The following is a 67837-nucleotide window of genomic DNA, read 5'->3' as shown; positions in this document are numbered from 1 at the left end:
CGGTGCGGGCCCACAGCCCCGACGCCTGGATTCGGTAGTGGACGCGGCCGTCCCGGTCGTCGTAGACATTGATCTGGTTCCCCCCAGCTCCCGCGGAGAAGCTCAGCGCCCGCCCAGCGCAGTCCACCACCATCCTGGCATTGTCCTGGACGCAGAGTGGCTCCTCGGTGAATTTCTGCACGGCGAAGTCCAGGCAGCCTCTGAGCTCCTCGGTCAGCACCCCCCAGGCCTGGAGCCGGCGCCGCACCCTCAGCAGCGCGTCCACGCTCAGCGGCTCCGGGTGCATGGCCAGCCTGGCCAGGTACAGCTCGGCCGTCCGCACCTCCACGCTGTACCGGACACGGTGGTGGAGGAGATAGACCGAGATCTTGCAGTCCCCCTGGCCGGAGAGGAACTCCAGCACCCGCCCCGCACACTGGACACTCAGCCAGGCGTTGGCCTGGACCGCCGGCGGCTCCTTGCTGAACTCCTCAACGGCCCGCTCGAGACACTCCCGGAGCTCGTAGCTCGCCTCGTCCAGGCCCTGCAGCCGGTCCCGGTGCCTCAGGAGGTTGGCGATGGTTAGAGGCTCCTGGAAGGACAGCAGGGCGGCAACGTGGAACAAGGCGTCCCGGAGGAGGCTGAGGACACCCTGGGGGAGGCTCGGCGGACGGACCATCAGAGCCGTGGGGTCCCCGGCACTCAGGGGGGAAAGGCCCAGCATCTCCTGTCGCAGCCCACGAGCGAGGATGCAGAGGATGATGAAGACCAGCATCACGGCCAAGGCCACCCCGAGACACATTCGCAACAGGTGGCCCAGCTGCCTCCTGGCCCAGTCCAGGAGCAACCAGTGGAGCCAGTTAGTGGCCCAGCGGTGGCTGATGGTCCTCCAGTGAGCCATGGACCTCCAGTGCCCGAGCACGGCCGGCTGCGGGAGGGATCAGCGCAACTCAGTGCCTGGGTGACCAGCTCAGTGCGGCCCGGCTGCGGCCTGGTCCCTAAGGAACGGGAAGGAGACTGAATCAGTTTGGGTGCCCCTCACTCCCGACCCACAGCCCCCTGCCAGCCCAGCCCTGGGCTCCCCATAGCCCTACCGGTGCCCCTCACTCCCGACCCACAGCCCCCTACCAGCCCAGCCCTGGGCTCCCCATAGCCCTACCGGTGCCCCTCACTCCCGACCCACAGCCCTCTGCCAGCCCAGCCCTGGGACCCCCCCCAGCCCTGCCGGTGCCCCTCACTCCCGACCCACAGCCCCCTGCCAGCCCAGCCCTGGGCCCTCCCAGCTCTGCCGGTGCCCCTCACTCCCGACCCGCAGCCCCCTGCCAGCCCAGCCCTGGGCTCCCCATAGCCCTACCGGTGCCCCTCACTCCCGACCCACAGCCCCCTGCCAGCCCAGCCCTGGGCTCCCCATAGCCCTACCGGTGCCCCTCACTCCCGACCCACAGCCCCCTGCCAGCCCAGCCCTGGGCTCCCCATAGCCCTACCGGTGCCCCTCACTCCCGACCCACAGCCCCCTACCAGCCCAGCCCTGGGACCCCCCCCCAGCTCTGCCGGTGCCCCTCACTCCTGACCCGCAGCCCCCTACCAGCCCAGCCCTGGGACCCCCCCCAGCTCTGCCGGTGCCCCTCACTCCCGACCCACAGCCCCCTGCCAGCCCAGCCCTGGGACCCCCCCCAGCTCTGCCGGTGCCCCTCACTCCCGACCCACAGCCCCCTGCCAGCCCAGCCCTGGGACCCCCCCAGCTCTGCCAGTGCCCCTCACTCCCGACCCACAGCCCCCTGCCAGCCCAGCCCTGGGCTCCCCATAGCCCTACCGGTGCCCCTCACTCCCGACCCACAGCCCTCTGCCAGCCCAGCCCTGGGCTCCCCATAGCCCTACCGGTGCCCCTCACTCCCGACCCACAGCCCCCTGCCAGCCCGGCCCTGGGACCCCCCCCAGCTCTGCCAGTGCCCCTCACTCCCGACCCACAGCCCCCTGCCAGCCCAGCCCTGGGCTCCCCATAGCCCTACCGGTGCCCCTCACTCCCGACCCACAGCCCTCTGCCAGCCCAGCCCTGGGCTCCCCATAGCCCTACCGGTGCCCCTCACTTCCGACCCACAGCCCCCTGCCAGCCCAGCCCTGGGACCCCCCCCAGCCCTGCCGGTGCCCCTCACTCCCGACCCACAGCCCCCTGCCAGCCCAGCCCTGGGCTCCCCATAGCCCTACCGGTGCCCCTCACTCCCGACCCACAGCCCCCTGCCAGCCCAGCCCTGGGACCCCCCCCCAGCTCTGCCGGTGCCCCTCACTCCCGACCCACAGCCCTCTGCCAGCCCAGCCCTGGGACCCCCCCAGCTCTGCCAGTGCCCCTCACTCCCGACCCACAGCCCCCTGCCAGCCCGGCCCTGGGCCCTCCCAGCTCTGCCGGTGCCCCTCACTCCCGACCCACAGCCCCCTGCCAGCCCAGCCCTGGGCCCTCCCAGCTCTGCCGGTGCCCCTCACTCCCGACCTGCAGCCCCCTGCCAGCCCAGCCCTGGGCTCCCCATAGCCCTGCGTGGGCTGCAGCTCGGGAGTGAGGGGCACCAGCAGATGTGGGTGGGGGGCTGTCAGGGATATTCGTACCCCAGCACTTCCCGTCTCTCCTGTTCTCTCAGCACAGCGTGGTTCTCTGGCTCTGGCTCTGCCACAGAATGAATAAAAATCCCCCCCCCCCGCTCCCGCCCGCCACTTCTCCTCTGAGTTTCGGTTTCCTTTCTTCCCCTGGAGCTGAGGCCGGGGCTGGCAGGAGACAGCTGGTTCCCTGGTCTGTCCATCCTCTCCCCCTCATGATCTGTGTCTCCCCCTCATCGTCCCCTGCCCAGGCCCTGCCCCCCCCATTGTTCCCCAGCGGGGGTGGGGGGCGTGTCCCAGACTCCCAGCTCCATCTGGCTCCCCTGGGATTTGCCGTTCACAGGAGATTTGGCTTTTCTCCTAATCCGGTTTTGCTCTGATCTGGAAAATTCCCCCCGTTGGCTTTCAGATTCCCCACAAACCGCAGCCCCCCAAAAGTTTGAGAGCCACAGGCCCTGAAATGCAAGGATCAGCGCCCGGCTGATGGGGGTGAAAGCAGGGTCTGCATGAGCTCTCCCCAGGCAGGGAGCTGGGGCGGGGGGAAAGCGTCAGGCCCAGGCGGTGTTTCCTGTAGCTGAACACACCTTCTGTGCCCAGGTATCCAGCAAACGGAGCTGATCCACTTCGGTTGCTGTTGGCTTACAAGCGACACTCACGACTACCGTGGCTCTCCACAAACCGCTCTCAATATAACTTGGGATAGGTGATGTGCCAAAATATTTGCATGCTAATCTCTTGACTGTACCGTTCAATGTATTAACCTTACTTTGGGATACTGCAGATTATACAGACCACGCGTTTGACGGCTTTTATACCAAAATTTTGGATCATTGTAAGCATTATGCCCCAGATGTATAAAGACTCTTTCCTTGCCCTGTGTATTAGATCATTTTAATAGTAGCTTACATTGAAAATGTACATTTGAATGCCGGGGCAGGGAAATGATATTGTCCTTTCTGTACGAGTGTCGGGGAGAAGAGCTGTTCTTGGCCTGAAGGCCTCACCCTAGACTGGCCTGGACTTGCTGGGTGCCAGACACCCCTGGAGCGGAAGAAGGGGTGGGGGCAGGTGTCCCTGCTGGGAGGTGCGGACACGGCCTAAGAGCCCCCGACGTGGTTTAACCTGCCCCCTCCCCACGGGTCAGAGGCCAAGCTCAGGAAGGCTCCATTGGGAGTCTTTTGTTAAGTGCTCCCGGGAGCTGAAATCAAGGGCGGCGGGACGGCGTTTGTGCCCAGCCTTCTTCAGCAGCGAGGTTCCCCCACTAACAGCTGAAAGTAACTGAAAGTCGGGTGGACCCTTAAGAGATCGACCTGCAGGGTAACAGTAGAGAAGCAGGCGGCGAGCGGCTGGCAGGATGGACAGTGGGGCGGCGAGGGCCTGGCGGGATGGACGGTGGGGCGGCGAGGGGCTGGCGGGATGGACAGTGGGGCGGCGAGGGCCTGGCGGGATGGACGGTGGGGCGGTGAGCGGCTGGCAGGATGGACAGTGGGGCGGCGAGGGCCTGGCGGGATGGACGGTGGGGCGGCGAGGGGCTGGCGGGATGGACAGTGGGGCGGCGAGCGGCTGGCGGGATGGCCAGTGGGGCGGCGAGGGGCTGGCGGGATGGACGGTGGGGCGGCGAGGGCCTGGCGGGATGGACAGTGGGGCGGCGAGGGCCTGGCGGGATGGACGGTGGGGCGGCGAGGGGATGGCGGGATGGACGGTGGGGCGGTGAGCGGCTGGCGGGATGAACAGTGGGGCGGCTGTTAGGATATAGATATTCAGGCCTGTCTGTAAAGGCCTATACTCTAAGAATTTAGGTGTATTCTTATCACTTGGCTAGTGATAGAGGTATAAAAGAAAGAATCAAAACCACTGTCTGCTGGTGTAAGGGCCTTCTCTTACTGTGACAGTCTGAGGCCCTGTTCTTAGGCTCAGGCCTTTGGCTAAGCAGCAGAGGCAGCCATAAGCTGGGAAGCGACCAGTCACCTCCTCACATTCCAAACTAGTCACATTGAAATAAGGTGCTATTGGGCTGTCAGGCACTATCAGGACAGGATTGTATTCCTATCACCTCCAGAGAAAGGGAAGTGCCTAGAAAATGTAAAAGGAAACTTAGTTTGATAGCATCCTGTCTGGCAAGAACTCACTTATCAATAGCTGGGATGTGAAATCCTCACTTCTGTATTGTTTTGTCATTATAGTTCCCACTTTGCTGTTGTTTGTCTGTATAATCTCTGTCTGGTTCTGTGATTGTTCCTGTCTGCTGTATAATTAATTTTGCTGGGTGTAAACTAATTAAGGTGGTGGGATATAATTGGTTACATAATCATATTACAATATGTTAGGATTGGTTAGTTAAATTTTAGGAAAATGATTGGTTAAGGTATAGCTAAGCAGAACTCAAGTTTTACTATATAATCTGTAGTCAATGAGGAAGTGACTGGGTGTGGGTGGGGGTGGGCATGTGGGTGTGTGAGATGGGAACAGGGAATGGGGGTAAGAAAATTGGAATCATGTTTTGCTAAAGGGGGAAATGGGAACAGGGAATGGGAGTAAGGAAGTTGGAATCATGTTTGGCTAAGGGTAGGAATGGGAACAGGGACACAGGTGTAAGGCTCTGTGGTGTCAGAGCTGGGAAGGAGGATACTAAGGAAGGAAACTGGAATCATGCTTGCTGGAAGTTCACCCCAATAAACATCGAATTGTTTGCACCTTTGGACTTCGGGTATTGTTGCTCTCTGTTCATGCAAGAAGGACCAGGGAAGTAAGTGGGTGAAGGAATAAGCCCCCTAACAGCGGCGAGGGGCTGGCGGGGTGGCCAGTGGGGTGAGGGCCTGGCGGGATGGACAGTGGGGCGGCGAGGGCCTGGCGGGATGAACAGTGGGGCGGCAAGGGGCTGGCGGGGTGGCCAGTGGGGCGGTGAGCAGCTGGCGGTATGGACAGTGGGGCGGCGAGGGCCTGGCGGGATGGACAGTGGGGCGGTGAGGGGCTGGCGGGATGGACAGTGGGGCGGCGAGGGGCTGGCGGGATGGACGGTGGGGCGGCGAGGGCCTGGAGGGATGAACAGTGGGGCGGCGAGGGGCTGGCGGGGTGGCCAGTGGGGCGGCGAGCAGCTGGCGGGATGGACAGTGGGGCGGCAAGGGCCTGGCGGGATGGACAGTGGGGCGGTGAGGGGCTGGCGGGATGGACAGTGGGGCGGCGAGCGGCTGGCTGGATGGACGGTGGGGCGGCGAGGGGCTGGCGGGATGGACAGTGGGATGAGCAAGGTGCCGTCTCTCCCCGCCCCAGCCTCGTGGGAGGGGAACGCGCCCCGACGCCCCCCTGGACTTCGGGGCCTCGCTGGCTGTGTGTGGGGTGCGGCGGAGGGAGGAGAGCGGGACGCGGGAAAGGAGCTTTGGGCTGAGCTTGAGGCGAAGATGCTGCCCCACACACGCTGCGGTGGGGTTTGGAGCGACCCAAGGGGGGGCCGGGCGACTTCTCTGCTTTCCCTCAAAGTTTCTTTCCTCCTTTCCCAAGCTCCTGCGCTCGGGCTCTGAGAGAGGAAGAGGGGAAGCGGCTGGCAGAGCGGGCGACCCCGCACGGACCCCCGCACATATCCCGCCCGCAGGGAAGGAGCTCGCTCTTTCTGAACCTCTGAGGGCAGAGCCGGGACCTCACCCAGGCCCCTCCCGGAGGCCCCAAAGTCATCGAGACTCCCTGGTTTCTGTCGCCCGCCCGGGGCAGGGGAGGAGAAAAGGGCTTGAAGACCCCTGGAGCGATTCTGGGGTGAGAGCGGCCAGGACGGAGCCTGGAAGAGCAACTGCGCTTCACATTGGTACCTGGCCTCAATCCAGATTAGGTGTCAGGTGTAGCCAAGTGCTAATACAATCCAGGAGTCCTGGCTCCCGGCCCCCTACCCCCCCTGCTCTAACCCACCGGACCTCACTCCCCTTCCAGAGCCAGAATAGAACCCAGGAGTCCTGGCTCCCGGCCCCCTACCCCCCCTGCTCTCTAACCCACCAGACCCCACTCCCCTTCCAGAGCCAGAATAGAACCCAGGAGTCCTGGCTCCCGGCCCCCTACCCCCCCTGCTCTAACCCACCAGACCCCACTCCCCTTCCAGAGCCAGAATAGAACCCAGGAGTCCTGGCTCCCGGTCCTCTACCCCCCCTGCTCTAACCCACCAGACCCCACTCCCCTTCCAAAGCTGGGTTAGAATTTAGGCCTCCTAGGGATGGAGATCGGGACCATATTCGGATCTCAGTGACTCTGGTGTAAATCCAGAAGCCGGTGGAATTGCTCCAGTGTAACTCCGGGAGAAATCAGGCCCAGCGTTTCATTTTCCCACCGGCTCCATCCCCCCAGCGAGGCGGAGTCCAGCCCACACTCATCTCCCCTGTGCCTCAAAGGGAGATCTCAGAGCCCCTGACCGGTTTCCGCTCCCCCTTTCAGAGCCAGTGAGTTTGTCACCGTGTCTCCATCCAGCCCCGGCCCCCCTCGGCACCTGGGATCAGCCCGAGGGACCGACGACGGATTCCCGGGCCTTGATTTCCACCCGCCCGGAGGTGCCGAGCAGGGAGAACGTCGCCAAGGGACGGGAGCGGGTGGCGGCCCTGGGTGGCCTTTCTCGCCCCGTGGAGGAGGGCCTGGACCCCGCGCTGCTGGCGTTCAGGCGGGAGGCCGGCTGCCTGCGGGAGAACGCCCGGCTGGCGATCCGCGGCGAGGGGCAGCAGCTGACGTTCCTCTCGGGCCAGGGTGGGAGCACCCTCCAGGTCCCCTATGTCCGGGGGGCGCCCTGCTATTGAGCGCGGCTTCCCCTGCAGAGGGGCCGCTCAGCAGGATGTTGGCGCTGAGCCTGGCGAACCTGGACAAAGTGATGGCTTCGGGCCCTGGCCGCAGGACTTCGGGCTCTGGTCCTGGGTCCCGTCTCTTGGCCGCGGGGCTTCGGGCTCCAGCTCCCTGCTGCCTCTCCCGACTCCCCCACCCCATCACCCCTGGCCCCAGCTGCCTCCCGCAGACCTCCATCCACCCCCCTGTCGCCCCAACTCCGCTGCCTCCCCGCCCACCTCCCCATCCAGGGTTTAATTTGTCCCCGGGACTTGCTGGGGCTGAACTGTGAGAAGTGATCTTTGTATGTTTGTTAATGTCACTTTTCACAGCAGGGGACTAACTAGCTGGCAATAAATAAATGACAATGATTTGGCCGTGCGTAGGGACACATTTCTTTCTTTGCCCTAAAGCTAATTAAGTATTTTAGGATAAATTGTCCTACTGGCCACCAGCCAGAGTTGGTGGCCGCACTCGGAGGACACCAAAAAATGTGTCGTGAGAAGCCCTGCTCTGGAGTTACAGCAAGATCACAGAGAGCAGAGTTCATCCCTGACCCCAGGGGCATTTCAGGAACTGGCTTTTCTTCTCCTCTCTCCTCTCAGTAAAACCTCAAGATAGAAAATCGCATTTTGTAAGCTGTTTACAAATGTCTGCATCGTTCGGAAACTAAAAGGGCATGTCGTGTGTTTTGGGTGCAGCTAAATCTTTTCCGCCGTCTGTGTGTGCCGAGAAGAGGGGGAAAGCACAGAGCGTGTCTCATCTCTTCGGATCCTCCCCGGCTGGGTGAGTAGGCGAGTTTTCTTGCTTTCTCGGTCTTCCTCTTTCCTTCTCGATTCTGCTTCCAACTGACAGGAAGTGCATTTCCCGGTGGAAGAGGCATATACATCTTGCAAAAATTAGGGTCATTGATGATTCCCTCCTTAAAATGTCAGTGGAATAAGGCTCAAATCAAAGAGCCAAATCCTCAGAGATACCAACTGCTGTCTTGGTCGATGTCAGGGATCCAATCGGTAACCCCCAGAGTGAGGCGGGTGTACCCCGAGAGCTTGAAGGACAGAACCATCTTCTACAGCAGGGAGCTGAAGTTAACTCGTGTTCTCTTGAAAGAGACAAGGTAGGTAAGAGAATATCTTTTATTGGACCCACTGCTGTGTGGGAGAGAGACGAGCACTTTCGAGCCACACAGAGCTCTTCTCCGGGTCTGGAGACGGTAACCAGAGCGTCTGGACTTATTACAAAGCTGGTTAAGCTCCCCTGTTGTTGCCTTTGATCATGGGCGGTGGGTATCACAGGCCAGGGCAGGCATAAGCCTCCCCTAACCCAGGCCGTCGCCCCACCCACACTCCCCATCTCCCTCGAAGCCTGCGGGGGCTCAGCTTGGGCCAGCAGCCTAGAGCTTGGGGCTCAGATGGTCGGCGGCTTAGGCTGGCCAGTGGCCCAGGGTGGCCCCAGGGTCGGGCTGGTGCTTGAGGCCATCCAGTGGCCCCAGGGGTCGGGGCGGTTTGTCCAGGGCTCCTCCGGCCATGAGGGTGGGGCCTTCGGGCTCTGGCAGGTAAGAGGTGGCGGGGGGGGTGGGGGGTGTTACACAGAGATGGATGCCCTTGTACCCGGAGAGCGGATGGGGCGTGAGCCGATTTTCCACACGTAGTTGGCATGCGTGTGACTCTCCTGACCGCCACGAATTCTGTTTTCCCCACCGGTCTCTTTGTCCTGAAATAAATGTGCGTTGCACTCCAGCGCTTGCGAAAGACCCAGCACCCAACGGCCTCGCTGCTGGGTTCACATCCCCTTCCCTCGGTTGCTGAAGAAGCAAAGAGCACGTCCACACTGAGCTGGTGTGACGAAGTGGGAATGTTCTTAATGGTTTCTCTGAATGCTGTGTGGGTGCCTCAGTTTCCCCTAGGCATTTCTTAAGCATCTAGGTGCGGGGATCAGGAGGTGTGATTGTGCAGAGCCTTAAAGAGGGCCAGTCGATGCTGTCGCTCAGAGACTCGCCTACGCCCTGTCTCCTACCAACTGATGGCCTGGGCCCTTTCCCTGCAAAGATGCCAGCTGAAGGGGTTGGAGAACAAAGAGATCAGGTGGCCTCCTGGCCCGGGAAAGAGACAAAGGCCAGAGGAGGAACCTGGAGAGTCAGTTTGGAGCTGGCTGGGGACGTGGGGGGAGGCGCAGATATAGTCTGGCCTCCCTGCCCCCCGTTTGGAGCTGGTTGGGGACGTGGGGCGGGGGGCCACAGACATAGTCTGGCCTCCCTGCCCCCTGTTTGGAGCTGGCTGGGGATATGGAGGGAGGCCTAGGCCCAGGTGGGGTGCTGGGCTCCCTGCCCCCCAAGTTCGACCTGACTGAGGGGTCCTGTTTCCTGTACCTACAAGCTCGGTTTTCGACCATGTTCCTGTCGTCTAATAAACCTTCTGTTTTACTGGCTGGCTGAGAGTCACGGTGAATCGCAGGACGTGGGGGTGCCGGACTCCGTGACAGCTTGCAATCCCCGAACAACCCCCGCTCAGCTCAACTGGTGGGTTCTTGTGTCATGTAAGCGGCCATGGGATACGCGGGAAGGTCCTCTCCTGGGTCAGTGACTGGTTCAAAGACAAGAATCAAAGGATAGGAATGAATGGTCAGTTCTCAGGATGGAGAGAGATAGACCATATATTCCCGCAGGGCATTCGTAATGATCGTGCTTTACTTGCCCCAGCTGGTGTCCCCCAATTTTGGGTACTTTGTTTCCTACCGCCTTGTGTTCGTGACACTCGCACAAAGCCTGTGCAAATTAGGTATCAGCTCTCAGGAGCAGGTGGAGGATCCTGATCTGGTGAGAACTCATATTTACCCCTGAATAACGATGATGTAAGATGTGAGGCAAGGGGAGACTCAGCCTCCTTAAGGACAAGAGAAATATCATTTCTATTCTTTTTAGTTAAGCTGCAATTACGTATGGTTAAAGATCTTGGTCTGTATCCCCCCTGCGCTATTTGAATCCTCGACTTCCACCCCATATCGCTGCTGGGGCCCCTCAATCCTGAACTGCAGCCCTCCTGCTATTCCAGCTCTGGGCTCCCCTCCCAGTTCTGCCAGGGCCAACTCCGTTCTTATTAACACCCTCACCCTCTGGCTGCATTTCTGAGCTGTCGTGAGCAGAGGCAATTTACCCACCCCCAGAGCATATAATCTAAGTCTGTCTCCTGCAACGCTGGGTTCTTCAGTAAACTCTGAAGCGGCAGGAGTTCAAATTCAACCCGTTCTCTTAGAAGTCGCTTTGCAAGTCCTGCAACGTCGCTCGGCTCTAATTAAATTGTTCCATGACGGGTTGATTTTGTTTTTGTTTCCAGGCCCAGCTGCAGCAAGGCGGGATCCCCTCGTTTAGCTAGCCGGAGTCTGAGTCAATTAAGACGGGGCCAACATGGGTTCTCAGTTGGGCAAGACCCATCAGCTGAGCGCTGGTAGCCTGCGAGAGGCGAAAAGGGAAATGGAGTCCAGCGGCATGATGAACGAATCGCTGAACGAGATCTTCCAGTGCGCGGAGGAGCATTTCGCCAAGGAGCCCGATTGCGTGAAGAACAACGCCAAGATGACGCTCCACTGGAACGGGAAATCGCTGGTGTTCGTGTCCGGCGGAGGGGGTCTGCGAAATTAACGTCTCGTATAAACAGGGCTCTGGGAAACCCAGCTATAGTGTCAGCTCGCATAGCTTGAATATCTTTCTAGGGAGGATATCAGCTGGCCTGAGGCTCCTGAGCCTCGCAAACCTGGAAGGAGCCCGGAGGAGCCTGGACTCCTGGGAGGAGACACCCAAGAGCCTGAAAACCTGCTTTGACTGCACCATCCAGGGCTTCCAGAAGGAGCCCACGTGCGTGCAGGAGAATGCGAAGCTGGTGATCCGGACCAACAGGAGAAATCTGCCGTTCGTCTCCGGGAAGGGCGAATGTGAGATCAACATCTCCTACAGCGATGGGAAACCGGTCTACACCGTCAACGAGCCCACAGGGGAGGTTTATTTGGCACGGCTCGGCACCCGCCCTGCACCTCTGAGCGTACCCAGCGTAGTGAGGGCTCGGAATAAGTTGGAGTCCTTTGGGGTGATGACGCAGGAGCTGAGGGGCTGCTTTCAATATGCTCTGGAAGTGTTGGAGTAGACACCTAAGCGTGTTCAGGAGAATGCGCTGATGTTGCTCGACACCACCGGAGGCAGGCTGAAGTTCAAGTCTGGGAAAGGGGAGATTACAATCACCGTCTTCTCCATGGACGGGGAATTCACGCATGACGTCAAAATGCCCAAAACCAACCGCCCGCCAAGAAAGTGAGGAAGAAAAGAAAACAAAATCGGAACTTGCCAAGAGGCTTCGACCTTCAGAATGAGATTCAACTTGAGAGCATCTTAGCTGGATCCCAGTGTCACCAACTTTCTCCATTGCATCGCCATATTTAATGTTATGCTCAAAGCCCCCAGCTCCCGGAGTCAAGTGATTTCCTGAGAATCTCAGCTTTCATTTTTTTTAAAAACAGGGGTTGTGTGGAAAAGCCAGAAAAGTGACACCTAACATTGCAAAACCAGGGCAGTAAGTGAACAGGATGAAACATGTGTTATTGTTGTTTAAAATCTCACCATTTTTAAGCCAATCTCATGCTTTTGGGGTCCTCATTCATGATTTTTGATCACTTGGGCTTGGCAAGACTGGGACTAAAGGAGAAATCCACACTTTTCCAAGGATTTCTTCACATCCTCCAACTCCATGTGTAGAGATGGTTGAAATTTTTTAAAGAGAAACTCTTTTTTTTGACAAAAAATAGCCTATTTCTGCCCTCCAAAAAATATTTTTTTCACAGACTCCAAAAGATTTTTTCCCAAACTTTTAATTTTTTCAGAAATTTTCAAGAAATTAATTGTACATTAATTTAAACACACACACACACACACTCTTTCAGTTTTCATTTTCCATTTGTTTTTGGTCACCAGAGTGTGGTGCAGTGCAGAACGAAAGTATGATCTCTACATCTAAAATAGGACAGGTCTCAAATTAGATCCATTATTCGGGTTGGGCTAAAATTTTCATTGAAACCTTTTCCCCATAGGAAATTGGATTTTTGTCAAAAAGAAAATTTTGAAAAACATCCACTTTGCTCGAACATTTTCGATTTTTTTCGGAAAACTGAAAGTTTGTGTCGTTTCGGATCACACATTTTTGGCACTTTTTGGCTGGACGTTTTTGGCCATTTTCAGTTCAAAAATTTTCAACTGTTTTAAGCAAAATAAACCCCAAACAACCCTCCTCTTCCCCCGCCCCGCCGCCTTCCAAATAATAAAGAACCCAGCTCAGCTAGTAAAGAAGCTTTACGTGGTCTAACCACTAGGGGAGGACAGAGAGCCACACTCGAAATGTGCGCTAAAACCGTCTCCTTTTTTGTGTTCAATCCTCTTTGTTTTCAGTTGTCAAACTGAGGTGGGGGGAGCGAGGCAGGAGGTTTGGTTTTGTTTTTTGATCACCTCTGTCTGAAAACCAAAAATGAATTTTGAGACTGACACATTTTCAGTTGTGATCGTGAGCTAAACATTTTTCAGCTAGGAAAGAGAGGCGCGTTATTCACATATGTCAAACTAACCCAAGTTAATTAACCCATGTTACGAGCCTTCACTATGGAGAAGGGTGTTTTTACACCCGGGTAGCAATCTCGATGTAAAATCCTAGCGAAGTCGAAGGACGATAGCTTTTACCTCGCTGTAACGAGTTTGGGTCAACCAAACCTCCCCACCTCGTGGATGGAGTTAGTGATGCATAGAAGGGTGGAGCTGGTTGGACAGACGGACAGCGCTGTGGCTGGATGTTTTACTAATTGATTACTGAGCATATTCTTCAAGAGCTGCGTTAAGATTATTTTAACATCCCACATTAATTAGTCAAAGACAGCTTTTAGGGTGCTTATTAATGACTCATGCTAAGAAAACACAATTAAGCCATGATAAAATCTTAGAGATAATTGCTTGCAACAAATGGCACGATTACGTCTATTTACACCGATTGAGCTTTGAAATGGATTATCTGCTGACTAGCGTAAAGCCGTGCTTGGTGTTCGCAGAGGGCTGAGAGAAAATGAAAAATATGTGGTTGATTTTGAAAACATGATCTTATCTAGGTGCCTATGCAACCTCACCACTGTTTATCTGGCTTTGAAACAGTAACTGATGGTGGCAGAATTTTCACAATGAAGGTGTCCTACAAATACGATACCGACCTTTTTTCCCATCAGATTGTTACTTTTAAAATTATTCTGCACTTATAACAACTTACTTAATAAAAACGGCTATAATTCTCTACAGATCAGAGCTTTCATGACTTTCACTTCTTAAGCGCGTGGGTAGGGAGTGGGTTGCCCTCCTGGTATCCCAGATTTTGAAGATTCATGGTTAAAATTTGGCAATCAAAGAAAGAAAATAAATCAGGGGCAAGCCCTTTCTTGCTTTTTGTTAATGGCAAAAAAATGCAAGGGCTTTGTGACGAGGTGTATTAGGCTCGGAGGTCCTACCGCACCCCATGCCAGGAAAAGAGCAGGAGAATTGAGTCCTCCAGGCCGCCTAGAGCGGCTGCCGGGAAGCAGCCAATCAGAGAGAGGCTGCAGGGAGCAGCCAATCAGAATCCAGCAGGCTTACATAAAAGGAGCTGCTGACGAGGGCAGTTTCAGTTGCTGGCCGGAGCCAGAGGAGCAAGGAGGGTGCCCCTGGCTGGCTGCAGGACTTCAGCCCCGAGCTAAGGGTGAAGGTGCTGGGGCCACGGGGAAGTGGCCCAGGAAACAGGAGCAGCATCAGCAAGAGTTAAAAGGGACCCAGCGGGTGGTGGCGGTTTGTAGGGTCCCAAAGTTGGGACCTGGGTCACCCCCGTACCAGCCGCTGGATGAGAAGAGGAGTTTAAATGAGCCCGGAGAGGGAGCTGAAGACCCGGAAGAGGATCAGCTTAGGTTGGACATGGGCACCCCAAAATAGGGCCGAACTGAAGCAGTGGCTCGGTGGGAGAGCTGGGGTCAGCCGAGGTTTGCCAGGGAGGAAGCCCCGGGGGGGCGCTGATCCACCCCAGAGCAGGGATCCTTCAGGAGCCAGCCCCGCCGGGGGCTGAGGACAAAGCTCAGAGGCCGGGCTAGAGATGCTGATGGAGGTTACGGTGGTAGGAGGCGCTCACAAGAAGCGAGTGGCTCCCACCACGGGCTTCCTGTCTCCTTCCTCTGCTCCGCTCCCTTTTTAATGGGTCCCTGCCCAGGGTCCCCTCAGCTTCTGAGAGGGGATGTGCACGGGCAGGTGTGTGCGTGTGTGTGTGTTAAACACCCCAGTTATCAACTGATCACGGCGCCACGGCGACCGGGCCTCTGAGCGACCCGGCGCCACGGCGACCGGGCCTCTGAGCGACCCGGCGCCACGGCGACCGGGCCTCTGAGCGACCCGGCACCACGGCGACCTGGCCAAGGAGGAACCGGGTCTGCGAGACCCTAGGGAAGCGAGGGGCAGGGCCGAGCAGCTCGTTATCGTTATTGTTTTACAGAAAACGAGGAGCTGAAAATTCTCACCCGGGCCCAGATGGAGACAGCACAAGTCTCTCCTATTTGGGGCCTTATTCGGGTCTGGCTGGAAGCTTGGCCAACGTGGGGGGCAGAGGAGCCTGGCTGGGGTGGGGAGAGAAGTTTGGCTGGAGTGGGGGTGGGGTAAGGGGTCTGGCTGGGTGGGGGGGCATTGGCCAGAATTGGGGGGAGGGTCTGGGCTGGGGAGGGGGGCGGCTGGAGTGGGGGGATGGGGGCTTGTCAGCAGTGGGGGGGGCAAGGGACCCGGATTGTGGGGGGTTTGCCCAGAGTGGGAAAGACCAGGTGACCAGCTTGGGGGAGCTTGGCTGGAGGTGGGTACCTAAGAGGGCGAGATCTATGGGGCGGGGAGTGGGGGAAGTTATGTCGGGGTCACTGTTGCAAGGCAGATTCACAATTAGCCCCTCCACACCCAGACGTGGCTGGAATCGGGGGCGGTCATTTGGGGTCCTTGTAGCCAGAGTCAGAGTCCACTGAGGGCGAGTCGTCAGGGCGGCTGCTTTGCAAAAGGCCACGTGCCCTGGGCTGGGTCAGGAGAAACCGAGTCACGGGAGCAGAAAGCAGGCAGGGTTTCCCCCAGGCTCTGTAGCATTTTTGCAGCAGGTTAGTCCAAGCGTTAGCCCTCTGCCAAGAAATCCCTGGCGGTGTTCGTTACAGAAGGGAGAAATTGGGAGGGAAAATTCATTTCTCTTATTTTCATTTTATGCTTTGAATGTTGTGCGATAGCAAACTGTGTTAGTGAAATCGTCTGAACTGGTTTGAGCCACCAACTCGTCCCTTTGTTCGGTGCGATGATGGGGAAAGAGTCGTCGAGGTTTCGCTGGTCTCCGGTTTGTAGTTTTCTCGAAACAAGGCCTTCTGAATCTATCTACTTAAACTGCGCCATGGGTTAATTAATTGGCTGACCAGCGAACTGATTTCAGCAGAGGGTGCGGAAGTATCTGTCTGGATTCCAGGTGGAAATTTCTACAAGCAAGAGGAGGGAAGATCTTGTTTCCTTGCTTTGGACGCAGCCGAGTGTATAGAGTGTAGAGATTCAGGTAAACTCCACCGAAGATTCTGGGAACTCTGAGTTTCTTCTCGCTGTGTTTCTGTGGGGACTGACCTGTCTAGATTCAATTTGTTTTCTTTATTTATGTTCCTGTCGGACGGTGAAGATAATGTAGATGGCTTATACAGTGTCCACGTTATGTTGTGGAAATGAAGTTATTATGATGTTTCTTCATCATTACGAGACTTTATAAAGTGGGTACTTAAGAGTAAAAGGTTTGATTCCTTCCTTTCTTTCTTTGTCTGGATTTGTGCGATCCTTGCTGAAAACCCTCAGTGACTGAATTCTGGGTTTCCACAGGGGTCTGCACTTCCATTTGGAATTTTTTAGGGGTCTACAAATGAAAAAAAGCTTGAAACCCCACCGATCTAGCCCACCCAAAGGTCACAAAATCTAGTGAGCGATTTGTGCTGACAGCAGCAGAGGGCGCCAGAGACCTTCCTCCTCCGGCACCACCAGGGGGGCGCGCCGTGGGCCTCGTTTTAGTGGAAATCCAGGCTTTTCCAGTTCTCCGATTTCCACCAGAATCAACAGGGTCCTGCTCCTCCAGGCCCAGAACGTTCCCCGGGATTTGGGAACGGATCGGAGGCGGTTTTCCAAAGTTATCAGACAGAGAGAGAAAGGCCGTCCAGTTGGTCAGGGCTTCCCTTGGCCAGCTGCCCTGTGATAACCACTAGACCCCTCTCCCCTCCCAGAGCTGGGGATAGAACCCAGGAGTCCGGGCTCCCAGCGCCCTGAGATAACAGGGAAGGCTGCCCCATTAAGGCCAGCCAGCCCCGTTCACTAACCACAGCTGAGAAGGGGACAGGCGCTCCCCGTAAAATACCGCCAGAAAGCGGGGGTCTCATTGTTACAGCCGGCTGGTTTCTCTCAGGCTGTGGGGCGGGAGTTTGACTGGGCCCAGAGACATTGCTGGTGGGCGCTACCCCTAGCCTAGGGATGTTATTGTTCCAACTGCTTCTTCTCTGAGCCCTCATTGAAAGCGTCACGCTTATTCCATTAATTGGGGGAGCGGGGTTGGTTCCTTCCTCTCTTGGATTGACAGCTCCTACCAAACTGGGATTCCCAAACCCCACCAGCACTTAGTGAGAACTCGCTGGCTCTGCGTCAGAGACCAGCAACATCCCAGCAAATCAACGGCTGCATTTTTAAGCAGTTTGCCGATCTCCTTTGGCCTCTGCAAACAGCGGAGAAGCGGGATGAATTGCCGAAGAACGTAAGACGGCTCGTGACTCAGTATTCAGGCTATTGGGATCAGTAGGCAAGATTGTGTCTTTCGATTCATTAACCCTTTCCCTTTGTAAAGCCTATAATCTCCTTGTTAGTACAATCAGCAATTCATCAGAAGACGAGTAGCAAAAAAATCCACCCCACTTTCCGTTATTGGAGCAGTAGGTATTGTCCTGTCTTTGTCTAAGTTTGTTAACGCTTTATAGAAATCTCTCCATCTCCATGCATGCCTGCCTATCTATCCATCCGCTCCCATCTATACCCATCTATCCATCCCCAAACCTTCGCATCCAATTTGTCTATTCTGGAATCACTTAGAAGGGGGATGCTTTCTGGAATAAGAGTGCCCTGGTCCAGTTTGAAAACTGGAAAAGCTAAACAGAAACAAGACTTATTCCAGAATAAATATCCGCCCTTATAGTGTTATTCTGGAGTAGTCATTCCACTTTAAATTTACACCCTATGTTGGTCTGGAATAATTTTCATGGCGGAAAGAGACAGCCTCAGCTAGTCTCTTGTATCCAGCTATTCCCACGTTCTTCCATTTCTAGGGACCAGAACCCACATCTACACAGTTTGAGGGAGGTTGATAGTCCCACACTACCACCAGGAGCCCATATGATGGCACAGCTAGGGAGTGATAAGAGTAGGCCCTGCAGGAAGTACTGCCCACAAGGCCCAGAGTGACAGCATCCTGTAGCCCTCTGATTGGCCAAGGGCCCCTACTTAACCGCAGGGGTTAGCCCAGGAAGTTGTTTGAGCAACCACATGGCTCATGGCCTGCTGGACTTTGCCTCATCTCCCGATTTTTGGTCTCTAACTCTAGCCTGACTTGACCCTAATTCTTCCCCCTGGATTCTAACCTGATAGCCGGCCTCACCCTGGCTCTTGTTGCTGGGACCTGGCCTTGCAATTCTTCCAGCTCTGCCCTGGTGACTCCCGTCCCTGGTGGGGAGACTCAGCCCAGCTGTGACCACTAGGCCAGACCGCCTACGCCCTGGTCACTTACACCATCCTTATATGTTCTCATGTTTCTATGCTCAGCTCTGTCTGTCACTCTCTCTTTGTATCTTTATATATCTAACTTTCTGTATCTCTTAATTTATCCCTCTCTCCGTACGTATCTAATCTTTCACTCTCTTTTCATATCTGTCTATCACAGTGTCTACACACCAATCTTTCTGATCACTGTTGTTCTCTTCCTGTCTGTCTATATCAGGCTTTTGTTATCTCTCATTTATTGCACCCTCTATATTATTAATTTATGCTTCTTCGTGTCTTCATACCTACATGTCACATTCTCTTCATATCGATCTATATTCTCATCTCTGTAGCGTCAGTCCGTCCTTTTCACTTACTCTCTTTCGGGTTTCGCTATTCTGCCCAGTATAGGTTTGTTTTGTTTCTTTTAAGTGAAGTTTTTTTTTCTTTTAATTGTACCTGAAAAGTAGCTGGAACAGCATGAAAAAGCAAATGGAACATGCGTGCGGAGCCGTGGATTGCCCGGAAACGAGGTATGGACCAAAATCACCATATGTCGCTTGGTCAGTACATAGTTACCATGCTCAGAATGGAGGAGTGTGTGTTGGATTTTGATGTACGACTGGCCATTGCTTCTATGGCAATGAATTTTGTCGTGTACCAGCATCAAATGACTAGCTCTTGGGAATAATGTGTATATGGTTTTGTGATATGCATTTGGAGCCTGTTGGAACGCTTCCTGAAATCAAGAGACATCTTGGCATTTGCTTCACTAGGTCAGGTTTTCCAAACCTTCTATCACTTTTATTGCTCTCCTCTGGACTCTGTCCAATTTATCCACACCTTTCTTAAAGTGCGGCGCCCAGACCTGGACACGGGACTCCAGGTGAGACCTCATCAGTGCCAAGCAGGGCAGTTACCTCCCATGTCTTACATTGGACACTCCTGCTAAGACACCCCAAAATATTAGCCTTGTCTTGCACCTACATCACATTATTGGTTCGTATTCAATGTGTGAGCCACTATAACCCCCTTTTCCGAAATACTTTCCCACTAGCCAGTTATTCCCTGTTTTCTGTTTGTGCTGGATTCTGTTCATTTCTAAGGATTGAGCCGCTAGTGGTCTCGTTCCCATGGCTCTCTCAGCTACTGTAAGAGCTAGAAGCTTACTTTGTACTTTGAAGGGAAGCTGAAATTCTCAGGTAGACAATGAATGGCAGGCGGCCTTAAGGAAAGGTACATATATTGTGAGAGATGCAATTAAATGACAAGAGTTGGCAATAATGAATAGAGGACCCTGTGTTTGTCAGGAGTTTTCTAAAGTTAAGTGGTTTTTAACGACGTTGCCTAGTCTTCTGATAGATTGTCATTGGGCAAATGAAGACCGGGATTGTAATGAGAGCTATGGTCACCATATTCCTGGCTACCCAGGCCCACCATCCTGGCACTTTGACCACGTACTGAATGAGCCCTGTGTTGTCGGGATACACATTGATTTCATTCTCCCCGTTTCCAGAGAGAAAGACTGTTCTCTTTCCCACGGTGCTGATCACCAGCCGGGCATTGTTCTGCAGGTACACCGGCTCCTTGGGGAATTTCTCCAAGGCGAGTTCAAAGCATCGTCTCAGCACCTCAGTCATCTTCCCTCCGGCCTCCAGTCGATTCTGCACCTTTAGCAGGTTCTCAACGCTCAGCCGTTCCGGGTGGGAGCGCAGCCGGGATAGATACACCTCCATGGTTGGCTCTTTCATGTCATACCGGGGCTCCCCATTGCGGTAATACACGTAGATCTCATGTTTCCCGTCTCCAGATTCAAATTCCAACATTGTTCCTCTGCACTGGATCAACATCTTGGCGTTGTCCTGGATGCTTGGGGTTTCCCTCATGAATTCCTGCAGGGCGAGGTCCAGGCAGGCTCTCAGGTCATCAGTCATTTTCCCCCGGGCTTCCAGTCTGCCCTGCACTCTCAGCAGGTCAGCAACACTTAACGGTTCTGGTTCTCCAGCTTCATAATTCACTGTCATGTGGGGAAAGAAAAATACCGCGAGTCCTATCACTACAGGCAGCAGTAACAACACCAGTGTCTGATGTGTTTGGCTCAACAGCAATCTCAAGACCCCCTTGACCACGTCCTTCAAGCCCCTGGTGAAGGACAAGAGTATCGGCCAAATCTGAGTTCGGATGCAGGGCGCCAGGATGCTCCATGTTCCACGCAGGAAGTCAAAGATCAGCCTCACGCAGCTCCTCAGCCCCAAGTTCATTCTGGTTTCCTCTGGTTCCCAGTTCCTGGACCTCGCAGCCAAGCTCACTCTCTGTTGCAATTCCTTAGGTCGGGACCTGAAGACACCGCAAGGGACAATGGTCTCAGTTTGAGGGCCATGAGGTTGGTGAATGTCACGGAAATTGGACCTGGTGAGTTAAGCGTGATTCTTAATTGTGGGTGCTTGCTAGAAGGTGGGGCTCTTCCATATAGGGAATCCCCACAACATATGGGCACAGCTGTGTGTGGGGGGAGCCCAGGGCTGGGCGAGCTGGGGGCTGTGGGTCAGGTGTGAGGGACACAGGCACAGCCGTGTGTGGGACTATCCAGGATTCGAGTCCCTGGTTGGCTGGCTAAGCACGGGATGATCCTTCCTCGTTCGTAACCACAGCCTTCCACGCCTCCTCTGCGCTCGACCAAAGTCGCCTTGGTAGCTCATGACACCCACCAACTTCACCCCAGCGGTTCTCATGGCCACCGCACGTCCCCAGCTGCAGATGTTCCCAGTGCCCAAATCCCCCTCACCTCAGCCCGCCTGAGCCTCCCACCTGTAATTCCAGCTCCTGGAGCCGCCTGCTGGGTGTGCATGAGGGATGGTCTGTCTCCTCTGTCTCAGCTAGACGCAGGGTCCCAGCAAAGGGGCCGTGTCCCTCCATCCCCAGCTGCCCTCCTGTCCTGGGACTGGTGTTTCCAGCTGGAACATAAGGGAAGATGGTTCTGAGAAGGGCCCTGAATTTAGACACCGCCTCCCCGTCCTTCCCAGCTCCCCTGTGCTCTCCCCATCTCATGCCTCCTCTACGGTGACCAACTCGCCACCTAGTCCAAAGTCCTTTGCTTCTCCCACCCCCCCTGAGTTACTCAACAGGCCTCTCACTTGGACTCTGACTCCTGAGGGCCTTCAAAGAGCTATCCCGGGGCCTGCGCCCAACGGGAGGCCCGACCGGGCCCGAGGCCCATGGCCAACGTAGGGTTGTCAACCCTCCAGGATTGTCCTGGAGTCTCCAGGAATTAAAAATATATCTTTAATGAAGGATTGTGTCATGTGATGAACCCTCCAGGAACACGTCCAACCAAAACTGGCCACCTAGACCCAACAGGAAGCTGAAGTGGGCCCGGGGCCCAAACCCAACGTAGGGTTGCCAGTTTTGGTTGGACGTATTCCTGGAGGTTTCATCACGTGACACAATCTTTCATTAAAGATTAATTTTCAATTCCTAGAGACTCTAGGACAATCTGGAGGGTTGGCAACCCTTCGGGCAGCCAGAACGGGCCTGGGGCCCAACAGGCGGCCAGAACAGGCGTGGGGTCTTAATTTAACTCTTCCTATAGCTGGTACAGCCCTTGAACCAGACTGTTACCACCTGCACAACTCCTGAAACTAAGGGTAAGGTTCATGGAGAAGCGAAGACATTCGCCTGCAGCAGGAACTCCCCGCTCCTGGTCCCTCCCTCCCAGCTGAGGCCTGTTCATGTTGACAATGCGGGAAGAGGGGCAGAAACGTGTTAAACTTTCAGAGCTGTCTTGAGAGGCGACGCTGAACGTGGCTCTTCCCCGAGGCCCCCTGAGCGGTGGGACAGGACGGCGAAGGGACTTTGTATTCCCGGCTCCCCCAGGCTCAGAGTGCAAGGGGTAATTCAGGCCACACAATGAGCTAGCCTGTTCCCGAGGGCACCCGGGGGTGAAGGGACATGGGGACCATGGCAGAGCTGAGCTGGGATGGCAGGGACAGACACAATGAGGAAAGGAAGAGGCATGTGACCTACCTGCCAGGTTTGGGGAAGCGTCCGGGGGAGTTGTCCCAACTTCCGTCCCCTGCCTCTCAACAACCGATGCTTTCACTTTCTTTCCAAATGTCAAGCTCTCAGACCCTTATTTTTAGCTCTGAATAACACAGGCGCTGACTCCGGTTACTGTAATCGGAGCTGGGGGTTCCCCGAGCCAAACAGGCTGGAAGCCCGGCTCAAAGCTACCTGGGGGAGGGAGGTGGGACATGAGAGGGAGCGTGTGTTGGGTCTTTAACACGCACACGGACAGCCAGATACTCAAACACCACACAGACCAACTTGCCTGCAGGCAACAGACACATCAACACAGGCCGCTCACTCACAAAACCAACACAAATCAACCCCCCCCATGCAGCCTACACAAAATGTCAACACAGACACAACGAAAACATATACAAAGTGCACACAGATGACACATCTATACAACAGAGACACAGATCAACACACACACACAGATCAGCTATGCAACATACACATAACCATCCGCAGATAACAAAATACACACTGCAGAGACACACTCAGAACACACGTGACTCAACACACACTCCCACAAACCCACCTCTCCGCTTTCATTTAAAACACTTCACTCTGGCCTTTGTGGTGACAATGAAAAATTCAAACTTGTATCACTGAGGCTGTGACATCTGTCTGAATCTGCAGGCAGCCTTCAGTAACAGCTCTGAAGGCTGTGAGCTACTCCGACTCACTTCAGGAGGTTGTTAACTCTGGAACCTAATGGTGACTATTTATATGGTTTGATGGTTAACTATTTTGCTTTGGTCCAAGCAGTCAAGAAGAAAAGGGGATTAGCCTATTCTAAAATCCGCGCAATCTTTTGTGAGAGGGTGGAGCTTGGGTGGTGGGCGGAGTTGAAATTGTGGGCGGAGTTCTGTTATCGTTGGGGACAATTACAGAGATATCCAGTGGCCGGGTGGCTTTCATGAAGCAAAATACTATTTATTCAGGACAAGAGCATTGCAGAGAAAACTGATCTTAAAACAATGAACAGCTTCTTTGGGTGCCTAGCTTACCAGGACATAGAATGATAGTTTAGGATTGGAAGAGACCTCGGGTCCTCCCATAACGCCTAGTTCTGGGAGTCACGGTCTCACGCCTATCAGTTCTCCATCAGCTCTTTCTCTCCCTGTCATTTTTAGATCAGTTTTCACGTCCTCTGTCGTCTTAAACTTTTTGAACCAGGTCACGCCAGCCTGAAATTTTTCCCCCAAAGGGGTGAAACTTCAAAACTATTGTTCTCTGCGTTGCTTTGGCATTCAGATCCCTCTGCCGAAGCTTGCAGGAAGCCTAGAGCCATGAATACAGCCAGTAACAAACCCAGCAAGATACACCGAACAGTTTATAAAGCTAACACGACAGTCTTTGAATGCTCCCTGATTCCGTAGCTTCTGTCACAGCTCCGTAAAATAGCTTCTGAAGATTCAATAGCCCTGCAATGATCCAGCAACTGGAAAACAATTCAACCAGAATTCCTACATTTTACACATTTAATTATCTCTTCATTTATCAGCTCTCCACTTGTGTAGCTGTGTCTTCACACCTGGCTTGGATGTATGCTGACGTCGCACTCCATATGCTTTATGAAAATCTGCTTATGAATACGGATATGACAGAACTGGAATATGCTTTATGCGAAAGGTCGCATGTGAGGTATCATTGGGAAAGTTGTAATCTACTGAATTGTGATTTTCCCATTTGTACATGTGTATCATTCCTGTATTAGAAGTTAGGAATAGGAAGGATACATCTCAGGGCCATTAATGGTGCTTTAGGAACTTGATGGCTCCCACTGGGCTGCAAATGGTTTTGTTCACTTGCAAGCCTTCCTGCCTACCTGTGGGTCAGCCCGTAAATAATGGAGACTGGGGTCTTACAGAGACATGGGATCATGTCACCTGATCCTGGAATCCATCTTGAAGCTGGTATTTTTCCACAGGGAGGTGGGACATCAAACAAAGGTTTCCCACCTTAGGGAAATTCTATATAAGGCGGGGGAAGCAAACAAAGAGGGTTTTCAGCTGGCTTAAGAGATGGACTCCCCACCCCAAAGAGATACCTAAAAGCACCTGGAAACAAAAGGATGGTAACTACAGGGGTGGGAGAGGACAGGCTCGAGCCAGGTCAGAAAAAGCAACTGACCTGAGAAAGAGTTTACCTGAAATAACTTCTCACCCTCGATGTTATCATTTGTAACCAGTTTCTTCGTGTATTAAACTTAGCCTTGTATGTTTGTTTTATTTTGCTGAGTAACTTACTTTGTTCTGTCTGTTATCTCTTATGACCACTTAAATCCTACCTTTTATACCTAATACAATCACTTTTGCTTATTAATAAACCTAGTGTAACTGTTACTTAAGGAACAAACAGTTTGTGCATCTCTCTCTTTCTTTGATAAAGAGGACGACCAACATGAACTTGTACCATACAAAATTTTATACAGTGTAAGGCCGATTTTTCTGGGGTTTAGACCCCCTTGGGGCTGGGTATCTGAGTGCTGGAGATAGGTAACTTGCTAAGCTGTTTTCAATTAAGGTCTGCAGCTTTGGGGGCATGGCCCGGGCCCTCAGTCTGTGTTGTAGCGGGCTAGCGTGTCTGGCTCAGCAAAACAGGGTACTGGGGGCCTAGACTAGCAGGGAAAACAGGATCAGTGGTAATTTCAGCACATCAGGTGACAGTCCCAAGGGGATCTCTGTGACCAAACCCGTCACAGGTATATATCACATTTTCTGGAAGAGCTAAATTATACTGGAATAATTATGCCAGAGCAGCGATGGTGGTTCGTTTATCCCATAGAGACAAGCCCTACGTCAAGGGAACGGCGGTTTTGGCTTCTGGGTAGCCAGGAAGGTGTTTGTTTTGTTACTGGCTGGGTGACTCTAATTGTTAGAATAAACCAATTTGGGGGATCCTCTCCCCATTCTTTGCCATTTGCCCTGCTTGCGCACTCTCGGAGTGGCCCCCCGGGACCCCAGTCACAGGGTCACATTTCCAAGGTAAGGCTCAGAAGCCAGAAAGTGAATTAACAAAACCCAACATAGATTTCACTGGGGGTGAAATGGTGATTTTTAAACTGCTCGTTTGTGTGTCTGACAAGAGACACTCTGTATAACCCCCCTGGCTGGTTGTTTCGTATGGTCTCATTACCTGCATGGCTTTTGTTCTCTTAGGGCAGCGGTTTCCATCCTTTTCGCACCCGTTTCAGCAGCTCGGTCGTCTTTTCCCCGGCCTGCAGTCGGTTCTGTACCCTCAGCAGGTTCTCCACCTGGAGCCGTTCCAGGTGGGAGCGCAGCCGGGCCAGATACACCTCCACGGTTGGCTCTTCCATGTTGTACTGCGGCACCCCGTTGCTGTAATACACGTAGATCTCGTTTCCCCATCTCCAGATTTAAATTCCAACATCGTTCCTTTGCACTGGATCAATATCTGGGCGTTGTCCTGTATGCCCGAGGGCTCTTCCTTGAACCCCTGCAGGGCGAGGTCCACGTATGTTCTCAGCTTGTTGGTCATTTCCCCCAGGCTTGCAGTCTGCCCTGAACTCTCAGGAGGTGGGCGACACTCAACAGGTCAGGGAGGTCTGCTTTGATTTTCGCTATCCTGTTGGGAAAGAAAACTCACGTCCTGCAAAACCCCGGGCAAGGCCGAGAAGTTCTGTTGAAGTCCAGAGTCCTTTTGGAGGCAGAATGCCCGGGCGTTCCAGATTTCCCGGAGCGGGAGGGCAAGGCTGAGCCCTACAAACGGCCAAAGTTCTTCCAACTTTTCTCAGGAGCCCGGAGCCCGGGTCCTAGACCTTGGGGCTTAGCTCAGACTCTCTGGCTGTTTGTGTTTCAGCAGCTGAAGAGGACACGAGGTAAAGTGTTCTTAGTTCGGGGGCGTTAAGGCTGTCGACTATCACGGGTGATATCTGCGTTGATCCTAGATTGGGGGGGAGACAGGGGGAGGAAAGGAAGAAATCTCACCTTCCTACGAGGGGTCACTGAGATCAGAATCCGGCTCGGATCAGATGCCAGACTAAGAATCTGGCCCTGAGCTCGTCATCAAAGATGGATACAAAAATCCCGTCCCACTGATCCTGCTTTGCTCTCCAATGATCAAATAGTGACAGAAAATCTCCTCACGGATCCCCCCCATTTCCCCTCTCACTAGTGTTTGACCTAAGATCCCCTCCATTTCGGAGGGAAGTCGTTGCCCTGAGTCACAGCCCCAGAGGCTGAGGAAGTTAATCTATCCAGTGATCAACTCTCTCTCTCCTCCTACTCTATGGCTGGGTCATGGTGGGACATAGTCCAGCCCCTTGTGAAGTGACCCAGCCTCAGTTTACCCTGCCCCAGCTGTCAAACATCAGCCCTGCCCAACACCCATGGAAATTTCTGGCTCCACCCTCTACTCCCTTCCCTATTAAAGGGATACTGTCCCAGCCTCCCTGCTGCCCAGGGGAAAGGCAGGCTGGGAGATGGGCGTGGGGGTGGGGGGTCATCACTTTCTAGTGCACAGACCACTGGACTGAGCCTCCGGTGACCAGGCTTCCCCTTCCTGCCACCGCCCTGTGGGGTGAGTCACCTCTCCTGCCTCAGTTTCCCCTCTGTAAACTGGAGATAATGGTCCTGACCCTCCTTTGTGATGCGCTCTGAGATCTACAGATGAAAAGTGCTAGCTAAGATTATTAGTCAGCAGGTCCTCCGCTGTGACAGCTGGAGCCCTTCCCCTCCCTTCCCCCCGGCCCTGGGGTGGACAATGGGGAGCGAGTGACCACGCCAGGCTGTCCCCTGTTGTGCACCTGGGAGGTAATTTGCCTCATAAAGTGGCGGCCTGGCGAACACCCGTCTCCCATGTCCTGGGCGAACACACCTATTGCTCCCCTGCCTTCGGGACCGGCCTGATTCTCGATTCTCAGTGAAGACGTTGTGTGACGTCGCAGCCTTCCAGCCTGAGTGTTTTCACTTTTCTCTGGCTTCTTGGCATGTTTGCTGTGAGCCCAACGGAAAGCGAAAGGGGAAATTGTCCCATCCAGGGTGTGTCTGAATCCTTCAGGCCACTGCGCGCGGGAGGAGACAGAAGAAACAGGGGAGTTTCGCTGCCATCTGCCCCCCAGTAAGTAGCACTGATGTTTCTCGCGTTTTTCTCTCTCCTAGCCTTTGCTCTGATTCCCTGCAAAGCCCCAGGGCTGGCGCGGGTGTCAAACCCACAAAGGGCCCTTCCCATGATCTCGTCTGCACAGCTCAGGGCTGGAAACTCTCCCCCCCCCCCCCCCCCCGTGATCTCTGCGTGCAGCCCGCACGTTAGGATGATCTTTTAGACAGGCTGGAGCTTAGTAAACACACTTGTATGTCTGGGAGAAGAGATTTGTTCGTCTCTAAGCTGCCACAAGTCCTCCTGTTCTTTTTTCAGAGGAACAGCCGTGTTAGTCTGTATTCGCAAAAAGAAAAGGAGTACTTGTGGCCACAAGTACTCCTTTTCTTCCTGTTCTTTTTGTAAGTGTAACAGTCGCACATCCCCTCTCTAAGCTGTGTCAACCAGCTGTGGCTTCTGTGATTTCCTGGCTGGGGCTCCCCGGCCTGGCCCTCACACATGGCTCTGCGCCGGGCGCTCCGTGCCCTGCCTCCCCCAGCCAAAGCCTTGGGCTTGCACCACCCCCGGCAGCTACGTCGCTGAACTTTCCTGGGGTGGACGGGGCAGGGCTGGATTGTTGGTCCTTGGATCCTGCCTCTCCTTCATCCTCTGGGCTGCGAATTGCAACCCCTAATTCCCCCCACAGAGGGTTTGATCGCCCTCTCTCAGGCCCTGATCTGCCCAATGGATCTGTGTCACGTTTGCTGAGTCCGTCGTATTTTCGAGAAGTTTTCTGACCTTTCACAGCTGACATCTATGGCTGTCTGCCGGGCAGTCACCGTGCTTTCACGGACGGGGCGTAGCCCAATTTCTGAAATGCCTAGAACAGAGCCCTGAAGAAATGAGAGGGAAAAGCTCCGAGACGGGAAGTGATGCACAACACTGGGCTAGTTCTGAATTATCCAGAGGGGTTTATCTCCCCCGCTTCTCGTGTCCTCTCCAATGCTTCAACAAAAAGAGCGGGAGCCATCACCACCTTCATTTCCCTGGGCACAAGCATTGGATGAGAATACCGCGGGATGTACGTGTTTAAGGACCTAGCCCCCCAGTTCAATTTTATATCTAGGTACCCCCTTCCCTCACCCCCCCAGGGAAAGGGTTCTGTAGTGGATGATGTCCATACAGATGGACCTTTTCCCATAGTTAATTCATTGCAATCGGTCCTACACAAAGATCTGATGTTACTGGGAGGCCATGTTTGTTCCAATCTTTACTTCAAAGCAGTTTTACAAAGAAACACGAGCTGATGCTCAAATAAATTGGTTAGTCTCTAAGGTGCCACAAGTCCTCCTGTTCTTTCTGCTAGTAACGAGATACACTTTAACACTTACCGTGCGTTGTGCTAAGTGAATTCTTCACTTCGCGAGGGGGTTTAGCGGAGAATCCCTCCCCGTCGCTGTCTCTAGCAATGTCTTTTCCCCTAAATATCAACTAACAAGCAGAAAGGGGCAAACTCTGCTCTCCTTAGCACTGTTGCAAATCTGGAGTAACTGGCTGGGGTTCGACCATGATTCCGAATTTGGAGCTGTCTAAATGAGAACTGACTGTGGCCCCTCTTGTTTCATTTTTAGTTTTGATCTCCGGGCTCCAAGATTTTCAATAACATATTTGAAATTCTCCTAAATTTGGAACGACCGTCAATCAGGTGTGCACGGGAAATGTAAAAATACAGAAACTTCTGCTCAGTTGCGGGGTCCTAGGACCCAGTCTTTCAGTTAGGGCGTAATGAAACATGGTTCGTGTGCATCAGCCAAATTGTTGCCAGACCACAAGATTGGAAGCAGTTCCCTGCAGGGTAGTGGTGGGCTTTTGCTGTTTTTCAGGTCGACTCGTGTCTGTAACCTAGCCCCTGGTATCACAGTGAGAGTTGCCCCCCCCACACACACAAAAACAATGTAAACGGTGCTCACCCTCCTTCCCCCCACCCCCCCACTCCCAGCAGGACTGTGTAAATTGGAGTCAATGGGTCCCAATCCCAGCTGGGGTCACTTGGCGTCACTCTGACAGCAGAGCGGTGTTGAGTTCCTCCTGCTGGGGATCTGGCTGTATCGATCTGAGTAGCTCGTTGTCCCTTCCTGTCGAGCCCCCGCTGAGATGATCTCGTTCATCTTCCAGGTCGCAGGAGGAGCGGGCGCTGGGCGAAGCAGGAATTTGCCAGGCACGCGGCTCGTGCATTTCACCATGCCTTAGATCATCACCGGAGAGCCAGCGTTAGGGACATCGGGTGAAGCCCAGCGGGCAGCTCAGCATCATTGCGGCTGGAGAACCCGAATCCCTCTGGAACGTGTCCCATGAGCTGAGGCAATGCACTGCCAGGACCCGAGGGGTCTGGAAAGGCCGGGTGTGAGATCACAATGGGCTACACCAACGGGAAACCCCACAACCATGTTCAAGAGCTCACTGGGGACATGGATCTGGCCAGGTTATGCTCCCATCCCCAGCCGCTTAGCATGGAGACCCTGCAGAGTGTGCGGGATACTCTGGAGAGTCAGGGAGTGCTGGACGAGGACCTGAGAGCCGGCTTTGAGCGGGCCTGGAAGGAGTTCCCCCGGGAGCCCCCGTGTGTGCAGAACAACGCCCAGATGGTCATCCAGGGCGACGACACTGAGCTGACGTTCCTCTCTGGGAAGGGCAAGTGTAAGATCAGGATCTCGGACTACGGGGCCTGCTATGAGGTGAAAGAGCCAACGGCCCAGGTGTACCTGGCCAGGTTACGCTCCCGTCCACAGAAGCTGAGCACCAAGTCCCTGCGGGATGTGCGGGATGCGCTGGAGAAGTGGGAGTTGCTGGACGAGGACCTGAGAGCCGGCTTTGAGCGGGCCCTGGAGGAGTTCCCCCGGGAGCCCCGGTGTGTGCAGCGCAATGCCCGGATGGTCATCCAGAGCGACGAGACTGAGCTGGTGTTTGTGTCGGGCCAGGGGGAATGTGAGATCACTGTGTCCGAAGGCGACAGGGAGCCCTGCTACGAGGTGAAGGAGCCCACAGTGGCGGTGTATCGGGAGAGGTTACGCACTCGCCCGCAAAGACTGAGTGTGGGGAACCTGGAGAGAATCCGGGGCAGGCTGGAGTCCTGGGAGGTGACGACCAAGGAGCTGAGACGCTGCTTCGATCTGGTGCTGCGGGAATTCCCCAAGGAGCCCGAGTGTGTCCGGGACAACCCCAGGATGTGCGTCGCCTGGGAGGAGACGAAGCTGCGGCTGATCTCCGAAGATGGGGACTGCGAGGTCTCCGTGACCTGCTGTGACGGGAAACCCAGCTACAAGGTGAAGGTGAAGAGCTGGGCGATGTATCGGGAGAGGATGCATCTCTCTGAACAGCCACACAGCACTGAGAACCTGGAGGGCGTGCGGCGGGAGGTGAGGGGTCTGGCGGGGACTCCCGAGAAGGTCAAGGAGGCCTTGAATGTGGCCGTTCGGGATTTCTCTGCTGAGCCGGGCTGCCTGCAGAAGAACGCCCGGCTCGTCATTGAGTGCGATGGGGGCGAGATGGTCTTTGTCTCTGGGAAAGGGGAGAATAAAGTGAACGTGTGCCTCATCGACGGGAAGGTCAGTTACAGCGTCAGCGCCACCATGTGGGTGACTGTCATTAAGAAGTGCCAGAAACTACTCCGCGAGCTCCCTGAAACTTTCCTGAAGTTCATCTTCCAAGTCTTAGGCCAACTCCTACTAAAGTAGGGTTAGTAGGGTTGTGAGGTGACTGACCTATACCCCACTCCCCTGCCAGAGCCAGGGAGAACCCAGGAGTCCTGGCTTCCAGCCCCCCCTGCTCTAACCCACCAGACCCCACTCCCCTCCTAGAGCTGGGGAAAGAACCCAGGAGTCCTGGCTCCCAGATTCCCTGTGACCAGGGTAGAGGGATCCTGGGACAGCGCACACCAAACATACATAGCATATAGGGTATAGAAACACAGCTCAATTGAAGCTGGAATTTGAATTCCTACAGAAATAGATTTACATATTATAAGGCCAGAATGAACCACCATTATCATCTACTCTGATCTTCTGTCTAATATCGGCCCTAGGACGTCCCTGAATTAATTCCTCTTTGGACTAGGGCAAGATCTCTTCGATCAACTTCCCAGCCCTGATTTTAAAATGGTCAGAGATGGAGATGGCTAGAAACTGGAATTTATAAATGAATTTCCTTTGCCTTAGCTAAGTGTATCCCTGTACCTTTAAACTGCTGTCGGTCAGCTAAGTCAGGAAGCTCTTAGGAAATCCACCTATCTGTATATTTCTTTCTCTAACTTCATAAGGTGCTAAAAAACTCACCAAAGATCAGCTGTCTGTGAGTGTGTCGACATGGGGAAATGGACCAGCTTCGTTAGAGGGGAATAATTAGCAACGCCAGCATGATTCCCCATGTGGCCACTCTGTACCCCTTGACTGTGTGTAAAGCGGAGAAATTCTATAGCGCTATAATTCTCCTTTCAGTTTCCCCACGTAGAGAAGCTGTTTGACCCTAAATCTAAGTACCTATTTTCCTGTGGAGATCGATTTGTTTCTAGCCTGTAGGGCTGATTTAACCTTTATTGTATTCAGCTATAACGCAAGGAACCTACAGGCCTGCCTCCTGTAAGACATTAGCTTAAGCAAGTTAGCAGAAGTCTAGTTAAGTAGGGCAGGACTGCGACCTTTCGCATAGAGAGAGGGCCTGATGGTTCCCTCTCAATTTCAGGAACTAGCTAATGAGTTGGTGACACGGGGCCAGAAAGGGTTAAGCGACTAGCAGGCTAAATGACCCAAATTCTACCTTGAAAGACAAATGAGAAAAGTACGTACATGATCATTAGGGCTATTCCTTATAAATAGCTAACGAAGCCAGGTTAGATAGACGAGAGCTTTGAAATGTAGACTTATACTATTAGAGAACTGGTAGAAGATAGTGATTCTATTGGTCTGTGTTTCCCAATATCTTGTTAGAGATTAACAATGTAACCAGACAGTTCCTGTCTTACTATAGTCTGTTGATTCCGGGATCAAAAGGGGATATTAACGTTTAGATGGAACTTGGGTGCAATGTCATTATTGTCTCTATTTCTCTTTGAAGCCTGTAGTAAACTGTGAATGGCTGAATGGAGGATTACCTTACGCTGGTGAATGCAATCACCTTTGTATACATAGGCAATAGGAGGTTTTCCTGCAAAGCCACACCGTAGATTACCAAGGAATAGCTGCTGTCAGGAGGCTGTCAGAGATCTACAAAAGAACTCTCGGGCCCCCGCCCTGTGATCTCAGATCTGCTTAAACTTGGTCAGGGAGAGCTGGAGTCGCAAGGCTGAGGTGTCCAGCCCCAGTCTGGATCACCCTGCTGGTTCTCGTGGAAGAACTTGAACAAACTCTGTATATGGACTGCCTAGTTGGACTATAACCCGATGAGCTGATTCTGGGGAGAACTTTTTTGCAACTCATCAGCCAAAATTTCTACGATGAACCTGCCCTAAGAACGCACCATCATATCATACAGTCATATCTATATGTATAATGACCTTTTAACCACAATATGTTCTCTCTTTTCTTTTCTTTTCTTTTCTTAATAAACTTTAGTTTGGTTCATAAGAATTGGCTGTAAGCGCATATTTGGGTGAGATCTGAAATATTCATTGACGCGGTGGGTGATGTGTCCGATCCCTTGAGACTGGTAGACCTTCATATATGATGAACAAGATTTTTCAGTAATCCTCACCATATTCGACCTGGCTGTCTGGGTGGGAGCCTGTGATGGGGTGAACTTGCCCCACACTGGCGAGGAAAGGGTTAAGCCAGCACTCTTGGCAGCAGAAGCCACGCCCCCTCGCCCCTGCTGGGCATGCTCCGGCTGCGGCTGCAGTATAAAAGGGAGCAGCCCAGCCTCAGTCTGGGCTGACCACCGAGGAGGAAGGGTGCACCGTGCCGGCTCCAGCCCGGGAGCAGCCAGACCCCCAGACCGTGGGAGCAGGAGACACCAGAACCCAGACAGGTGCTCAGGTACCTGCAGACGCCCCAGGGAGATTGCAGTGGCTGGGAGCAGCCCCACCCAAGGGGCCTGGAGGCTCCAAGGATGCCGAGTCTTCAACTGCAGGAGTCACGGTGGGAAGTAGCTGAGGGAGGAACTAGCCAGTGTCCCCGCAACTTCGGTGTGTTTCGGGCGGATTCCCCGTCGATTGGGCGGCAAACCTATTTGCCGCTATGGGGCCCTGGGCTGGGACCCAGTGGTGAGCTTAGCTTGGAAGAGCCCTTCCCACCACTTGACCTTTCAGCTCTACTGTTCGCTGCCGTCAACCCTGGGCATGGGGGAACCTGGCCCGTCGGACTCATTGGGCATGTCAGAGACAGGGCTGGGCCTTCGTCTCTTACCACCAGGGCCTCCAGGAAGGGTGTGAGTACGCAGGTCTAAGAGCTTATGCAAGGAATGGTGCCACATATCCCCGAAGCTGTCCTATTCCTAGCTTCATACGTGGCTTGGCGCTTGTCTGCCTTTATTCCTTGGTTTAATAAAGATCTCTAAGGCTGCACTTTGTCCTCAGTGTGCGAGTCCTTGTCATCCACCCCGAGGGTCCCTGCAAGATACTGAACTCTTGGGTTTTAGTTCTGGGTAGTCTGCTTCTGGGACAAGAACCTTCTTATCTTCTGGTCACCTGGCCATCGATACAAATACTGTTGACTGTCACAAAGAAGGCGGCAACAGGTTGTATCCTGAGAGTTCATTGCACAGCGACACTAGATTGCACAGACAAGACTGGATGATTGCCGTGCTAACCCTCTTAGGAATGGCTGCTCTTTGAGCCAGCGAAAACAGGAGGATTCATAAAGGAGATTAACTGAGGCCACCGAAATCCACGCCAAATATTTTCACTCCCAATTGGAAACCCTACTTTTGCCCGTCTTTATGACTCCAATCCGCGTTTTCTACGTGTGTTTAAACTGCCCCGTGCCTTCTGTCTGGTCTTGCTTGGGGGCGATTCGTGGGAGGGGCACAAAGGGTCAAGAGACCCCAGCAGCCAGCCCGGGCGGGGAGAGGAAGGGGCGGGGCCAGAGCCTCTCATCTTCCAGCCACGCTGCCCCATGCTGCTGCCCCCCGCCCAGACTCAGCTTCTGGGGACAGGAGCCGACTCTGAGCATGCCGGGGAGGAGTCACATGGGGGGGCATGCGGGGAGGTCACGTGCCCCCCCTTTAGCTGGTGCCCCCCTTTGTGACCCTCTCATGAGTCACCCCCAACTCCAAAATGAAACCAAAGAAACATTTGTAAAACTGACCCCGTTTAGAGGGACTAGGTTTGGGTTTTCGTTTTGAACCGGAGCCTTTGAGTTTGTTTCCCATGAATTGCGTACTGTGGTCTGACGCCCCCGGGGCTTCGGCTCTGGGGTCTGTAGTTTCAAGCTCAAGCAAGCGAAAGTCACGTCTGCTACTGGCTTCAGAGGTGGAGTCTCTAGGGACGCACAAAGACCAAGGGGAGTGACCACACAGAGAGTCACAAGCGCCATGTCCAGGTTGGGGTACAACTTTTCTGAACGTTAGAGTTACAGTTACGCTCACCCAAGCACCCAGAAATCCTAGCGAGACCTATGCCCATGGTACACCTATCCTCCTCCTCCCATCCTTAGCGGCTGATGGCTGCCTTGCCAACGGACCATCAGTAGAGGGATGGTTCCTGCCGGAGTTTTCCCCTAGGGAACCCACTTTCCCAATCTGGGCACCTTATTTTATAATGTAATTCTGACTGCAGTTAGAACGTGGGTTAGAGCAATGTGACTGCCGGGTAGCTTGTAATCAAAATTAATCCTCCAGTTAATTTTTCGGCCATCCTGGGTCAGACCAAAGGTCCATCTAGCCCAGTGTCCGGTCTCCGACAGTGGCCAGTGCCAGGTGCCCCAGAGGGAATGAGCAGAACAGGTCATCGTCAAGTGATCCATCCCCTGGCAAACAGAGACTAGGGACACCGTCCCTGCCCATCTTGGCATGTACCCATTGGTCCATCTTTTCCCCGTAATCTTATGGGCATCAGGTTATTCTTCGGTCACTTACTTATGTCAGCATTTCTTAGCTCTAAGGCTAAGGCCTAGAATGGCTAAGCTACAATTGTACAGGCCTCAGCCTGTAGGCCTTGTGTTTCAGCCCTAATTACCTAGATACTTAATACATAATTATCCCTTTTGACCACTGATCAATCTTATACTTCTATCATCCTAAACTCAACTCTATTTAGCAAGCAATGAGTATATATGACATAGCATGTTAGTTCATCGTAACATCACACAATAAACGAAGGATAAATTGAACTAATTGGCTCCAGAATGGTGACTGCGCGCTGGCAAGGCGACGAACTGCATGGCACAAGGAGGAAGGAAATATGGAAAGGTGGAAGCACCCGGCTTGGGAGTATTCAAAGGGGCTGCTTAACAGGGCGAATTCTTGTTAGTTGCGCGGGTTGATACAGACACGTGACAAATGGCAAAGGAGGAAACTGAAACTGAAAAATCCTCCCATGGGAGAATCGCCTCTGAAAAAGAGCTCGGCAAGTTTGCCTCTTTCACCCTGATCCTCGTAGAATAAACTAACTCGCCCACCTTGTCTGGCTGAATCAGACGTATTTCTGGTACGCCACCGCCATCTCCTGGACATTGTCTGGAGCACCAGAGAAGCCAGAGAGCACCTCGTGACAAGTGTCCGATAGAAAGCAGAGGGCAGCGTGGCCCGTCGGGGTATGACAAACCTGAAGTCTCCAAGGAGAACCTTCGAAGCTGCTGAGCTCAGAGTTGCGACCAGAACTCAGCTTCTTCTGTCCAGCCGAGGGTTACCAGGAATGGATTTATGCAGGAAATAGCCCGACTTGATTATGTAAAGAGTTGTCACTTTGGATGGGCTAGCACCAGCAGGAGAGTGAATTTGTGTGGGGGGGTGGAGGGTGAGAAAACCTGGATTTGTGCTGGAAATGGCCCACCTGATGATCACTTTAGATAAGCTATTACCAGCAGGACAGTGGGGTGGGAGGAGGTATTGTTTCATATTCTCTGTGTATATATAAAGTCTGCTGCAGTTTCCACAGTATGCATCTGATGAAGTGAGCTGTAGCTCACGAAAGCTCATGCTCAAATAAATTGGTTAGTCTCTAAGGTGCCACAAGTCCTCCTTTTCTTTTTAGGAATATGAAGCAGTGAGATTTCTTTTCAGAGGTTGCATTTCTCCTTCTTGTATATCAACTCTTTGAAAACTGCCTTGGCAGAGCTTAGCTTGCTCCACAGTGTGATCCCATGGGATTTCCAGAGCTTCATAGAGTTTCAGGCTGGTAGATCATCTACTCTGACCTCCTGTATAATACGGGCCCCTAAATTTTACCCAGATTCCCCTGTATTGAGCTCAAGAACTTGTGGTTGACAAATGTGTATCCTCCAGAAAGGCAACCGATCTGGATTGGAAGGTATCACTTCCCTTGATGTTAAAAATGTGTGCCTTATTTCTCCTTGGCATTTGTCTGGCTTTAACCTTCCAGCCGCTGGTTCTTAATCAGCCTTTCTTCACTATATTAAAGAAGCTTTTCAGACTGGGTATTTTCTCCCTGTGAAGGTTACTGATACGTTAATCAAGTCGCCTCTTGATTTTCCTTTTGTGCTCTATTAAACCATGTGAGCTCCTCCGGTCCCTCATGGCAAGGCATTTTCTCCACCCCTTCTGTAAGCTGGCAGTGGGTAATAGAGATAAGATAGAGGTAGCTATCAGGCCATTATGTAATGTCCTGCAGGCCTAAGGCCTGAATCACAATTCACTTAGCACATCCGAGGCCTCGTTTAACAAGAACTGAACTGAGTAACCGTACACACCAGGTGTTCCAGGAAACCAAGGAGTCCGTGATGGGAGAAGGCGAAGAGAGGAACGAATCTCTTCGGGATTTCAGGGAAAGTTTCCAGGTTGTTGAGCATAAGTGAAACCTATGTGTGCTAACCACAGCTGCACCATGGCAACTAATTAACCCAAATGCAATGAATAGGAGGTATGTGGTCAATGAGCATATGGAAGTTAGGCTCTTTTAGACGGTTGGGCTACCCAGCCTGGGGGCAGTGGGAGGGAATGGGGCAGGCTGATTTGGTCACTCATGCTCGGATCAACTTGTCCGCAGTCCCCGTGTGAGCTGGTGTCACTAACACGAGCTCAGGAGGTTCCCGCGTGGGCTCCATCTCCTCTGCTGGGCGGGCGTTTGTGGGGTTTGTCTCGCCCATACAGTGTGGAACGGGGCTAATCCGCGAACGGGGCGGGGCTGGTTTCTCGTGTGTCCTTGGGGTCCTCCATGGGATGGTAAAATCTCCACTGTACCCGACGTGGAGGTGAAGCCCCCTCCGATTACTGCACGGGAAATAAAGCCCAGTTCTTCCCGGGAGATCTCGCCTACGCCCCAGATCCGTTTCCTTTCACGAACGCCTGGGAGTTTGACCGCTGTAACTTTCAGTGGGGGGGGGGGGGTTTAACCTCTTTCCTTTGATTGCACACCTGGGGGGTTGAGGTGAGGGGCTGTGATCCTAATCCCCACCCTGCTGATTCCCCACTCCTATATAGAGAAGTATACACTTCTCTTTCCTAATTTAAAACAAAATGATCACAATCATGGCATCGAGACAATTAACGCTGTACTCAACTTGCCTTTTAATTAACTTCAAGTCGTTCTGTGGTTACATTTCAGTTTTAAAACATGTGGAATACAGTTACGTTAATTCAACATAGCCCACGTCTTATCTTAGAATAGCTGTTATATTAATTTCTTTCTGGGAGGGAGTTTGGGTGCAGGAGGGGGCTGAGGGAGGGGATTGGGGTGGAGGAGGGGCTCCAGGCTGGGGCAGGAGGTTGGGGCGCAGGAGGGGGTGTAAGGTGCAGGCTCCGGCCGCTGGCACGTCTCTGCACGGGGTGGGGACAGCGTGTCTCCGCGCACTGCCCGCGCCCGCAAGTGCTTCCCCCACAGCTCCCATTGGCCAGTTCGAGCAGCTGGCCGCTTCCGGGAGCGGCGTGGGGCCACGGCATGCAGGCAGCCTGCCTGAGCCCTGCTAAGCCCCTGCGTTAATCCAGCCTTGGCTCTCCCTCGGAGCCAGGCCGTTACAACGCTGAGCAAAGTGGATTAAAGCCCGTTCGTTAGAGCTGGGCTGTGAAAGCTAACCGGCACGCCGCCGGATGTATAATTTTCACACACACACACACACACCCCATGCTGGCGGGGAGTTCAGAGACACAACCCCTGGGTATAAACTGAGCAAGGTAGCTATCTCCTTAAGCTGTTAGAAGTCTAGGGTTTATGGTACACAGACCAGCAGGCTTAATTCCAGCCAGCAGGGGGCAGCGGGAAAACACAACGCAGTCAGTGAAGTCAGGGCTGGATTCTGATCTCAGTAACCCCGGTGTCAATCCGGAGTGACTCCAGTTCAGCACTCTTTCTAGTGGAGTGAAAGAAGAAATCCACCCACCCTTCTCCAGACAGACCCCACCCCCTTCCCCACCCTTCAGGGCCTTTCCCTCCCCCACATCCCTGGGTTATAACAATTCCAAAAAAAAGGCAAAGCAATCAGATCTGCACTCTGGTTACCAAGTGCCCCTTTAAGAAGCAAGGGGGAGGAGCTATTTAAAGGCAATGGCTAGTGGATTTAATGGATTTTTTTTTGTCCTCCCGCAGCAATTATTTTCTCTCCCTCCCGGCTTCCAGAGCAGGGATTAGAGGGCCCGGGTGAGCCAGGCACCCAGCATGGCCAGCCCTGCGGCCAGGGAGAGCTGGGCCCCGGCGCCCGCGGCCGAGTTGCAGAATTCGCCCTCGCAGCACTCGTAGGAGGTGCTGTAGGTGATGCCCGCCAAGGTCGAGGTGTCGTTGGTGTTGCATTTCCCCTTGTCAACGCAGTCCTTCTGCATGATCAGCTTGTGGCCGGCTGTGGGGAGAGCGCGAGAAAGAGGGAATGAAAAAGAGACAAATGGAGAGGGAGAGAAAATGAGGGCACGAGACCGAGAGAAGTGGGGAGGGGGGGGTGTTACCTGCACGGCCCCGGATGACAGCGCAGAGCTGCCCGTCCTGGCAGATAATAGTGGATGACAGGCAGGGCATGTCAAACATGGTGAAGTCGCATTTCAGGCACTGCAGGGCCGCTCCTGGGAACAGAGAGAGAGAGGGTGAGACTAACCAGACCCACAGACCCTCCCGCAGCCGGGCAATAGGGGGCTGCACCCCCAGGGGGTCCCTGCGGCCAGCTAGGCCTGCCCCAGCCCCATGACCGCGTTCCCTGGAGGGAGCCCCAGGGAATGAGTCAGGGAGCTGGGAAACAGGCAGGAAGGGTCTGGGGGAGAGGAGGAGTTGGGGGGCCTGGGGTTGAGGTGAGAGGAATAAGGGGCTGTGAGTCAGGTTAGGGGTGGGGTGGGGGGATGGGGTGAGGCTGGGGGGCTGAGAAAAGCGGAATCAGGTCAGGGATGAGGGTGTGGGGAAATGGGGTGGGGTTTAGGGGATGGGGAGAGGCTGGGGGGACAGGGTGTGGGTCAGGGGCTGGGGCTGCAGGGAGGGGCTCAGGCCAGGGGCTGAAGGCATGGTGAGATGGGGATGGGCTGACGGCTGAGGGTGGGGGGAGACGGGGGGCGGGGTGGGGGCTCGGGGCACTAAGAGCGACTCTCCTCTGGGCGGAGAACCGGTGGAGAAAACTGGTGCATAGCTCAAAATATTTCCCCTGGGCTGTGAGCGAACTGGCAGCCGGTCAGGCAGCGTCAGCGCCCCCCCCCCCCCGTTCCCCCCCCCAGCCCTCTGCCTTTCCTGACAAGGGATAGCTGGCTGCTGGCTGATAAGCCTTGGCAGCGAAAGCCTGGGGCTAATCATCAGAGGGGATCTGTAAACAGGGCACGTATTTAAGGCAGCAAAAATAACCCCGCTATTCCCAGCCCACTACTCCACCTCCCTGCCCAATCCCCATTAAAGCGCCGTCCGCCACCCCCTAAGGCCCCCGTTACACCGCTTCCTTCATCCCCTGGTAAAAAAAAAACCCTAGAAAACCCCCAGGAAATTCCAGTCTCAAAAACTTTGTTAAGAACTTCACTTGGTTAGGCAGGATTTCAGGGGGCGGGGGGGGAGGCAGTATCTTGGGCAAGTTCACTGAACAGTGGCGCTTAATCTCCAAAAATTCCCTTACAAACAGGAGAGTTTAACTCCGCAAAGCTCAAGGGTGGGAAAAGCTGGAAAGGGCAGAGTTAAGGGGGCATTTCCCACATAAGTCTGATCCCCCCTGGAGAGATGTCAATAGGAAGGGAGAACAACTGAGTATCTTAACCAGCTCACACAAGAATGGTGCTTGCCACGACCTGCACTCACATGACCCACTGGGATCCCTGAATGTGGTCTGTGAGCACCACTGAGCCAAGGGAGGGCAAAGTTAAGGGTATATTGGGAAGAATCACCTTAATTCTGGCTGCTTCTTGTCCAATGGTCTGAGTTTGGGGAATTAAACTCTTGCAGTCAGGAAGGAGGATGGAGCTTTTAAATCCTCCTTAGTGAAGTGGCCTGGCGTGGCAGCAAGTTACACTCAAAAGGGGGATCTCTTGAGGAAGGAGGGAAAGGAGAAATACACCACAAGGGGAGACGGGGCAATGATCCCCCAGGTTTCGCAGCTTACCGATCCCGGCACAAGTCAGAGCGGCCAGACACAGGAGGAGAATTTTGCCCATGGTTGTCTCCTGGCGAGGCGGACGGCGGAGTGGGTTAGCGAGGCCGGCGGGAGCGTCCCGGGGCTCGGGGGCTGGCGGCTGAGTCTGCGTCTGGCTGCGTGCGATCTGTCTGCCCCACACAGCTGGGGCGGGCGGGGCTGGGAGCCGTAGAGCAAACGCCGGGACCCTGACGGGCGCAGCTCACAACACACAGACGTGTGTAGATGGCACAGAGCCAGGGGCTGGGTGGAGACGTATTCGCAGAGATAAAAGACAGGCGTGCTCACAATCGCACACACTCCAATCCCTTTCACTCGCACACTCACTCACACACACCAAACACACCCACACACCCCCCGACAGACAGACGCAGGGTGTAAAGACAGACGTAGGTAAAACACCCCCCCCCCGTAGCTAACACACACACCAAACACACACGCACGGCAGATCTTTGTCCCTCCCGGTCACACCCCCGCCGAGATGATCTCGTTCCTCCCCCAGGTCCCACGAGGAGCAGGCGTTGGGCGAAGCGGGAATTTCCCACCTGCCGTGGCTTGGGCGGGAGACCCCCCCCTTTGGCTCCTCGCCAGAGAGCCAGGGTCGGGGACTTCGGGTGTAACACGGCCGGCAGCTCGGCGTCCCGAGTCCCTCCCCGGGCAGGCCGGGGTCCCTAACACGAGCGCAGGAGGTTCCCGCGTGGGCTCCGTCTCCTCTGCTGGGCGGGCGTTTGTGGGGTTTGTCTCGCCCATACAGTGTGGAACGGGGCTAATCCGCGAACGGGGCGGGGCTGGTTTCTCGTGTGTCCTTGGGGTCCTCCATGGGATGGTAAAATCTCCACTGTACCCGACGTGGAGGTGAAGCCCCCTCCGATTACTGCACGGGAAATAAACCCCAGTTCTTCCCGGGAGATCTCGCCTACGCCCCAGATCCGTTTCCTTTCACAAACGCCTGGGAGTTTGACCGCTGTAACTTTCAGTGGGGGGGGGGTTAACCTCTTTCCTTTGATTGCACACCTGGGGGGTTGAGGTGAGGGGCTGTGATCCTCATCCCCACCCTGCTGATTCCCCACTCCTAACGCAGGGAAGGCAGCCGGCCGGCTACTGCTAAGTGCCACTTGGGCGGACAGTCTGCATTTCCGAGGGATGCATTTTGCCCCACTCGGCGTTGGGGCAGGGCCCACGATCCCACCCGGCGCCTTGAGCTCTGCATTCGCCGTGTTTTCCGTCCGTGAATAGTCATACCCGTATAACCCCGAATGTGGGCCACTTCGACCAGTGGAAAGGGGACGCATGCCCTTCGGTACTGATACAGCTGCGGCCAGCGTGGTGATTTGATCGTACCAGGCTCGTTAACGCGATGCGACTTTCTAGGGAACCTCGTGGGCCACCTACTTCTCCGTGGGCCGGGGGTGGTGTAGCCGGGTCGGCCCCAGGATCTCCCAGACACAAGGTGGGCGAGCGAATATCTTTTATGGGACCCACCTTGTCTCTAGCTTCTTCTCTGGGAGCCTGTGGACTTGCCCCGCTCTGGCCAGGAAGGGGTTAAGCCAGCCCGCCTGGCAGCGGAAGCCACGCCCCCCGGCCCCTGCTGGGCATGCTCCAACTGCCAGCCGCAGTATAAAAGGGGGCGGCCCCGCCTCAGTCTGGGCTGAGCGCCGGGGAGGCAGGACCCCCCGCGCCGGCTCCAGCCCGGGAGCAGCCCGGACCCCCGAGCGCGGGAGCCGGCAGCGCCGAGACCCCGAGGCCTCCAGGCGGCAGCCTTGGGGGCTACGGTAGGAAGTCGCCCGGGGGACCGGTTGCCGAACCGGATCTCGGGCTGGCGTGTGTCGGCCGGCTCCCTGCTGACTCCATGCCGCGCGCGCTCGCCATTGCCAGGGCCCCGGCTGGGACCCGGTGGAGAGGCAGGGCCCCCCCCGGCTGCCCTCGGCAGCTGGCAGCTCATCCCCGACTCCTCGAGGCAGGCGGACGTAACCGTGGATCCGCGACGCCCTTGCCCCACCCCATGGGGGGGACGGGGCGTCCTTGCCCCGCGACATAGAAAACCATCCGGTCGGGCTCAGGTTGGTCCAAGCCAACCTTGAGGAAACACGGGGAAACATCGAAAACCATCGCTTAAACCTGGGCCTGGGTGGAGAAACGCCCCCCCCCCCACCTGGCCCCCCAGCGGGCGCGAATTCAGAAAAAGGGCAACTTCTAGTCCACTGGGAGCTCGTTCATGTGTCCCAAGCCTCCTGGGGGCCCCGAAGCCAGGGAGACCAGCCCGAGAGCAGTAGACGTTCTCAGAAACGCAGAGGCCTGACTTGACTCTGGTCCGTTAAAGGCTCAGGGGCAGAGTTTTAAAGCTATTAAACCCAAGAGGTGCCGAGGGGAGGATTTTTCGAAAGCGTCCAGGCGCCCGATCCCCATAGAAATCAGAATTAGGGGGATCGGGAACCTGGCACCCAGCTGCATTTTTAAGCACTCAAATAGCTTTCAATCCCCGGGTATTTCCAGCCAAATAGCCTGCCGGCCTTAGGCTTCACGCCCGTCTCGCTGGATCCTTTGCACGCCGGCTGCTGTGTTTCTTATATGCCTAGATCGGGGGCCCTCAAGCAGGGGTACGCGCCCCCCGGGGGGTACGCAGAGTCTTCCAGGGGGCACATCAGCTCCTCTCGCTATTCGCCTAGTTTGACACCTGGCTACCGGGAAAATTCTGGCTCTGTCGCGCGCTCTCGGTCCCTGCCCAAACTCAGAGTCTCTCCCAACTATCGTTCCATGCAGACGACGCCGTGTTCATCCGGCCAGGCGCTGGGAAGGGGCGACGGGGGGCGGGGGTCGCTGGGTGATCCCCGGTTGTGTCCGTTCCCTCTGGGGCACCCGGCCCTGGCCACTGTCGGCCGACGGGACACGGGGCCCGACGGGCCTTTGCTCTGACCCAGTCTGGCCGCGCTTATGGTCTTAGGCTAGACGCGGAAATGTAAGGACCGTGTTTCCAGCCCCATGGATTTATTCCATGATTACAGAGTCAAACTGCGAAACTGTTCACTCCAAGCGGGGCTGGGACGCTTCTGTGGGGGGGCAGGGAAAGGGCCAGCCCTCCTTTGGCCAGTGGGGGTTTAACATGGTTTGAAGGGGGAGGGTCCATTCCCCCGCCCTCCCATTCCCACAAGGCCCCCGCTGGGGGATGGAGCTGGGGGATCCCACAGACCCCCCTCCCCACCCCCAGGGACGCCCCCTTTCCCTCCCCGCCCCCAGGGACGCCCTGCTGGGGGTGGAGGCAGCGAGGAGCCTGCTGAGTTAACAGGGGTGGGGAGGGAGGTGTTGGAAATAGGACTGAGCCCCCCCCCCCGCCCCCCAGTGCCCCTCACTCCCGACCCGCAGCCCCCTGCCAGCCCAGCCCTGGGCCCCCCCAGCCCTGCCAGTGCCTCTCACTCCCGACCCGCAGCCCCCTGCTAGCCCAGCCCTGCCCCCCCAGCTCTGCCGGTGCCCCTCACTCCTGACCCACAGCCCCCTCCTAGCCCAGCCCTGGGCCCCCCCAGCCCTGCCGGTGCCCCTCACTCCCGACCCGCAGCCCCCTGCCAGCCCAGCCCTGGGGCCCCCCCAGCCCTGCCGGTGCCCCTCACTCCTGACCCGCAGCCCCCTGCCAGCCCAGCCCTGGGCCCCCCCAGCCCTGCCGGAGCCCCTCACTCCCGACCCGCAACCCCCTGCCAGCCCAGTCCTGGGCTCTCCCACCCCTTCCCCCAGCTCACAGAACCGGGGATAGAACCCAGGAGTCCTGGCACCCAGCCCCAGGCTCCGTTTGCCTTTCAAAGCACCAGACACGTCAGCTCATTCAATTGTTTACTTAGGTCAGGCTCCTCCCAAGGCCGCAGAGCCGGTTTGTTACTGGGGGGGGTCTCTCGGGACCATCGACATTCCGGTTTGTTATTGTAGGGTCTTCTGAGCACGGGGCCAGCTTGTTATGGGAGAGTCCTTGAGCACAGGCCTGGCCTGGTTCGTTATTGTAGGGTCCCACGTAAGCCGTGGGGCTCTAGGACTGTTTTGTTGTTCTAGGGCCTCTCTGGGTCTTCACAAGTTGGTTTGTTATCGTAGGGTCTTTCTTGAGTGCTAGGCTTGCACAGGGGCCAGGGTTTTTTTGTAGGCTCTCTTGGGGGTGTTGGAGACTCAGTGGGCCAATGTGTTATGGCAGGGTCTCTCGGGGGCTGGTTTGTCGTTGTCGGGTCATTCAGGGGCTTCAGAGGCCGGTTTGTTGTTGTAGGGTCTCTCGGGGGCTGGTTTGTCGTTGTCGGGTCATTCAGGGGCTTCAGAGGCCGGTTTGTTATTGTAGGGCCTCTCGGGGGCCGGTTTGTCGTTGTCGGGTCATTCAGGGGCTTCAGAGGCCGGTTTGTTGTTGTAGGGTCTCTCGGGGGCCGGTTTGTCGTTGTCGGGTCATTCAGGGGCTTCAGAGGCCGGTTTGTTATTGTAGGGCCTCTCGGGGGCCGGTTTGTCGTTGTCGGGTCATTCAGGGGCTTCAGAGGCTCGTTTGTTATTGTAGGGTCTCTCGGGGGCCGGTTTGTCGTTGTCGGGTCCCTGGGGAGCCTGGGAAGGCAGGGTGCTGGGGGAGTCGTGGGGGGCGGGGGGGCCTCTGGCTCAGTGCAGGGCCCAGAGCACCAGCGTCCCCAGCAGGGCAGCGTGGGGGGCGCGGGGGGCGTGGGGGGCGCGGCTCCAGGGCCAGCGGGGGGGCAGGGCGGGGGGCGCGTTGCAGAGGTCGGTCTCGTTGCAGCAGGTGCGGTTGTAGGTGAAGCCGAAGAAGGGGTCGAGGAGCCCGGCCGCGTCACGGGGGGCCCCGGGGGGGTCGCAGCCCAGGGTGGACAGCGAGAAGAGGGGGCCTGGGGGGAGACAAGCCTGTGTCGGGGGGGGTGGACTCAGAACGATGCCAGCCCCCTCCGCCCCCCACCTCTGGCCCCCTGCCCCCCAGCTCCCTCCCCTCCAGCCCCACACCTCCAACCCCCTGCCCCCGAAAACCTCCAGCCCCCCACTTCTGACCCCCTGGTCCCAGCTCCCCCTGCCCCACACCTCCAGGCCTCTGCCCCCCAGGCCTCACATCGCCAGCCCCCATCCCCCCGCCCCCCGGCAATGAGCCCCAGCCTTCCTGCCCCCCAGCCCTGGCTACCTCAACACCTCCAGCCACGGGGCGAGGCGGAAAGCGGGGGGCAGGGGGGGCAGGGGAAGGAGGGGACGGAGCAGAGAGGAAGGAGGGGGGCAGAGTGGGGCAGGGGCCCTGCATCGTCCAGGGGGCCTGGCCCCTCCCCCCCCGCCCCCCAAGGCCCAGCCCAGCGCCTCCCAGTGGGGACTTACCGAAGGCGGCGACGTGGCTCCAGCAGACGCCCCCGGGGGGGGCCGTGCACGTCCCCTGGCCCCACACGCAGCCCTCGTAGGGGTTCCCCACCTCACACACACGGCACTGCAGCGCCCCCCCTGCCCGGAGAGATGGACACCCCGTCAGACCCCCCGACACCCGCCCTGCCCCCCTGAGCCCCTCAGCCCCCCGCCCTGGGGCCGGGGGGAGCCGGCAACCCCAGAGGGGACAGGCCCCTGCCCCATTTCCCCCCCCTGAGCCCCTCAGCCCCCCGCCCTGGGGTCTGGTGGGAGCAGGCGCCCCCCAGAGGGTTCAGGCCCCTGCCCCGTTCCCGCCCCCCGGCCCCAGCCCGGCCCCGCACCGGTGGCCCAGCAGAGCAGGCAGGTGCTCGCGAGGAGCAGGGTCCGGCCCATGGCGCCGGGGGGCAGGCGATTGAGGGCGCCGGACACCTGCAGCCCCCTGAGCAGTGGGGGGCGGGGAGGGGGGGGGGTCGGTCGCTGGGTCCCCGGCGAAGCAGGAGCCTGAAGTGGCCTCAGTCCCGCGCCAGGTGCTGCGCGTCTGGAACCGGGTTCGCCCTGAACACGCCCAAGTTTACTCTGCTCTTATCGGCCCCACGCAGTGGGTGAGGTGCGAAGGGGTAGGAAGGGGCACGGGGCGGGGAATGGGGCAGGGACCTGTCCCCGCCGGGGGGTGCCGGCTCCCATCTGCCCCCATGGCAGGGACCGGCTGGCTCAGGGGGGCAGGGAATGGGGCAGGGGCCTGTCCCCTCTAGGGGGCGCCGGCTCCCATCTGCCCCCATGGCAGGGACCGGCTGGCTCAGGGGGGCAGGGAATGGGGCAGGGGCCTGTCCTCTCTAGGGGGCGCCGGCTCCCATCTGCCCCCAGGGCAGGGACTGGCTGGCTCAGGGGGACGGGGAATGGGGCAGGGGCCTGTCCCCTCTAGGGGGCACCGGCTCCCATCTGCCCCCATGGCAGGGACTGGCTGGCTCAGGGGGGCGGGGAATGGGGCAGGGGCCTGTCCCCTCTAGGGGGCGCCGGCTCCCATCTGCCCCCAGGGCAGGGACCGGCTGGCTCAGGGGGGCGGGGAATGGGGCCCGCCACATCTCACTGATAGTCAGACCCACAGCTTCCAGGCGGGGACGGGTCCGAACGAAACGGGGCGACTCCCCACCGGGGGGGTGTTGCCTTCTGCCACCAGGGCCGGCTCGGAGCCGGCGTCACGGGGCCCGTCCATGCCCCAGCCTGGCCCCGTCTCCTGGGTGCGCCCCCCTCTCTCCGGGGTCCCCCCTTTCCCCTGGCCCAGGCTCCTCAGCCCCCCGGCAAATCCCCTTTGTCCCGCGCCCCAATCCCTTGTGACCTCCCAGGTCCCTGGCCAGGTTTCCTGCTGATTGGCCGATCCTGGGGCGTCTCCTTGTCTGATTTGAGCCGGGTTCGGCCCCTCACCCCGGACAGTCAGGGGGGCACACGCCCCGCCGGCCTCTGGCCCTGGTCCCGGAGCAGCCGCAACCCTCTCGCCCCCGTGGGGCAGCAGTGCCACGGAGAGAGGGAAACCGAGGCACACATCGGCTCCATACAAAGAGGACAGAACGTTGCAAAGTCTGGGTCCAGTTCCCCGCCCCCCTGAGCCAACCAGTCCCTGCCCTGGGGCCGGATGGGAGCCGGTGCCCCCCAGAGGGGACAGGCCCTGTGCCCCATTTCCCTCCCCCCCCCAGCCCCGGAGGCCACTTCTCCACCCTCCCTGACTGAGCCACCCCCTCCCTGCCCCTTGTCTCCAGGCCCCTTGGTTTGTGATTTCCCTCCCCGCCGGGCCGAGGCCTCCTCCTACCAGCCCCGGGAAATTTCACAAACCGCCCCGGCCCGCGTGAGCCGTAATGAGTGTCGTGGGACGGGAGAGCGTTGATGTGACTCAGCGACCCGTGGGCCGAGCGGGGAGCCGGACGCCTGGGTTCTCTCCCCCGCTCTGGGAGGGGAGTGGGGTCTAGTGGTTAGAGCGGGGGGGGGTCTGGGAGCCAGGACTCCTGGGTTCTCTCCCCAGCTCTAGGAGGGAAGTGGGGTCTAGTGGTTAGAGCGGGGGGGGGGGGCGTCTGGGAGCCCGGACTCCTGGGTTCTCTCCCCAGCTCTGGGAGGGGAGTGGGGTCTAGTGGTTAGAGCACGGGGGAGGGGTCTGGGAGCCAGGACTCCTGGTTTCTCTCCCCAGCTCTGGGAGGGGAGTGGGGTCCAGTGTTTAGAGCAGGGGGGGCAGGGAGCCCGGACTCCTGGGTTCCCTCCCTGGGTTTTCTGAGTCAGATGTTGCAGTTCTCGAAGGTCACTGCTCTGCAACCCCCTTCTGGCGACACGAGTCACTGCTCAGCCCCGGGGTGGGCGAGGAGCCGGAGCCCGAATTCAGCCCTGTGAGCTGCGAGCGAGCCACCGGCCACGCGTGTTTGCAGCCGCCGGCAACAGACAAAATCCTTACGCAGCATTTCCCACTCCTCAAGCAGAGCCCAGGGCCCGGCTGGCAGGGCAGGGGCTGCGGGTCGGGAGTGAGGGGCACCGGCGGGGCTGGGGGGGAGCCCAGGGGGCTGCGGGTCGGGAGTGAGGGGCACCGGCGGGGCTGGGGGGGGGCAGGGGGCTGCGGGTCGGGAGTGAGGGGCACCAGCGGGGCTGCGGGTCGGGAATGGGGGGCACCGGCGGGGCTGGCCGGGAACTCGAGCAGCCTATCACCTCCTTTTCTCTGGGTCTTAGTTTTCAATTCCCAGCATCTGGGCGTCTCCCTCTCCCGGGCCCTGCCCCCTGATTGGCTGCTGCCAGCCCCGCCGAGGGATAAATACCCAGGATGGGCCCCGCCTGCCTTAGTTTCCTCAGGGAAACACTTGGGCGGTGGCACTTTCCACCTGCTGGGGCCTCGCCTGCCTGGTTCATTCCCCTCCTCGCTTGGTCACTTTCAGCCTCCCCTGAGCCGCCCTGAACCGAGCCGGGATGAGCAAAGTTCTGCTCCTGGGTTTGTCCCTGCTGCTGTGCAGTGCCCTGGGTGAGTATCGGGGGGTCCTGGGGGGCCAGCGGCCCCAAAGATCTGCCGTGAGGGTGGAGGCTCGGGTTGGGGCCGGGGCTGGGTTCTGAGCTCCGTGACCCAGGTGCGAATCCGGAGTGACTCCACTTTTGCTAGCGGCCAGGAGAGCGGGAGCCCCACCCTGGCGGAAGATCCTCGGGGGTGTTTGGCTTGCCGTGAAACCCCCGGGGGCTTCGGGGTGGGTGGGTGTGTCCCCCCCGAGTACGGGAGGAGGGAATGTCTCCGGGTCTGTCAAGGGCGTTTTTGTCTGAGTAAATCCTGAGTTAGAGCCGCAGGAGTCGCAGGGTGGAAATTGCGGTGGGGCTGGGAGCCAGGACTCCTGGGTTCTCTTCCTAGCTCTGGGAAGGGAGCAGGGTGTGGTGGGTTAGAGCAGGGGGGACTGGGAGCCAGGACTCCTGGGTTCCATTCCCGGCTCGCTGGGTGTCTTGAGCCAAATGGGTCCCTGGCCTGTCTCCCTGCCCAGTGCAGAATTTGGGATTTGCTCGGGTGCTTCCAGCTCTTTGGGGCGAGGCTGCCCCCAACCTGGCTTCTCCCTGCGAATCCCAGCTCACCCAGGGGCAGGGGCGGGTCTCGAAACTGTCATTAATAAAACGCAGTTTCAAGAGGGGACCTTGAAGTTGCTTTTCTTGTTGTTTTTTTCGTTCTGAGGGCAGACTGGGGACTTCTGTCTCCTCTAGGAGAGGGGAAATTACGAGGGGAATTTTCTTTAAGCTCCCTTCCCAGATGGAGAACCTTGAAACTGCTTTTTCCCCCCTCCAAGTTTAAAGAGGGGGAGAGAAAATCATTTCACCGCTGTGTGTATTTGCACGTTGTGTATGAAATGCTTTCCCTTTGAGGGGGGCGGGGGGGGGGGGCGGGAGACTCCTTTCAATTAACTTTTAATAACCAGAGACTCTGAAATTGGTGTCAGTCCCTTGTGTAAGGTGGAAAGCGGTCTGGTCCCACAAGGGTGGGGTGACCGCCTTGCTCATCCGCCCTGGGGCGCGCACTGGGGAGAGCCGCGACTGCTCTGTTTTGTGGATGTGGGGCGGGAGGGGCCCTGTGGAGCTGCGCGACTGGTTTCAGGGCCGTGGGGGCATTGAGTGGGCTCTTGGAATGACTCAAAACCCTCTTGACTCGCTCGAGTGTCCCTGTGGGTGGAGATTGCGCCCTTTCTTGTGGCTGGCGCGCTTGAAACACCCCGCTTGAACGCTAAACTTGGATAACCTCGGAGTTCTCCACCCACTTAAGGGACTCTTAACATTCTTGTATGTTCCCTGGCATGCACAGGGCTGCACTGAAAGCTTAAATTCCTGGGGATGGAACCCAGGAGTCCTGGCTCCCAACCCCCCCTGCTCTACCCACTAGTCCCCCACTCCCCTCCCAGGGATGGGGATAGAACCCAGGAGTCCTGACTTCCTCCCCAGCTGCATGCTGTCCTGCTCGGCGATTCTGCTTTCCCCTGATGGGATAATGCTCAGGCTCAGGTGTTTCATCCACGCCCTGCGTGTGATCACATGTGAAACCTCAGGTAGCAGGATTTGGGGCATGTGCCCCAGTCCCTGGCTGGCTCCCAGCTTGGCTAACCCCATTCTGCCTGGGACAAAGAGCCCTTTGAGGATCCGGTCCTGCCCCGGCCATGGAGCGGGAAATATTGCAGCCGTGCTCAGAGGAGGCTGTGTCTGCGCACCGGGATTGCAGGTAGCTTTCCGCCCTCCACCCCAGAAGCAGCCGCATGGCCGCGTGAGGAGCTCTTGGCTGTTGGGTAGCTTCCTACATGTCCCAATCGCCAGGGCTGGGTAAGTCACTCGAGTGAGTCAGGCCTCTCTGAGGCTGGTTCTCCGCCTGCCCTGCCCCCCCCCAGTCTCTCACACACACCCTGTGGGGGGTGTGCCCACGTGCAGGGTTTCGATGCCAGAGTGCATCCCACCCCCTCGCACCTTGCCAATCCAGCAAAGAAAACAACAGCAACGGCAAATAGCACCCAGACAGCTCGCTCCAGTGCCTTGGCTTAGTTCTCTCTTGGCACGGGGACGGTGAACACGGCTCAAAGTGAGGGGTGAAGAACCCAGGAGTCCTGGCTCCCAGCCCCCCATGACTCTCCGCTGACTTACCGCCTGTCTTTCCATGCAGCTCAAGGCCTCATTTGCAGGGTCTGCAAGTTCCAGGTGGGCGCTCTCTGCTTCCACTCCCGCAGCCCCTGCACGCCAGAGAAAAACCAAGTCTGTGAGACCACCAAGGCCTACATTGGTAAGTCCAAGGGACCCCTCCAATCTCCGTGTTATTCTCACCCCCAGCCTGGAGCCGGGACTGCTCTGAATCTAGGGGGAGGAGCAGGGGGAGTTTATTCTGCAGCGTCTGGTTGCTGTTGGAGATGAGGAACCAATCTGGATGGGTCGACGTAGCCTCAGTCACAGCTCAGATCCCGGGGGAGGTCCATCCCTCCAAAGCAAAGGGCCCTTTTTTGCACTAGCCTTGGTTGCCTCCCAGGGCGGCTGGGTCTCCAAGGGACCTCACATGGGGGGTCAGGGGTCTCCAGAGAGCTGCATCCAAACTGCCAGATGAGAGGAACTCAAGGTGAAGGACTAGAGAGAGAGGTCCTGAGACTGGAGAGAGAAGGGGGGTGTCTCTCTTGAAATGGGGGTGCCCTCCAGATGGACGCCCTCCTTTGCTCTTGAGAAGTTGGCTAACAAATCCGGGGCGGGGGTGGGGTGTGTTCTGGAACGTCCTGGAGTCCAGGGTTTGGCGCTGGAGGGAACAGATAAAGGACAGCTCCTCCGGACAGGTGCTTGGAAAGGTCCCGTGGGGTTTGCTCCCATCTCTGAGCAGCGCAGGGGGGTGGGAGAAGGGAGTTAGAGGTCGGTTCTGGAGGTGTCTACCTCAGACACCCACCTGCCCCATCTCACATGGTCCCCTGCCACTGGCACCTGCTGGTGGAGATGTTTGGATTCTGTGTCAGTGGTGGGTAAAGCTCCTATAACTCAAGGGCAAAACACACCCGGACTGCTTCCCCTGCCCCTCCTATGACTTGTCCCCTAGAGAATAACAGCCTACTACTGCTAGTTACTGATGTCTCTCCTGTAGCTCAAGGGGTGGAGGGCAGGCCCAGGGTTCAAATCCTGCTGATGATCCACCTTATGGGTGGTTGGATCACTTTCCCAGAGCTACTGCAAGACCCTCTCCCTTCCACTTCCCCTGCTCAGAGCTGGGGATAAAACAGGAGCCCCTCTGCAAGCCAGGAATTGAACCCAGGAATCCTGTACCCCTGCTCACGGCTACCCCATTCTCTCCCTGCAGGCAAGGTCCTGCTGTTCTCCAAGTATGGCTGCAGCCGGACCCGTGAGATCTGCAACATGACGGAGCAGAAGGACACCATCTTCGAGGTCAGCTACAACCGGACCTGCTGTGAGACGAACCTATGCAATGCTGCTGGCCCCACCCGGGCAGCCGGGCTTCCCCTGCTCTCTGGGCTGGGAGCCCTGCTGGGGTGGTGGCTGCTGAAATAACCCCTGGCTCTCCTCTTCCCAGCCCTAGCCTCCACTCCCTCTCTGCTACACACTTTTCCCTCCCGGGTCCTCCTCGCCACACTCTTCATTAGCAGGCTCCACTCCACCCCCTCAAGTTGCCTTTTCCTGTGGTCTTCCATCAAGGCTTATTGCCTTCTCCCTGGTCTTCTCCATCCCATAAGTAGCTGCCTCCTCTCCCCTCCCGTGTCCTCTGTAGGTCCACCACAGCCTAGGAAGGGGACCAGGGAAAGCCAGCTACTACAGACAGGATGGGGAGGGGTACCTCAGCACCCCCTGAATCTGCCACCTGCCTTCTGAAGGGTTTCAAGACCCTCCCTGACCCCCCTAGAATCTAGTCTCCTCTTCTGGCCTGTGTCTCGAAGGGGTGAAGTGATGACCAACCCTGAGCTAAAGCAGAGAGACGCTTGCTATTTTAGACACAATGCTGGAGGGGAGTCTTCTCCCTGGAAGCCTCTGCAAACCCTAGCTCAGGACAGCAGGTCTGAATACCTCATCATCCCATGGGCAGGAGACCATCCTCAGCTTTACCACCGAGGCTGGTGGGACAAAACCAGCCCCCGTGGCCCTGAGGTTGAGTTGGAGGCAGCTGTACCCCCAAATCTCTCTTGCTCACCCACAGTTCTCCTGAAGGCATGCCCCCCAAGCTAAGAAGCATAGGCAGCTCCTCCGCCACCCCCCACGCCCAGTGGAGAACAAAGCTCCCGGATCTTTGTCCCAGACACTAGACAGTGAGTTGGTTAGGGGTCTTCTGTAGTATCTCAAGACCTGTGGGAAGCCGATGGATAATTGAGTCCTTTAGGCCTGAACAGAGGTTGAAACTGTGGACCCTAGGAGATCCACACAGCTTGTTCCCATTGGGAACAGCCGCCCTAAATCTCCAGTGGAGACCAGGTGGCCTTCGCATCATCGCCTTAGATGCGGATGGCTTGTGAGCCCTCCCAGGGCATGCCGGTGAGATGGCAAAGCTGGAGAAGGATAAAGGTTGGGTACAGAGGCATAAACCCACTGGGTCCTTTCTGGTGTGTCCATTATAACCATCCTGGCGTCTCCGGGACCGAACCAGCTCGCTGTGGCATCTGTTCAGAAAGCGTCACTTCCCTCGAAGTCTGGGTGGTTTTTTAACACTTTGTATGTACAGTGACTGGATTAATAATAATAATAATAAAAAATGGCTTCCTGGTCTCGGAGTTGTCTTCTCTGTGGCTGTGGTACTCACCCGGAGACATCAGAGCTCTTGGAAGAGCCCCAAGAATGGTTCATGACCTGGAGAACTTCTTAGGGTAATACAAATAATTAACAAGGCCTCCGTCATGGACCATGCTGTACAAACACGCAACAAAAAGATGGACTCTTTCCCCAAGAAGCTCACAAGTGAGATATAAGACATGGGACAGCAGCCAAATACAGGCAGGGGAGCACGGAGACCATGTTGGTCAGTGTTACAGACCGTGGTATCAGCATAGTCCAGTGGTTGTGTGGTTTTTTTGTAGACCCCATGGCAAAGGAGAGGGGAGAAGGATAAGTGAGTTAATTTTGTGGATCTTTACAGGTAGGTCTTCCCAGGCATGAGGGCCAGCAGGGAGAAAGCTCAAAGGGGCTTGTCTGAAAATGTTTCAGTGGGGCAATGGGAGCACGGGCTCCTCCAAGGTGAGGGATGACAGGTCAGCTGGGAATCGTGAGTGACGGGCGTTGCAAGTGAAGACAAGTAGCTTGTGTTGGATACGATGGAGAAGGGGGAGCCAGAGGAGGCTGATGTGGTCTCAGCTGTGCAGTGGCTTTGTGGACAGATCTGAGCCGGGCAAGATTGCGTTTGTGAGGGCCAGGGAAAAGGATGGTCCAGAAACCAAGATGTGCATCTGGACCAGAGGCTTAGCCGGGTGGAGGGATAGGAACGGCTGCATCTTGGAGATGCTACGCAATGAACATCTTGCGTCCAGACCAGTCTGGGGGTGGGGTGGCCAGAAGTACTTTTGCAAGGCAGAGGCGGGCAGGGATTATCTTTGCAGGAAACATTGGTTTCATTGGCAGATATGTTCCCGCCAGACACTGTGATTTGATGAAACTTTTGCACCAGGTCCAGGATACAATTTCTGGTCCAAAAAAAAAAAAGTGCCCCCCCCCACTCCCCTCGGAGGAATCACAGAGCGAAAGCACTTGCTTGGGGAGGGACCAAGGTTCAAATTCCGGCTTTCCCGATGCCGACATGGGATGGGGGAGACGTGGATTCAGTGGGTCCCCCCCTCTCCAGGCGCGCTGAACATCCACCCGGTTTGGAGTGGGTCTCTATTCTTCACACTGTTCCACTTGGTACAAACAATTAAATATTCCCTGATGCCGGGATTTCAACCTGACTGTCAGAACCGCCAGGATCTAAGGTCCATCTCTTTCTCTCTCATTCTCTGGCATTTATTGGGAGGGGGCAGAAAATTTTCAAAGGCCTCAATTTCCTCCCACTGCAGAACTGGGAACTCTTTTCCCCCCACCCCCTTCCATCTCAAACTTCTGAGGACGGACCCTTCTGCCGTTAGCTACCTCCACGTGTGCCCCAGGCCAGGATCCCACCCAGCGGCTGCTCCAGACGGCCAGTCAACTTCTGGATGAGCTAACGTGGCTGTTCTCGGAAGACCAACCCCACCTTGCGCTCAAGATGTCAAGAGACGGAACGTCTCCCAAATCCCTAGGCAAGCTGTTCCCATGGCTCAGACCCCCCTGGTTTAAAAAATTGCTCTGGATTAGTCTAGCTACATTATCTTCTAGCCATTGGCTTCCCCTTCTGCCATTGTCCAAAGATTTTTTTTTTTTTAAAGGCCGGAGGAGACTCACCAATCGAGTCTGACGTCCTGCCTGTCTCGGGCTGGCAAATCTCCCCCCCGATCCCCCTCAAGCGAGCCCCGTCACTTCGTGTTTGACCAAAGCAGCTGTTCTGGGTTGGAAGCCATCAGGAGCTGGCCAATCCCCCACTTCCCTGGGAAGTTTGTGTCGGTGATAACCAGCTGCTGGTTCTCCACTAGATGAACGAGCTCTGTGTTACCAGGTTGTTTCCTCCCTGGGAAGTTACTTCTACACTAAGTCACCAGCCAATTTTTGGGGTGAGTTAAGCATGGGCCTCGTTAGGCATTTTCTCCAGCCCTTGAGTAATTCTGGTGGCTCTCTGCTGCTTCAGCTCTGATTTTCCTTTTGGGTAGGCAGGACCCAGAACGCCGTGGTGTCCTGGTGTCCGTCTCCCCGGTGGTCAAACCATCTCCGCGCTCGGCATAGCCACCGGCCAGCATGGCAGCCGACGGCGCGGGGGCCACGGCCATTGGGTCGGCGCACACCGTGCAGCGCGAGGGGCCGCACAAGTCCAGTTCTTGCGCGACCGTCCTTGCCCCAGGTAACGCAGGAGCAGGGGGGGAAGCAGAAGCCGGCCCATTATTACAGCACGAGGCTTTGACACCCTGGGGCCGCGCCGCCCTCCATTGTGGCCTTGTGGCAGCCGTGCCTTTCCTGGCTGGCAGACGGGGAAAGCTTTTCAAGTCCCTCAAGCAAGGACGGCATTTGCCTACTCTGGGCTTTGGTCAGGTTACCAGCTAGGGCCGTACAGGCTGCACACACAAACGGTGATTCCTCTGGGAATGCCTTGATCTTACCAGATCTCCCCCGAGTGGGGCCACACTTCGCTAGGACCCTTTTCCCAGATACTTTCTGAGGAGCTGCTGGCCATCAACCAGCCCTTTTCTAGCCCTGTGTCTGCTGTGCTGTCGGTCCTTCTCTTCCAACTGGGAAGTCACCTTAGCGCTCCTCAATATTTCTGGGGGTGCCAGAGTCTCACAAACTCGAGGACCGTCTGTGAATGTCATGGACGTGCTGCTTGGTCTCTCAAATCCTTCCAACATCATCCTTTGGATTTAGCATCGCTAGTTGCTCACGTAAACCCGAGCCAATCTGAACACTTTGTAAGATTTGGTTACCAAAATATATTATAGTCTAGATCCATGCTGCTAACATCCGTCATTTAATTCTACAGTGACTTGTTAAGAGATTTTTTATTTTTTTTTTGTTAAAGTTTGGTACCTCGGCTACTTTTGAGCCATCGTTAATTTCATCCACCCTTCATTTGTTAATTAATGCGCATACTTTCTGTCGAATGCTGCTTTCCCCTGTGACAAACTTTGAAATGTTCATCTTACCCCTGTAGTTTAGCATCAGCTCATTTATGTTCCTGGTGAAAGACCGAGGTACAACACATCATCTGACAATGTCTTTCATCATGGCTTAGAAAGAGCTTCAAATATATCAGGCCCAAGAATGATCTAGAGATCCTGCAGCCACGGCGCTGGCCCAGTGTATGATGAAAACCACTTCAAGCCAGGGGGTGCTGCACCGCCAGCCCCCTAGTTCCAGTGCGTTTCAGGTTTGCTTTTTTTAAAGGCTACGTAGCCGACCAAACACAGTTCTTCGCCCAAGATTCCTGGGCCGTGTTTGAAACCCGGACGTTGGAGCACCAGGACATTGAACGTGAAATGAATTAAAAGTGGTGGGACAGATTTTCCCCCAGGATCTGCGCTTAGCTGGATTGACAAAGTAAAGCACAGCCAGGCTGCAGAATTGAAAACCTGTGATCTCCCCCCCCACCCCCCTCCAGAAATCAGTCTCTAAAACAAAGCGTCTATTTAAAGGTTTCAGAGGAACAGCCGTGTTAGTCTGTATTCGCAAAAAGAAAAGGAGGACTTGTGGCACCTTAGAGACTAACCAATTTATTTGAGCATGAGCTTTCGTGAGCTACAGCCCACTTCATCAGATGTTAACATTCATCTGTAGCTCACGAAAGCTCATGCTCAAATAAATTGGTTAGTCTCTAAGGTGCCACAAGTCCTCCTTTTCTTTTTGCGTCTATTTAAACTCTCTCTGGCTTTGAGCGAAGAAAGCTTGGGCCAGCAGGGGGCGCTGCAGGAGAGCACTTGGGGGCTTCAGTCTGGCTGTGCAGGACAGAGATCCCAGGGCTGGGCTGGCAGGGCCTGTGGGTCGGGAGCCGGGGTGCACGTAGGGTGGTACCCTCCAGTACGCGGTACCGGCAAGAGATGTCTAGGGGGTACGGGGTCCCGGAAAGACTTGGGGCTAGCCCCTCCTCCGGGGGCGGGGGGGCTGCGCTCTGCTCCTTAAAGGAGCAGAACACAGCGGGGGAGGACATTCATTCTTTGGCTTTAACAGCACAGAACATGTGCTAACAAACTGAAAGGCTTTGTTTAAGTTTGTTAGCATATGTAGTGTGCTGTTAAATTGGTCAGGAGTGCTCAAGAGGGGAGCGGTGGGGGGCGGGGGGGGGGGAAGCCGGGGCGGAAGGTGTTTGTTAGGGGGCTTATTCCTTCACCCACTTACTTCCCTGGTCCTTCTCGCATGAACAGAGAGCAACAATACCCGAAGTCCAAAGGTGCAAACAATTCGATGTTTATTGGGGTGAACTTCCATGAAGCATGATTCCCGTTTCCGTCCTTAGTGTCCCCCTTCCCAGCTCTGACACCACACCTGCGTCCCTGTTCCCATTCCTGCCCTTAGCCAAACATGATTCCAACTTCCTTACCCCCATTCCCTGTTCCCATTTCCCCCTTTAGCAAAACATGATTCCAATTTCCTTACCCCCATTCCCTGTTCCCATTTCCCCCTTTAGCAAAACATGATTCCAACTTCCTTACCCCCATTCCCTGTTCCCATTTCCCCCTTTAGCAAAACATGATTCCAATTTCCTTACCCCCATTCCCTGTTCCCATTTCCCCCTTTAGCAAAACATGATTCCAACTTCCTTACCCCCATTCCCTGTTCCCATTTCCCCCTTTAGCAAAACATGATTCCAATTTCCTTACCCCCATTCCCTGTTCCCATTTCCCCCTTTAGCAAAACATGATTCCAATTTCCTTACCCCCATTCCCTGTTCCCATCTCCCCCACCCACCCCCACCCCCACCCCCTCACTTCCTGATTGACTGCAGACTATATTGTAAAACTTGAGTTCTACTTTGCTATACCTTAACCAATCATGTTCCTGAAATTTAACTAACCAATCCTAACATATTGTAACAAGATTATGTAACCAATTATATCCCACCACTTTAATTAGTTTACACCCAGCAAAATTAATTATACAGCAGACAGGAACAATCACAGAACCAGACAGAGATTATACAGACAAACAATAGCAAAGTGGGAACAATAATGACAAAACAATACAGAAGTGAGGATTTCACATCCCAGCTATTGATAAGTGAGTTCTTGCCAGACAGGATGCTCTCAAACTAAGTTTCCTTTTACATCTTCTAGGCACTTCCCTTCCTCTGGAGGCGATTGGCATTATCAGGACAGGATTTTATCCTAACAGCCCAATAGCACCGTCTTTCAATGTGACTAGTTTGCAATGTGAGGAGGTGACCGGTCGCTTCCCAGCTTATGGCTGCCTCTGCTGCTTAGCCAAAGGCCTGAGCCTAAGCACAGGGCCTCAGACTGTCACAGTGAGAGGAGGCCCTTACACCGCCAGACAGTGATTTTGATTCTTTCTTTTGTACCTCTAGAACTAGCCAAGTGATAAGAATACACCTAAATTCTTAAAGTATAGGCCTTTACAGACAGACCTGAATATCTATATCCTAACAGTGTTTAAACAGTGGTTTTGATTCTGTTTCTCCCCACGGGTCTGAATTATCCATGCCATACTGGAAAATGTTTCAGAGGAGCAGCTGTGTTAGTCTGTGTCCGCAAAAAGAACAGGAGGACTTGTGGCACCTTAGAGACGAACACATTTATTAGAGCCTAAGCTTTCGTCGGCTAAAACCCACTTCATCAGATGCATAGAGTGGAACATACAGTAAGAAGATAGATATATACAGAGAAGCTGAAAAGGTGGAAGTTGCCAGACCAACCCTAAGAGGCTAATTAATTAAGATGCGCTATTATCAGCAGGAGAAAAAAAAAGCTTTTGTAATGATCATCAAGATGGCCCATTTCAGACCGTTGACAAGAAGGTGTGAGGCTACGTAACAGGAGGCAGTAGATTCAATTTGTGTAATGACCCAGCTGACCTTAATTTTCTAGGGAATTTGGAGAAAGTTTAACAGCCCCGATTGTTTTCGGCGTTAATCAGTGTGAACCTGAACAAATGACCAGCCTTCTCAGTCCCCACTTACTGAAACAGAAATGCCTTCCGGCTGGTGTTTGGAAGAGCGCGACAAGACACGCACGTAACCGCGTGAGCAGAGGGCGGAGAGGAGACCCTCCCACATTATGACCAGCAAAATAAATCGTCATAAAATCTCAAAGAGGCCGAGGGTCACAGATTTGCAAACCTAAAAACCTGTGTTCTGCTTTGAACCGCCTCAGCACCTACCCTGGAGCTTGGGGCGGGGACTTTGGGGAAGGGGTTGGGATGGGGCGGGAGGTGGCGGAGTTGGGGCGGGGACTTTGGGGAAGGGATTGGGATGGGGCGGGAGGGGGGTGGAGTTGGGGCAGGGACTTTGGGGAAGGGGTTGGGATGGGGGCGGGAGGGGGGTGGAGTTGGGGCGGGGACTTTGGGAAGGGGTTGGGATGGGGGCAGGAGGGGGCAGAGTTGGGGCGGGGACTTTGGGGAAGGGGTTGGGATGGGGCGGGAGGGGGCGGAGTTGGGGTGGGGACTTTGGGGAAGGGGTTGGGATGGGGGCGGGAGGGGTGTGGAGTTGGGGCGGGGACTTTGGGGAAGGGGTTGGGATGGGGGCAGGAGGGGGGTGGAGTTGGGGCGGGGACTTTGGGGCGGGGCCGGGGGCAGAGGCGGGTCGAGCACCCACGGGTGCCAGTAGAAGTCGGCGCCTACGGTCTCAGGTCCGGGGTGTGATTTCTTCAGAATCTCTTTGGGGAACAGTCGTGCAGGCGAACTAGCTGGTACTTATGAGTCTGCGATCTCTATGCGTGTCTCATCTTGGTTTCTGAAGTTCTGAATATTCGCTCTTGTCATGAATATAAAGGGAAGAGTAACCACTTTTCTGTCCACAGGGCTATAAAACCCCCCCGGGCCAGAGGCAACATCCTGTTACCTGTGAAGGGTTAAGAAGCTAAGGTAACCTCGCTGGCTCCTGACCCAAATGACCAGTGAGGAGACAAGTTACTTTCAAATCGGGAGTGGGTGGGAAACAAAGGGTCGGTCTGTCTGTGGGATGCTTTTGCCGGGAACAGGTCAGGAATGCAGACTCAGAACTTCTGTTAAATTAGTGAGTAATCTAGCTAGAAATGCGTTAGATTTCCTTTTGTTTAATGGCTGGTAAATAAGCTGTGTTGGAGGGAACGTAGGTTCCTGTTTTTTGTCTTTTTGTAACTTAAGGTTTTGCCTACAGGGATTCTCTGTGTTTTGAATCTGGTTTCCCTGTAAGGTATTTACCATCCTGGTTTTACAGAGGCGATTCTTTTATCTTTTCTTTAATTAAAATTCTTCTTTTAAGAACCGGATTGATTTTTCATTGTTCTTAAGATCCAAGGGCTTGGGCCTGTGTTCACCTGTACCAATTGGTGAGGATTTTTACCAAGCCTTCCCCAGGAAAGGGGGTGTGTAGGGCTTGGGGGGATATTTGGGGGGGAAGACGTCTCCAAGGGGGCCCTTTCCCTGTTCTTTGTTTAACACGCTTGGTGGTGTCAGCCTAGGGTTCAAGGACAGGGTAAAGTTTGTACCTTGGGGAAGTTTTAACCTAAGCTGGTAAGAATAAGCTTAGGGGGTCTTTCATGCAAGTCCCCACATCTGTACCCTAGAGTTCAGAGTGGGGAAGGAACCTTGACAGCTCTGTTTGCTACACGTTTGCTCCTGGGGGAACGCCCACAAGGTATTTAGGCCGCACGTGAAGGGACGAGTCACGGTGAATGGCCCGTTCGGGAACGCTCGGCTCACAATGGGAAACGCCTGTCTACACCGAATGGACGGCTTGTGAACGTTCTAACTAGAAGGTGGGTGGGGGCCATGGACATGTAACTTGCCCATGTGACTCTTTCACAGTGAGAACAGATTTCCCTTTACTTGGCAGGAGCTAAAAGGCCCTGGCCTGGAAATAGCTCCATTTTACCTCTTTCCTGCTCCAGCCTCTGGACTATGAACATCTACTGATGGGAGCATTGTAACCAAGGGACTGAGGACTTTAAGGAAATCTGGAGCCTTCATATTTCCTTGATCCTTTGCAGATGGACTTACGAGTTGGATCTGGTACAGAGGCCGTTCTAGCTTCACTGATTGTTGATTTCTCCCTTGCAAGGGACAAAGATCAGATATCTACTCACTTTCTCACATGAGTAAGCAGCCTCTGATACCTGTGGGATAAGCAATTTAGCCCTTGCTTGTGTGGTTTTGTTCTTTCCTCTCCAGATGTCAAAGCCTGTTCCCATTGAACTCAATAGCAAAACTCCTTGTGATCTCAATGGGAACAGGATTTGGCGCCAAGAGATCCAAGAATGTGATTTTGATCAAGTGCTTCTCTGTCCAGAGACAGTTCTCAGGCATGTTCTGCCAGGTGGATTTTGGTTGCCCCTCCTGTAGGTCATGCTGAGGAAAATAATGAAACAATCTGGGCTGTAGTTCTATCAAGATGTACGTGGCACACACGGTTCTACGCCTCTTTCCCATCAAACCCAGCTGGTGCCTCCTCTCTGCTTCCCTAGTGCCTGGCAGGGAGCGACACTTAGAGAAAGGCAAGCCGGCAGAAGCTCAGGGCATGGTTCCGCTTGCAGATGCAGAGCACTGAGTTAAACCGGCCCTCGGAGAGCGCCGTAGGGACAGTCCTGCCCTGTGTTCACACTGTCGGCTGCCAGCACACTGGTGTGGCCACATTTGCGGCATTGGGAGCGGTGCATTGTGGGCAGCTATCCCACCGAGCCCCTCTTCCCATTCTGGCTCTGTGGCTTGTGGGAAGGGTGCAGGAGGTGTGGGGCATTCTGGGTCCCGTCCCAAACGCCCCGTGATGCATCGCTTCGCATCCCAGCAAACCCTGTGCTTCCATCCACATTTGGCGCCATCTTTCAACAGTTTTTGCACTGCGCGCTCTGTCTTCCCTTTTGGTCTGCGGGAAAAGCAGCCCGAAGTGCTGAGGAATATGCCGATGGGTCTCCCCAACGCGTCACGTTTGGCCATCGAGTTACTCCTTTAGCTACAGACTGAGGAGTCCGACGATGACGTCGACTCGCATAACGCATACGACACGAGATTCCTTGTGGCATCCACGGACATGCTCACCGCCGTGGAATGCCGCTTTGGGGCTTGGGAAACAAGCCCTGAGCGGTGGGATCACGTCGTCAGGCAAGTCTGGGATGACGATCAGTGGCTGCAGAACTTTCGGATGAGAAAAGCCACTTTCATGGGACTGCGTGAGGAGCTCGCCCCCACCCTGCGGGGCAAGGACACGAGATTGAGAGCTGCCCTGACGGTGGAGAAGCGGGTGGCAATTGCAGCCTGGAAGCTGGCAACTCCAGGCAGCTACTGACTGGTCGCTAGCCAGTTTGGAGTGGGAAAGTCAACAGTTGGAATTGTGTTGATGCAAGTTTGCAGGGCCATTAATCATGTCCTGCTCAGAAGAACCGTGACTCTGGGCAATGTGCATGACATTGTGGCTGGCTTTGCACAAATGGGTTTCCCTAACTGCGGAGGGGCGATAGACGGGATGCATATTCCAGTTCTGGCACCAGCCCACCTAGCCTCTGAATATGTTAATCGGAAGGGGTATTTCTCTATGGTTCTCCAGGTGCTTGTGGATCATCGTGGGCATTTCACAGACATTAACGCAGGCTGGCCTGGAAAGGTGCATGTCGCACGCATCTTTCAGAACACAGGCCTGTTCAGGAAGCTGCAAGAAAGGACTTTCTTCACAGACTAGAAGATCACTGTAGGGGAAGTCGAAATGTCCATTTTGATCCTTGGAGACCCCGGTCACCCTTTGATGCCGTGGCTCATGAAACCCTGCACAGGGAGCCTTGACAGCAGCAAGGAGCAGTTCAACAACAGGCTGAGCTGGTGCCGAATGACTGTGGAGTGTGCTTTTGGCCGTTTAAAGGGTCGCTGGCGCTGTCTGTATGGGAAGCTGGACCTGGCCGATGACAATATCTCAGGGGTAATATCCGCATGCTGTACCCTCCATAACATTTGTGAAGGGAAGGGTGAAAGATTCACTCAGGCATGAACCTTGGAGGTTCAACACCCGGAGGCTGAATTTGAACAGAGAGCAGGGCTATTAGAGGGGCCACCAGTAATGTCAGGTGCCCTGCACAGGAGTGAAGTGAAGTGATTCCAATGCTACACTGACATGCAGTGCCTGTTTCTTTCCTGGGCTAAGGTATCTTTTACTTAATGCAATAATAAAGAATGTTTTCAAAGGCAAAACATTCATTTATTGAAAAGAAACACAACTGCTTGGGAAAAAGAAAGGGCATGACACATCTGTGCTGTGTGGAAGTAGGGAAGGGGGCGGGGTAGGGAACGGGACAATCATAGGTTTGCATCTGTCCTGTTCTCATACTCAGCCTTCCTGTCTGGAGTGCTGCGCAATGAGTGCTGCACTTCTGGCTGGCTAAAATGCCTGGTGATGGGGGCTGAGTGCTGTGGGTCGGGGTCGTAGTTTGCAGGGCTGGGTGGTGAAGCTTCAGGTGTCGGAGGCAGCTGGTGGTGATAAGAACCCGGCTGTTGGAGAAAGTGGGTTGGAGGTGACATGGGGGCCCAAGGGAAAGACTTTTGGGACAAGGGCTGCGGTGGGAGGGCAGGTGCGGATCTGCTCTGCCTGCATGGCTACGAGCACCGGGATCGAGTCCGCTTGGCGCTCCATGATGCTTAGCAGCCACTGCGTGCTTTGGTGCCAGCGATCCATATTTTGCTGGCGGACGCTCTTTTCACTCTCCCACCACTTCTGCGCTTTCTGATTTTCATTAAGGGACGGCTGCATGACTTCATGCAGCAGGTCCTCTTTGCTTTCTCGCATACGCTTCCTGATTCTTTGGAGTCTTTCAGCCGTTGATAACAAGGACGGCTGGGAACTCAAGGTTGCATCTGTAAAGCCAAAATGCAACACTTAACAGAGGCAGCATTGTTCACACCAGACAGAGCAATGATTCCCCCGCACTGAAAGTAGACACGCACAGTCTACACAATAGCAGAATTTGCCCATCCCAAAGCTTGTGCACGTAACCCCCGGGAGCCCCAAAATGGTGAGCAAGCACAGGGGCAAGGGGGACTGATTGATTCACGGCCACACTGTCCTCTGGGTTTCTGTGCCTCGGGGAGAGCCAACAGCGGCAGGGGGCCCCTATACTGAACACTGTCCCCACATTTTCCACAGGATGAGTTTGTCCTGGAAGAGATCTCGCTGGAGAGGGTGACCTGGGAAGCAAGGGAGGGTCTTCTGCGGCAAGGCGGCTTCCGCCCCGGCCCGTCTGCAGCTTGCCTGTGTGCAGCAATGGTCCCCCCGCCCCTCGCGGCACAGTGGTGGGGACATGTTAGCCTGACTGGGACAAGGGCCACAGAGGCTCTCCCAAGGAACCTGCGCAAGCCCATTGCCCAGCTTCTGCATGAGACCTTTGAAGAGATCGCTGAGGCCGATTGCCGCGATGTGAGAGAGCTCATCAACACCCTATTCCGCATCTAGGCACGCGGCCCTAACCCTCCTCGCCCCAAGAGCCCGCCCCCAACAACTTCCTTCCCAAAATAAAAGCCACTTGCCGGGAACCTCCTCTGGAGTTTGTCCTTCCCCGAGCACCGGCCGCTGCGACTGGCTACCTTCCTCCTGGCTTGAGAACAGCTCCTGGCCACATCCTGGCTGTCCCCCTCCTCCTCAGCACCCTCGCTGGCAGGGGGCTGCGGGTCGGGAGTGAGGGGCACCGGCAGGGCTGGGGGGGCAGGGCTGGGCTAGCAGGGGGCTGCGGGTCGGGAGTGAGGGGCACCGGCAGGGCTGGGGGGGCAGAACTGGGCTAGCAGGGGCTGCGGGTCGGGAGTGAGGGGCACCGGCAGGGCTGGGAGTGGAGGGGATGGAGGAGCCATTCTCTGGGGGTAGCTGACATGGGGCAGGGGTGCGCGGTGGTTCCCAGAGCGGCAAGGACCAAACCGAATCTGAGGTCTTCATAGGTTTAGAGTTCCAAGTGTCTGAATTCCACAGCCAGGACTCCTGGGTTCTGTCCCAGCCCTGGGAGGGAGGTGGGGGCTAGTGGTTAGAGCGGGGGGGGCTGGGCACCGGGACTCCTGGGTCCTCTTTTTACCTATGCTGCTGACTTACCTAGTGTCTTTAGTTAGTCCCCAGCCCCTCCCTACCCCCCCCAGGGGGGTTATGAATGGCCGCCCCATCCAATTTGCTCAGAACTTTCCCTCCAGAGCGTCTCTCTCCCCCAGCCGCCCACACGGGTTCGTCAGGCTGGATCAGTGCCAAGGGCGTTGCCTTGCCCGGAGGGAAGTAGCGTGTTTGGGCCACATCTGTGGGGCTTTTGTTCTCTGAGTGGGAGGGGTTTCCTCTTATCCTTGTCAAAACTTTCCTCTCTCTGCGGCAGGATGGGGGCTGCTGGGAAGCTGCCAAGGCTGGGATCCCTCTCGCCTGGGTTTCTTGGCCTGCTGAAGAGAGCCTGGAGCCCTCTCGTCTCTGCCCGTTCTGGAAGCCGGGAAATCTGAGAAGCCACAACACCTCGGTTGTAGCTGAGCCACCCCCCACCCCCCGAGAGCCCCCCGAGACAGCTGTTCTAGGTGGCTCTTCATTCTGGAATCCCAGAACGAAGACAACTCTGGCTGCTAACTGAATTGGATTAGAATTAGAATTGAATTTGTTCTAGAATGAGACACCTAGGACCCCGTCTCTCTGGCATCCCGAATGAAGCCAGTCCCATCTGCTAACCGAGTGGGTGATTCACGTGCTCTCGAACGAGGGGACTCCTGGAACCTGCTACGTCTGGATTCCAGAATCGAAGCCAGCTCCAGGCGGTCCCATCATTTGAAGTTCCGGAATGAGGAGAAGCCTCGAACCTGGTCTTTCTGGAATACAGCAAGAAGCCAACCCCAAGTCTGAACAGAATTTTGTAACGGGGTGCAGCACCTAGAACCCAGACGTTCTAGAAGTCAGAAAGAAGGCAATCTTGAGCCACAGGGGACAATAAAAGATCACACCATTGGGTGGTCTGGGTGCTTGCAGTGAGGCAGAGTGGCCTCCGTTTGAACTGGAGAGCGAGGGACCACTACATTCCCTCTGGCAGGCAGAGCCGAATCCGACCCAGCACTGGAAGTCCCAGGGTGGGACAGGAAGTATAAAACCAGAGCCCCAGAGGTCGGTTGGGGCTGGACCACCGGAGGGAGCAGACATCTCTTCCAAGGAGCGGAGATCTTTGCAGGGTCCTGGACGGACACCCGAGTGGAGCTGTGCCCTGCGGTCGGAGGAGATGGATGAGTAGCCCAAGGAGTGGCCAGGACCGCCATCCAAGGAATGCCCCAAGGAGCTGTGGGGACTGCCGGCGGCCGAGAACCCCGAGGAGACAGAGGACCTTTGGACGACAGAGCCCTACACCCAGACTGTGGTAGGAAGCAGCCCACGGGAACCAGACTTCAAGCCGGTTCTGCGGCCGGAGAGCGAGTCGGTGTGTTTCGGGAGGATCCCCAGTGGTGAACCCATCCGCCATTATTAGGGCCCCGGACTGGGACCCAGTGGAGTAGGGCAGGCCCGGGTCCCTCTACCCCCACCACCATCACTGACCTCAACCCTGGGGTGGCAGCTAAACCCCCTCTTTTTGTCCAGAAGGCCTGGACTGTTTTGTGGGCTCACCCCCAGCCAGGTGGCTGTGGAGCCATAGGCTGTTTGTGCTCCGACTGTTACTTGCTGTCTGCCTGGAGTGAGGCGAAGCGGCCGCCCTCCCTCGAGAGCGAGGGACCACGACAGTGCTCTAGGAGCACCAGGAAACGGGTCTTTCTGGGACGCAGAAGGATGCAGAACACTTACGTTCTGCAGCCCAGAGCCCTTGGTGGCTCTGGGCAGCTGGCAGAGTTTCTGAGTGGTCCGACTGTGGCTGGGGTG

General features: G+C 55.7%; 5 protein-coding genes and 1 long non-coding RNA gene across 10 annotated transcripts in view; 3 read left to right on the top strand and 3 right to left on the bottom strand.

Annotated features, from left to right (window-relative positions):
• Window positions 1–2772, bottom strand: part of LOC125621273 (uncharacterized) — a 3395-nt gene extending 623 nt beyond the window's left edge. The window contains exons 1-2 of the mRNA XM_048818001.2: window positions 2578–2772; window positions 1–977 (exon numbers count right to left, since the gene is read on the bottom strand). The exon at window positions 1–977 is cut by the window's left edge and continues 623 nt beyond it. Coding sequence (XP_048673958.2) covers window positions 1–880 — 880 coding nt within the window. The 5' untranslated portion in view covers window positions 881–977; window positions 2578–2772. The remainder of the gene's footprint in view (window positions 978–2577) is intronic.
• Window positions 2773–5079: 2307 nt separating this feature from the next.
• On the top strand, window positions 5080–13666 carry LOC142069153 (uncharacterized). Of its 3 annotated transcripts, XR_012664997.1 has the most exons (5): window positions 5080–5311; window positions 6064–6312; window positions 8055–8139; window positions 8356–8470; window positions 10686–13666. It is a non-coding gene; the product is annotated as an uncharacterized LOC142069153 (long non-coding RNA). The 3 variants fall into 3 exon arrangements; XR_012664996.1 differs by lacking the exon at window positions 8356–8470; XR_012664998.1 differs by lacking the exon at window positions 8356–8470 and having other exon boundaries at window positions 6064–6361.
• Window positions 13667–27205: 13539 nt separating this feature from the next.
• LOC142069152 (uncharacterized) lies at window positions 27206–32904 on the top strand. Its single transcript, XM_075119583.1, has 2 exons — window positions 27206–27325; window positions 29459–32904. The coding sequence occupies exon 2, from the start codon at window positions 29698–29700 to the stop codon at window positions 31015–31017; it is 1320 nt and encodes a 439-aa protein (XP_074975684.1). The 5' UTR covers window positions 27206–27325; window positions 29459–29697; the 3' UTR covers window positions 31018–32904.
• A 5029-nt stretch (window positions 32905–37933) lies between these two features.
• Window positions 37934–41172, bottom strand: LOC125621282 (sperm acrosome membrane-associated protein 4). The gene is made up of 3 exons (XM_048818017.2): window positions 40939–41172; window positions 39323–39436; window positions 37934–39219 (listed from the first exon to the last, which is right to left on the bottom strand). The coding sequence occupies exons 1-3, from the start codon at window positions 40988–40990 to the stop codon at window positions 39011–39013; spliced, it is 375 nt and encodes a 124-aa protein (XP_048673974.2). The 5' UTR covers window positions 40991–41172; the 3' UTR covers window positions 37934–39010.
• Window positions 41173–42620: 1448 nt separating this feature from the next.
• On the top strand, window positions 42621–54021 carry LOC125621281 (lymphocyte antigen 6 complex locus protein G6c). 2 transcript variants are annotated; one of them, XM_048818015.2, is made up of 4 exons: window positions 42621–42740; window positions 49212–49294; window positions 51446–51562; window positions 52610–54021. In XM_048818015.2, the coding sequence occupies exons 2-4, from the start codon at window positions 49243–49245 to the stop codon at window positions 52816–52818; spliced, it is 378 nt and encodes a 125-aa protein (XP_048673972.1). In that variant the 5' UTR covers window positions 42621–42740; window positions 49212–49242; the 3' UTR covers window positions 52819–54021. The 2 variants fall into 2 exon arrangements, with proteins under 2 accessions (XP_048673972.1, XP_048673973.1); XM_048818016.2 differs by lacking the exon at window positions 42621–42740 and having other exon boundaries at window positions 48948–49294.
• On the bottom strand, window positions 44774–51508 carry LOC125621280 (lymphocyte antigen 6 complex locus protein G6c). Of its 2 annotated transcripts, none has more exons than XM_075119582.1 (3): window positions 51427–51508; window positions 46285–46404; window positions 44774–45815 (listed from the first exon to the last, which is right to left on the bottom strand). In XM_075119582.1, the coding sequence occupies exons 1-3, from the start codon at window positions 51439–51441 to the stop codon at window positions 44997–44999; spliced, it is 954 nt and encodes a 317-aa protein (XP_074975683.1). In that variant the 5' UTR covers window positions 51442–51508; the 3' UTR covers window positions 44774–44996. The 2 variants fall into 2 exon arrangements, with proteins under 2 accessions (XP_074975683.1, XP_048673970.2); XM_048818013.2 differs by lacking the exon at window positions 51427–51508 and adding an exon at window positions 46647–46727.
• Window positions 54022–67837: the final 13816 nt, after the last annotated feature.

Source organism: Caretta caretta, chromosome 14, assembly GCF_965140235.1.
Source record: "Caretta caretta isolate rCarCar2 chromosome 14, rCarCar1.hap1, whole genome shotgun sequence".
NCBI lineage: Eukaryota > Metazoa > Chordata > Testudines > Cheloniidae > Caretta > Caretta caretta.
The sequence above is the reverse complement of the archived record's forward strand: the minus strand, read 5'-3'. Positions and strand labels throughout refer to the sequence as shown.

Bases quoted from the DNA above. Each gene is read 5' to 3' on its own strand.
- LOC142069152 (XM_075119583.1), top strand. From the start codon at position 29,698: ATGGGCTACACCAACGGGAAACCCCACAACCATGTTCAAGAGCTCACT.
- LOC125621282 (XM_048818017.2), bottom strand. From the start codon at position 40,990: ATGGGCAAAATTCTCCTCCTGTGTCTGGCCGCTCTGACTTGTGCCGGG. The intron at 39,437-40,938 runs GTAAGCTGCGAA...CTCTGTTCCCAG, and splicing joins TCTGACTTGTGCCGGGATCG to GAGCGGCCCTGCAGTGCCTG. The intron at 39,220-39,322 runs GTAACACCCCCC...CTCTCCCCACAG, and splicing joins TGTCATCCGGGGCCGTGCAG to CCGGCCACAAGCTGATCATG.
- LOC125621281 (XM_048818015.2), top strand. From the start codon at position 49,243: ATGAGCAAAGTTCTGCTCCTGGGTTTGTCCCTGCTGCTGTGCAGTGCC. The intron at 49,295-51,445 runs GTGAGTATCGGG...CTTTCCATGCAG, and splicing joins GCTGCTGTGCAGTGCCCTGG to CTCAAGGCCTCATTTGCAGG. The intron at 51,563-52,609 runs GTAAGTCCAAGG...CTCTCCCTGCAG, and splicing joins GACCACCAAGGCCTACATTG to GCAAGGTCCTGCTGTTCTCC.
- LOC125621280 (XM_075119582.1), bottom strand. The intron at 45,816-46,284 runs GTAAGTCCCCAC...GTCTCCCCCCAG, and splicing joins GAGCCACGTCGCCGCCTTCG to GCCCCCTCTTCTCGCTGTCC.